The sequence below is a fragment of the Ammospiza nelsoni genome, chromosome 8 (assembly GCF_027579445.1).
Source record: "Ammospiza nelsoni isolate bAmmNel1 chromosome 8, bAmmNel1.pri, whole genome shotgun sequence".
NCBI lineage: Eukaryota > Metazoa > Chordata > Aves > Passeriformes > Passerellidae > Ammospiza > Ammospiza nelsoni.
This window is the reverse complement of record NC_080640.1, coordinates 36,028,690-36,098,476: the sequence shown is the minus strand read 5'-3', so window position 1 is coordinate 36,098,476 and position 69,787 is coordinate 36,028,690.

Here is a 69,787-nt window from a genome sequence, read left to right as displayed (position 1 = left end):
TTATGCCGAAAGAAGCCCGGGAGCGGCTCTTAGCTCCGGAGAGCATCGTACCTTCGTCTTTAGCGTCTTTTGTGGTCTACATCCTAGCAGAAAGCTTTTCCACTCTGTCTGGCAAGGAAAACCTGCGGGAGCACAGAAAACATCTCCCATCGTGTTCTGGACGTTGCACGGAGGTCTGCCAAGTGTTTGACAAGAAGGAAAGTAAAGTTGTCCAAAACAGCTTCCAATCGAAGATTCATGTGATTGGAAACGTCAGGAAAGTGTAAGGTACTGTTTTCTATCAGTTGGCAAGCTGCGCACACAATCCCAGTGTTGTACAGCTTCCTTCTTCACCTTTCCGATGCTGCCGATCTCTCCGGCTCCCGGAGCCGAAGAAGCGGCTTCTTCGCGCACAGACGATTGTACCGCTCACAGTGCTCTCTTAGCGCCGCTTCTGCCGAAAGAAGCCCGGGAGCGGCTCTTAGCTCCGGAGAGCATCGTACCTTCGTCTTTAGCGTCTTTTGTGGTCTACATCCTAGCAGAAAGCTTTTCCACTCTGTCTGGCAAGGAAAACCTGCGGGAGCACAGAAAACATCTCCCATCGTGTTCTGGACGTTGCACGGAGGTCTGCCAAGTGTTTGACAAGAAGGAAAGTAAAGTTGTCCAAAACAGCTTCCAATCGAATATTCATGTGATTGGAAACGTCAGGAAAGTGTAAGGTACTGTTTTCTATCAGTTGGCAAGCTGCGCACACAATCCCAGTGTTGTACAGCTTCCTTCTTCACCTTTCCGATGCTGCCGCTCTCTCCGGCTCCCGGAGCCGAAGAAGCGGCTTCTTCGCGCAAAGACGATTGTACCGCTCACAGTGCTCTCTTAGCGCCGCTTCTGCCGAAAGAAGCCCGGGAGCGGCTCTTAGCTCCGGAGAGCATCGTACCTTCGTCTTTAGCGTCTTTTGTGGTCTACATCCTAGCAGAAAGCTTTTCCACTCTGTCTGGCAAGGAAAACCTGCGGGAGCACAGAAAACATCTCCCATCGTGTTCTGGACGTTGCACGGAGGTCTGCCAAGTGTTTGACAAGAAGGAAAGAAAAGTAGTCCAAAACAGCTTCTTATCGAAAATTCATGTGTTTGGAAACGTCAGGAAAGTGTAAGGTACTGTTTTCTATCAGTTGGCAAGCTGCGCACACAATCCCAGTGTTGTACAGCTTCCTTCTTCACCTTTCCGATGCTGCCGCTCTCTCCGGCTCCCGGAGCCGAAGAAGCGGCTTCTTCGCGCATAGACGATTGTACTGCTCACAGTGCTCTCTTAGCGCGGCTTCTGCCGAAAGAAGCCCGGGAGCGGCTCTTAGCTCCGGAGAGCATCGTACCTTCGTCTTTAGCGTCTTTTGTGGTCTACATCCTAGCAGAAAGCTTTTCCACTCTGTCTAGCAAGGAAAACCTGCGGGAGCACAGAAAACATCTCCCATCGTGTTCTGGACGTTGCACGGAGGTCTGCCAAGTGTTTGACAAGAAGGAAAGAAAAGTTGTCCAAAACAGCTTCCAATCGAATATTCATGTGATTGGAAACGTCAGGAAAGTGTAAGGTACTGTTTTCTATCAGTTGGCAAGCTGCGCACACAATCCCAGTGTTGTACAGCTTCCTTCTTCACCTTTCCGATGCTGCCGCTCTCTCCGGCTCCCGGAGCCGAAGAAGCGGCTTCTTCGCTCAAAGACGATTGTACCGCTCACAGTGCTCTCCTTAACGCGGCTTCTGCCGAAAGAAGCCCGGGAGCGGCTCTTAGCTCCGGAGAGCATCGTACCTTCGTCTTTAGCGTCTTTTGTGGTCTACATCCTAGCAGAAAGCTTTTCCACTCTGTCTGGCAAGGAAAACCTGACGGAGCACAGAAAACATCTCCCATCGTGTTCTGGATGTTGCACGGAGTTCTGCCAAATGTTTGGCATGAAGGAAAGAAAAGTTGTCCAAAACAGCTTCCAATCGAATATTCATGTGATTGGAAACGTCAGGAAAGTGTAAGGTACTGTTTTCTATCAGTTGGCAAGCTGCGCACACAATCCCAGTGTTGTACAGCTTCCTTCTTCACCTTTCCGATGCTGCCGCTCTCTCCGGCTCCCGGAGCCGAAGAAGTGGCTTCTTCGCGCAAAGACGATTGTACCGCTCACAGTGCTCTCTTAGCGCGGCTTCTGCCGAAAGAAGCCCGGGAGCGGCTCTTAGCTCCGGAGAGCATCGTACCTTCGTCTTTAGCGTCTTTTGTGGTCTACATCCTAGCAGAAAGCTTTTCCACTCTGTCTGGCAAGGAAAACCTGCGGGAGCACAGAAAACATCTCCCATCGTGTTCTGGACGTTGCACGGACGTCTGCCAAGTGTTTGGCATGAAGGAAAGAAAAGTTGTCCAAAACAGCTTCCAATCGAATATTCATGTGATTGGAAACGTCAGGAAAGTGTAAGGTACTGTTTTCTATCAGTTGGCAAGCTGCGCACACAATCCCAGTGTTGTACAGCTTCCTTCTTCCCCTTTCCGATGCTGCCGCTCACTCCGGCTCCCGGAGCCGAAGAAGCGGCTTCTTCGCGCAAAGACGATTGTACCGCTCACAGTGCTCTCCTTAACGCGGCTTCTGCCGAAAGAAGCCCGGGAGCGGCTCTTAGCTCCGGAGAGCATCGTACCTTCGTCTTTAGCGTCTTTTGTGGTCTACATCCTAGCAGAAAGCTTTTCCACTCTGTCTGGCAAGGAAAACCTGCGGGAGCACAGAAAACATCTCCCATCGTGTTCTGGACGTTGCACGGAGGTCTGCCAAGTGTTTGACAAGAAGGAAAGAAAAGTTGTCCAAAACAGCTTCTTATCGAATATTCATGTGATTGGAAACGTCAGGAAAGTGTAAGGTACTGTTTTCTATCAGTTGGCAAGCTGCGCACACAATCCCAGTGTTGTACAGCTTCCTTCTTCACCTTTCCGATGCTGCCGCTCTCTCCGGCTCCCGGAGCCGAAGAAGCGGCTTCTTCGCGCAAAGACGATTCTATCGCTCACAGTGCTCTCTTAACGCCGCTTCTGCCGAAAGAAGCCTGGGAGCGGCTCTTAGCTCCGGAGAGCATCGTACCTTCGTCTTTAGCGTCTTTTGTGCTCTACATCCTAGCAGAAAGCTTTTCCACTCTGTCTAGCAAGGAAAACCTGCGGGAGCACAGAAAACATCTCCCATCATGTTCTGGACGTTGCACGGAGGTCTGCCAAGTGTTTGGCATGAAGGAAAGAAAAGTTGTCCAAAACAGCTTCCAATCGAATATTCATGTGATTGGAAACGTCAGGAAAGTGTAAGGTACTGTTTTCTATCAGTTGGCAAGCTGCGCACACAATCCCAGTGTTGTACAGCTTCCTTCTTCACCTTTCCGATGCTGCCGCTCTCTCCGGCTCCCGGAGCCGAAGAAGCGGCTTCTTCGCTCAAAGGCGATTGTACCGCTCACAGTGCTCTCCTTAACGTGGCTTCTGCCGAAAGAAGCCCGGGAGCGGCTCTTAGCTCCGGAGAGCATCGTACCTTCGTCTTTAGCGTCTTTTGTGCTCTACATCCTAGCAGAAAGCTTTTCCACTCTGTCTGGCAAGTAAAACCTGCGGGAGCACAGAAAACATCTCCCATCATGTTCTGGACGTTGCACGGAGGTCTGCCAAGTGTTTGACAAGAAGGAAAGAAAAGTTGTCCAAAACAGCTTCTTATCGAATATTCATGTGATTGGAAACGTCAGGAAAGTGGTAAGGTACTGTTTTCTATCAGTTGGCAAGCTGCGCACACAATCCCAGTGTTGTACAGCTTCCTTCTTCACCTTTCCGATGCTGCCGCTCTCTCTGGCTCCTGGAGCCGAAGAAGCGGCTTCTTTGCGCTAAAACGATTGTACCGCTCACAGGGCTCTCTTAGCGCGGCTTCTGCCGAAAGAAGCCCGGGAGCGGCTCTTAGCTCCGGAGAGCATCGTACCTTCGTCTTTAGCGTCTTTTGTGGTCTACATCCTAGCAGAAAGCTTTTCCACTCTGTCTAGCAAGGAAAACCTGCGGGAGCACAGAAAACATCTCCCATCGTGTTCTGGACGTTGCACGGAGGTCTGCCAAGTGTTTGACAAGAAGGAAAGAAAAGTTGTCCAAAACAGCTTCCAATCGAATATTCATGTGATTGGAAACGTCAGGAAAGTGTAAGGTACTGTTTTCTATCAGTTGGCAAGCTGCGCACACAATCCCAGTGTTGTACAGCTTCCTTCTTCACCTTTCCGATGCTGCCGCTCTCTCCGGCTCCCGGAGCCGAAGAGGCGGCTTCTTCGCTCAAAGACGATTGTACCGCTCACAGTGCTCTCCTTAACGCGGCTTCTGCCGAAAGAAGCCCGGGAGCGGCTCTTAGCTCCGGAGAGCATCGTACCTTCGTCTTTAGCGTCTTTTGTGGTCTACATCCTAGCAGAAAGCTTTTCCACTCTGTCTGGCAAGGAAAACCTGACGGAGCACAGAAAACATCTCCCATCGTGTTCTGGATGTTGCACGGAGTTCTGCCAAATGTTTGGCATGAAGGAAAGAAAAGTTGTCCAAAACAGCTTCCAATCGAATATTCATGTGATTGGAAACGTCAGGAAAGTGTAAGGTACTGTTTTCTATCAGTTGGCAAGCTGCGCACACAATCCCAGTGTTGTACAGCTTCCTTCTTCACCTTTCCGATGCTGCCGCTCTCTCCGGCTCCCGGAGCCGAAGAAGTGGCTTCTTCGCGCAAAGACGATTGTACCGCTCACAGTGCTCTCTTAGCGCCGCTTCTGCCGAAAGAAGCCCGGGAGCGGCTCTTAGCTCCGGAGAGCATCGTACCTTCGTCTTTAGCGTCTTTTGTGGTCTACATCCTAGCAGAAAGCTTTTCCACTCTGTCTGGCAAGGAAAACCTGCGGGAGCACAGAAAACATCTCCCATCGTGTTCTGGACGTTGCACGGACGTCTGCCAAGTGTTTGACAAGAACGAAAGAAAAGTTGTCCAAAACAGCTTCCAATCGAATATTCATGTGATTGGAAACGTCAGGAAAGTGTAAGGTACTGTTTTCTATCAGTTGGCAAGCTGCGCACACAATCCCAGTGTTGTACAGCTTCCTTCTTCACCTTTCCGATGCTGCCGCTCTCTCCGGCTCCCGGAGCCGAAGAAGCGGCTTCTTCGCGCAAAGACGATTGTACCGCTCACAGTGCTCTCTTAGCGCCGCTTCTGCCGAAAGAAGCCCGGGAGCGGCTCTTAGCTCCGGAGAGCATCGTACCTTCGTCTTTAGCGTCTTTTGTGCTCTACATCCTAGCAGAAAGCTTTTCAACTCTGTCTGGCAAGGAAAACCTGCGGGAGCACAGAAAACATCTCCCATCGTGTTCTGGACGTTGCACGGAGGTCTGCCAAGTGTTTGACAAGAAGGAAAGAAAAGTTGTCCAAAACAGCTTCCAATCGAATATTCATGTGATTGGAAACGTCAGGAAAGTGTAAGGTACTGTTTTCTATCAGTTGGCAAGCTGCGCACACAATCCCAGTGTTGTACAGCTTCCTTCTTCACCTTTCCGATGCTGCCGCTCTCTCCGGCTCCCGGAGCCGAAGAAGCGGCTTCTTCGCGCACAGACGATTGTACCGCTCACAGTGCTCTCTTAGCGCCGCTTATGCCGAAAGAAGCCCGGGAGCGGCTCTTAGCTCCGGAGAGCATCGTACCTTCGTCTTTAGCGTCTTTTGTGGTCTACATCCTAGCAGAAAGCTTTTCCACTCTGTCTGGCAAGGAAAACCTGCGGGAGCACAGAAAACATCTCCCATCGTGTTCTGGACGTTGCACGGAGGTCTGCCAAGTGTTTGACAAGAAGGAAAGTAAAGTTGTCCAAAACAGCTTCCAATCGAAGATTCATGTGATTGGAAACGTCAGGAAAGTGTCAGGTACTGTTTTCTATCAGTTGGCAAGCTGCGCACACAATCCCAGTGTTGTACAGCTTCCTTCTTCACCTTTCCGATGCTGCCGATCTCTCCGGCTCCCGGAGCCGAAGAAGCGGCTTCTTCGCGCACAGACGATTGTACCGCTCACAGTGCTCTCTTAGCGCCGCTTCTGCCGAAAGAAGCCCGGGAGCGGCTCTTAGCTCCGGAGAGCATCGTACCTTCGTCTTTAGCGTCTTTTGTGGTCTACATCCTAGCAGAAAGCTTTTCCACTCTGTCTGGCAAGGAAAACCTGCGGGAGCACAGAAAACATCTCCCATCGTGTTCTGGACGTTGCACGGAGGTCTGCCAAGTGTTTGACAAGAAGGAAAGAAAAGTTGTCCAAAACAGCTTCCAATCGAATATTCATGTGATTGGAAACATCAGGAAAGTGTAAGGTACTGTTTTCTATCAGTTGGCAAGCTGCGCACACAATCCCAGTGTTGTACAGCTTCCTTCTTCACCTTTCCGATGCTGCCGCTCTCTCCGGCTCCCGGAGCCGAAGAAGCGGCTTCTTCGCGCAAAGACGATTGTACCGCTCACAGTGCTCTCTTAGCGCCGCTGGTGCCGAAAGAAGCCCGGGAGCGGCTCTTAGCTCCGGAGAGCATCGTACCTTCGTCTTTAGCGTCTTTTGTGGTCTACATCCTAGCAGAAAGCTTTTCCACTCTGTCTGGCAAGGAAAACCTGCGGGAGCACAGAAAACATCTCCCATCGTGTTCTGGACGTTGCACGGAGGTCTGCCAAGTGTTTGACAAGAAGGAAAGAAAAGTAGTCCAAAACAGCTTCTTATCGAAAATTCATGTGTTTGGAAACGTCAGGAAAGTGTAAGGTACTGTTTTCTATCAGTTGGCAAGCTGCGCACACAATCCCAGTGTTGTACAGCTTCCTTCTTCACCTTTCCGATGCTGCCGCTCTCTCCGGGTCCCGGAGCCGAAGAAGCGGCTTCTTCGCGCATAGACGATTGTACTGCTCACAGTGCTCTCTTAGCGCCGCTTCTGCCAAAAGAAGCCCGGGAGCGGCTCTTAGCTCCGGAGAGCATCGTACCTTCGTCTTTAGCGTCTTTTGTGGTCTACATCCTAGCAGAAAGCTTTTCCACTCTGTCTGGCAAGGAAAACCTGCGGGAGCACAGAAAACATCTCCCATCGTGTTCTGGACGTTGCACGGACGTCTGCCAAGTGTTTGGCATGAAGGAAAGAAAAGTTGTCCAAAACAGCTTCCAATCGAATATTCATGTGATTGGAAACGTCAGGAAAGTGTAAGGTACTGTTTTCTATCAGTTGGCAAGCTGCGCACACAATCCCAGTGTTGTACAGCTTCCTTCTTCCCCTTTCCGATGCTGCCGCTCACTCCGGCTCCCGGAGCCGAAGAAGCGGCTTCTTCGCGCAAAGACGATTGTACCGCTCACAGTGCTCTCCTTAACGCGGCTTCTGCCGAAAGAAGCCCGGGAGCGGCTCTTACCTCCGGAGAGCATCGTACCTTCGTCTTTAGCGTCTTTTGTGGTCTACATCCTAGCAGAAAGCTTTTCAACTCTGTCTGGCAAGGAAAACCTGCGGGAGCACAGAAAACATCTCCCATCGTGTTCTGGACGTTGCACGGAGGTCTGCCAAGTGTTTGACAAGAAGGAAAGTAAAGTTGTCCAAAACAGCTTCCAATCGAAGATTCATGTGATTGGAAACGTCAGGAAAGTGTAAGGTACTGTTTTCTATCAGTTGGCAAGCTGCGCACACAATCCCAGTGTTGTACAGCTTCCTTCTTCACCTTTCCGATGCTGCCGCTCTCTCCGGCTCCCGGAGCCGAAGAAGCGGCTTCTTCGCGCACAGACGATTGTACCGCTCACAGTGCTCTCTTAGCGCCGCTTCTGCCGAAAGAAGCCCGGGAGCGGCTCTTAGCTCCGGAGAGCATCGTACCTTCGTCTTTAGCGTCTTTTGTGGTCTACATCCTAGCAGAAAGCTTTTCCACTCTGTCTGGCAAGGAAAACCTGCGGGAGCACAGAAAACATCTCCCATCGTGTTCTGGACGTTGCACGGACGTCTGCCAAGTGTTTGGCATGAAGGAAAGAAAAGTTGTCCAAAACAGCTTCCAATCGAATATTCATGTGATTGGAAACGTCAGGAAAGTGTAAGGTACTGTTTTCTATCAGTTGGCAAGCTGCGCACACAATCCCAGTGTTGTACAGCTTCCTTCTTCCCCTTTCCGATGCTGCCGCTCACTCCGGCTCCCGGAGCCGAAGAAGCGGCTTCTTCGCGCAAAGACGATTGTACCGCTCACAGTGCTCTCCTTAACGCGGCTTCTGCCGAAAGAAGCCCGGGAGCGGCTCTTACCTCCGGAGAGCATCGTACCTTCGTCTTTAGCGTCTTTTGTGGTCTACATCCTAGCAGAAAGCTTTTCCACTCTGTCTGGCAAGGAAAACCTGCGGGAGCACAGAAAACATCTCCCATCGTGTTCTGGACGTTGCACGGACGTCTGCCAAGTGTTTGACAAGAAGGAAAGAAAAGTTGTCCAAAACAGCTTCCAATCGAATATTCATGTGATTGGAAACGTCAGGAAAGTGTAAGGTACTGTTTTCTATCAGTTGGCAAGCTGCGCACACAATCCCAGTGTTGTACAGCTTCCTTCTTCACCTTTCCGATGCTGCCGCTCTCTCCGGCTCCCGGAGCCGAAGAAGCGGCTTCTTCGCGCAAAGACGATTCTATCGCTCACAGTGCTCTCTTAACGCCGCTTCTGCCGAAAGAAGCCCGGGAGCGGCTCTTAGCTCCGGAGAGCATCGTACCTTCGTCTTTAGCGTCTTTTGTGCTCTACATCCTAGCAGAAAGCTTTTCCACTCTGTCTAGCAAGGAAAACCTGCGGGAGCACAGAAAACATCTCCCATCGTGTTCTGGACGTTGCACGGAGGTCTGCCAAGTGTTTGGCATGAAGGAAAGAAAAGTTGTCCAAAACAGCTTCCAATCGAATATTCATGTGATTGGAAACGTCAGGAAAGTGTAAGGTACTGTTTTCTATCAGTTGGCAAGCTGCGCACACAATCCCAGTGTTGTACAGCTTCCTTCTTCACCTTTCCGATGCTGCCGCTCTCTCCGGCTCCCGGAGCCGAAGAAGCGGCTTCTTCGCTCAAAGGCGATTGTACCGCTCACAGTGCTCTCCTTAACGCGGCTTCTGCCGAAAGAAGCCCGGGAGCGGCTCTTAGCTCCGGAGAGCATCGTACCTTCGTCTTTAGCGTCTTTTGTGCTCTACATCCTAGCAGAAAGCTTTTCCACTCTGTCTGGCAAGTAAAACCTGCGGGAGCACAGAAAACATCTCCCATCATGTTCTGGACGTTGCACGGAGGTCTGCCAAGTGTTTGACAAGAAGGAAAGAAAAGTTGTCCAAAACAGCTTCTTATCGAATATTCATGTGATTGGAAACGTCAGGAAAGTGGTAAGGTACTGTTTTCTATCAGTTGGCAAGCTGCGCACACAATCCCAGTGTTGTACAGCTTCCTTCTTCACCTTTCCGATGCTGCCGCTCTCTCTGGCTCCTGGAGCCGAAGAAGCGGCTTCTTTGCGCAAAAACGATTGTACCGCTCACAGGGCTCTCTTAGCGCGGCTTCTGCCGAAAGAAGCCCGGGAGCGGCTCTTAGCTCCGGAGAGCATCGTACCTTCGTCTTTAGCGTCTTTTGTGGTCTACATCCTAGCAGAAAGCTTTTCCACTCTGTCTAGCAAGGAAAACCTGCGGGAGCACAGAAAACATCTCCCATCGTGTTCTGGACGTTGCACGGAGGTCTGCCAAGTGTTTGACAAGAAGGAAAGAAAAGTTGTCCAAAACAGCTTCCAATCGAATATTCATGTGATTGGAAACGTCAGGAAAGTGTAAGGTACTGTTTTCTATCAGTTGGCAAGCTGCGCACACAATCCCAGTGTTGTACAGCTTCCTTCTTCACCTTTCCGATGCTGCCGCTCTCTCCGGCTCCCGGAGCCGAAGAAGCGGCTTCTTCGCTCAAAGACGATTGTACCGCTCACAGTGCTCTCCTTAACGCGGCTTCTGCCGAAAGAAGCCCGGGAGCGGCTCTTAGCTCCGGAGAGCATCGTACCTTCGTCTTTAGCGTCTTTTGTGGTCTACATCCTAGCAGAAAGCTTTTCCACTCTGTCTGGCAAGGAAAACCTGACGGAGCACAGAAAACATCTCCCATCGTGTTCTGGATGTTGCACGGAGTTCTGCAAAATGTTTGGCATGAAGGAAAGAAAAGTTGTCCAAAACAGCTTCCAATCGAATATTCATGTGATTGGAAACGTCAGGAAAGTGGTAAGGTACTGTTTTCTATCAGTTGGCAAGCTGCGCACACAATCCCAGTGTTGTACAGCTTCCTTCTTCACCTTTCCGATGATGCCACTCTCTCCGGCTCCCGGAGCCGAAGATGTGGCTTCTTCGCGCACAGACGATTGTACCGGTCACGGGGCTCTCTTAGCGCGGCTTCTACCGAAAGAAGCCCGGGAGCGGCTCTTAGCTCCGGAGAGCATCGTACCTTCGTCTTTAGCGTCTTTTGTGCTCTACATCCTAGCAGAAAGCTTTTCCACTCTGTCTGCCAAGGAAAACCTGCGGGAGCACAGAAAACATCTCCCATCGTGTTCTGGACGTTGCACGGAGGTCTGCCAAGTGTTTGACAAGAAGGAAAGAAAAGTTGTCCAAAACAGCTTCTTATCGAATATTCATGTGATTGGAAACGTCAGGAAAGTGTAAGGTACTGTTTTCTATCAGTTGGCAAGCTGCGCACACAATCCCAGTGTTGTACAGCTTCCTTCTTCACCTTTCCGATGCTGCCGCTCTCTCCGGCTCCCGGAGCCGAAGAAGCGGCTTCTTCGCGCATAGACGATTGTACTGCTCACAGTGCTCTCTTAGCGCCGCTTCTGCCGAAAGAAGCCCGGGAGAGGCTCTTAGCTCCGGAGAGCATCGTACCTTCGTCTTTAGCGTCTTTTGTGGTCTACATCCTAGCAGAAAGCTTTTCCACTCTGTCTGGCAAGGAAAACCTGCGGGAGCACAGAAAACATCTCCCATCGTGTTCTGGACCTTGCACGGACATCTGCCAAGTGTTTGGCATGAAGGAAAGAAAAGTTGTCCAAAACAGCTTCCAATCGAAGATTCATGTGATTGGAAACGTCAGGAAAGTGTAAGGTACTGTTTTCTATCAGTTGGCAAGCTGCGCACACAATCCCAGTGTTGTACAGCTTCCTTCTTCACCTTTCCGATGCTGCCGCTCTCTCCGGCTCCCGGAGCCGAAGAAGCGGCTTCTTCGCGCAAAGACGATTGTACCGCTCACAGTGCTCTCTTAGCGCCGCTTCTGCCGAAAGAAGCCCGGGAGCGGCTCTTAGCTCCGGAGAGCATCGTACCTTCGTCTTTAGCGTCTTTTGTGGTCTACATCCTAGCAGAAAGCTTTTCCACTCTGTCTGGCAAGGAAAACCTGCGGGAGCACAGAAAACATATCCCATCGTGTTCTGGACGTTGCACGGACGTCTGCCAAATGTTTGGCATGAAGGAAAGAAAAGTTGTCCAAAACGGATTCCAATCGAATATTCATGTGATTGGAAACGTCAGGAAAGTGTAAGGTACTGTTTTCTATCAGTTGGCAAGCTGCGCACACAATCCCAGTGTTGTACAGCTTCCTTCTTCACCTTTCCGATGCTGCCGCTCTCTCCGGCTCCCGGAGCCGAAGAAGCGGCTTCTTCGCGCACAGACGATTGTACCGCTCACAGTGCTCTCTTAGCGCCGCTTATGCCGAAAGAAGCCCGGGAGCGGCTCTTAGCTCCGGAGAGCATCGTACCTTCGTCTTTAGCGTCTTTTGTGGTCTACATCCTAGCAGAAAGCTTTTCCACTCTGTCTGGCAAGGAAAACCTGCGCGAGCACAGAAAACATCTCCCATCGTGTTCTGGACGTGGCACGGACGTCTGCCAAGTGTTTGGCATGAAGGAAAGAAAAGTTGTCCAAAACAGCTTCCAATCGAATATTCATGTGATTGGAAACGTCAGGAAAGTGTAAGGTACTGTTTTCTATCAGTTGGCAAGCTGCGCACACAATCCCAGTGTTGTACAGCTTCCTTCTTCACCTTTCCGATGTTGCCGCTCTCTCCGGCTCCCGGAGCCGAAGAAGCGGCTTCTTCGCGCACAGACGATTGTACCGCTCACAGTGCTCTCTTAGCGCCGCTTCTGCCGAAAGAAGCCCGGGAGCGGCTCTTAGCTCCGGAGAGCATCGTACCTTCGTCTTTAGCGTCTTTTGTGGTCTACATCCTAGCAGAAAGCTTTTCAACTCTGTCTGGCAAGGAAAACCTGCGGGAGCACAGAAAACATCTCCCATCGTGTTCTGGACGTTGCACGGAGGTCTGCCAAGTGTTTGACAAGAAGGAAAGAAAAGTTGTCCAAAACAGCTTCCAGTCGAAGATTCATGTGATTGGAAACGTCAGGAAAGTGTAAGGTACTGTTTTCTATCAGTTGGCAAGCTGCGCACACAATCCCAGTGTTGTACAGCTTCCTTCTTCACCTTTCCGATGCTGCCGCTCTCTCCGGCTCCCGGAGCCGAAGAAGCGGCTTCTTCACGCAAAGACGATTGTACCGCTCACAGTGCTCTCTTAGCGCGGCTTCTGCCGAAAGAAGCCCGGGAGCGGCTCTTAGCTCCGGAGAGCATCGTACCTTCGTCTTTAGCGTCTTTTGTGGTCTACATCCTAGCAGAAAGCTTTTCCACTCTGTCTGGCAAGGAAAACCTGCGGGAGCACAGAAAACATCTCCCATCGTGTTCTGGACGTTGCACGGAGGTCTGCCAAGTGTTTGACAAGAAGGAAAGAAAAGTTTTCCAAAACAGCTTCTTATCGAATATTCATGTGATTGGAAACGTCAGGAAAGTGTAAGGTTCTGTTTTCTATCAGTTGGCAAGCTGCGCACACAATCCCAGTGTTGTACAGCTTCCTTCTTCACCTTTCCGATGCTGCCGCTCTCTCCGGCTCCTGGAGCCGAAGAAGCGGCTTCTTCGCGCAAAGACGATTGTACCGCTCACAGTGCTCTCTTAGCGCCGCTTCTGCCGAAAGAAGCCCGGGAGCGGCTCTTAGCTCCGGAGAGCATCGTACCTTCGTCTTTAGCGTCTTTTGTGGTCTACATCCTAGCAGAAAGCTTTTCCACTCTGTCTGGCAAGGAAAACCTGCGGGAGCACAGAAAACATCTCCCATTGTGTTCTGGACGTTGACCCGAGATCTGCCAAGTGTTTGGCATGAAGGAAAGAAAAGTTGTCCAAAACAGCTTCCAATCGAATATTCATGTGATTGGAAACGTCAGGAAAGTGTAAGGTACTGTTTTCTATCAGTTGGCAAGCTGCGCACACAATCCCAGTGTTGTACAGCTTCCTTCTTCACCTTTCCGATGCTGCCGCTCTCTCCGGCTCCCGGAGCCGAAGAAGCGGCTTCTTCGCGCACAGACGATTGTACCGCTCACAGTGCTCTCTTAGCGCCGCTTCTGACGAAAGAAGCCCGGGAGCGGCTCTTAGCTCCGGAGAGCATCGTACCTTCGTCTTTAGCGTCTTTTGTGCTCTACATCCTAGCAGAAAGCTTTTCCACTCTGTCTGGCAAGGAAAACCTGCGGGAGCACAGAAAACATCTCCCATCGTGTTCTGGACGTTGACCAGAGATCTGCCAAGTGTTTGGCATGAAGGAAAGAAAAGTTGTCCAAAACAGCTTCCAATCGAATATTCATGTGATTGGAAACGTCAGGAAAGTGTAAGGTACTGTTTTCTATCAGTTGGCAAGCTGCGCACACAATCCCAGTGTTGTACAGCTTCCTTCTTCACCTTTCCGATGCTGCCGCTCTCTCCGGCTCCCGGAGCCGAAGAAGCGGCTTCTTCGCGCACAGACGATTGTACCGCTCACAGTGCTCTCTTAGCGCCGCTTCTGCCGAAAGAAGCCCGGGAGCGGCTCTTAGCTCCGGAGAGCATCGTACCTTCGTCTTTAGCGTCTTTTGTGGTCTACATCCTAGCAGAAAGCTTTTCCACTCTGTCTGGCAAGGAAAACCTGCGGGAGCACAGAAAACATCTCCCATCGTTTTCTGGACGTTGCACGGACGTCTGCCAAGTGTTTGGCATGAAGGAAAGAAAAGTTGTCCAAAACAGCTTCCAATCGAATATTCATGTGATTGGAAACGTCAGGAAAGTGTAAGGTACTGTTTTCTATCAGTTGGCAAGCTGCGCACACAATCCCAGTGTTGTACAGCTTCCTTCTTCACCTTTCCGATGCTGCCGCTCTCTCCGGCTCCCGGAGCCGAAGAAGCGGCTTCTTCGCGCAAAGACGATTGTACCGCTCACAGTGCTCTCTTAGCGCCGCTTCTGCCGAAAGAAGCCCGGGAGCGGCTCTTAGCTCCGGAGAGCATCGTACCTTCGTCTTTAGCGTCTTTTGTGCTCTACATCCTAGCAGAAAGCTTTTCCACTCTGTCTGGCAAGGAAAACCTGCGGGAGCACAGAAAACATCTCCCATCGTGTTCTGGACGTTGACCCGAGATCTGCCAAGTGTTTGGCATGAAGGAAAGAAAAGTTGTCCAAAACAGCTTCCAATCGAATATTCATGTGATTGGAAACGTCAGGAAAGTGTAAGGTACTGTTTTCTATCAGTTGGCAAGCTGCGCACACAATCCCAGTGTTGTACAGCTTCCTTCTTCACCTTTCCAATGCTGCCGCTCTCTCCGGCTCCCGGAGCCGAAGAAGCGGCTTCTTCGCGCAAAGACGATTGTACCGCTCACAGTGCTCTCTTAGCGCCGCTTCTGCCGAAAAAAGCCCGGCAGCGGCTCTTAGCTCCGGAGAGCATCGTACCTTCGTCTTTAGCGTCTTTTGTGCTCTACATCCTAGCAGAAAGCTTTTCCACTCTGTCTGGCAAGGAAAACCTGCGGGAGCACAGAAAACATCTCCCATCGTTTTCTGGACGTTGCACGGACGTCTGCCAAGTGTTTGACAAGAAGGAAAGAAAAGTTGTCCAAAACAGCTTCCAATCGAATATTCATGTGATTGGAAACGTCAGGAAAGTGTAAGGTACTGTTTTCTATCAGTTGGCAAGCTGCGCACACAATCCCAGTGTTGTACAGCTTCCTTCTTCACCTTTCCGATGCTGCCGCTCACTCCGGCTCCCGGAGCCGAAGAAGCGGCTTCTTCGCGCACAGACGATTGTACCGCTCACAGTGCTCTCTTAGCGCCGCTTCTGCCGAAAGAAGCCCGGCAGCGGCTCTTAGCTCCGGAGAGCATCGTACCTTCGTCTTTAGCGTCTTTTGTGGTCTACATCCTAGCAGAAAGCTTTTCCACTCTGTCTGGCAAGGAAAACCTGCGGGAGCACAGAAAACATCTCCCATCGTGTTCTGGACGTTGCACGGAGGTCTGCCAAGTGTTTGGCATGAAGGAAAGAAAAGTTGTCCAAAACAGCTTCCAATCGAATATTCATGTGATTGGAAACGTCAGGAAAGTGTAAGGTACTGTTTTCTATCAGTTGGCAAGCTGCGCACACAATCCCAGTGTTGTACAGCTTCCTTCTTCACCTTTCCGATGCTGCCGCTCTCTCCGGCTCCCGGAGCCGAAGAAGCGGCTTCTTCGCGCACAGACAATTGTACCGCTCACAGTGCTCTCTCAGCGCGGCTTCTGCCGAAAGAAGCCCGGGAGCGGCTCTTAGCTCCGGAGAGCATCGTACCTTCGTCTTTAGCGTCTTTTGTGGTCTACATCCTAGCAGAAAGCTTTTCCACTCTGTCTGGCAAGGAAAACCTGCGGGAGCACAGAAAACATCTCCCATCGTGTTCTGGACGTTGCACGGACGTCTGCCAAGTGTTTGGCATGAAGGAAAGAAAAGTTGTCCAAAACAGCTTCCAATCGAATATTCATGTGATTGGAAACGTCAGGAAAGTGTAAGGTACTGTTTTCTATCAGTTGGCAAGCTGCGCACACAATCCCAGTGTTGTACAGCTTCCTTCTTCACCTTTCCGATGCTGCCGCTCTCTCCGGCTCCCGGAGCCGAAGAAGCGGCTTCTTCGCGCACAGACGATTGTACCGCTCACAGTGCTCTCTTAGCGCCGCTTCTGCCGAAAGAAGCCCGGGAGCGGCTCTTAGCTCCGGAGAGCATCGTACCTTCGTCTTTAGCGTCTTTTGTGGTCTACATCCTAGCAGAAAGCTTTTCAACTCTGTCTGGCAAGGAAAACCTGCGGGAGCACAGAAAACATCTCCCATCGTGTTCTGGACGTTGCACGGAGGTCTGCCAAGTGTTTGACAAGAAGGAAAGAAAAGTTGTCCAAAACAGCTTCCAATCGAAGATTCATGTGATTGGAAACGTCAGGAAAGTGTAAGGTACTGTTTTCTATCAGTTGGCAAGCTGCGCACACAATCCCAGTGTTGTACAGCTTCCTTCTTCACCTTTCCGATGCTGCCGCTCTCTCCGGCTCCCGGAGCCGAAGAAGCGGCTTCTTCGCGCAAAGACGATTGTACCGCTCACAGTGCTCTCTTGGCGCCGCTTCTGCCGAAAGAAGCCCGGGAGCGGCTCTTAGCTCCGGAGAGCATCGTACCTTCGTCTTTAGCGTCTTTTGTGGTCTACATCCTAGCAGAAAGCTTTTCCACTCTGTCTGGCAAGGAAAACCTGCGGGAGCACAGAAAACATCTCCCATCGTGTTCTGGACGTTGCACGGAGGTCTGCCAAGTGTTTGACAAGAAGGAAAGAAAAGTTGTCCAAAACAGCTTCTTATCGAATATTCATGTGATTGGAAACGTCAGGAAAGTGTAAGGTACTGTTTTCTATCAGTTGGCAAGCTGCGCACACAATCCCAGTGTTGTACAGCTTCCTCCTTCACCTTTCCGATGTTGCCGCTCTCTCCGGCTCCCGGAGCCGAAGAAGCGGCTTCTTCGCGCATAGACAATGGTACTGCTCACAGTGCTCTCTTAGCGCCGCTTCTGCCGAAAGAAGCCCGGGAGCGGCTCTTAGCTCCGGAGAGCATCGTACCTTCGTCTTTAGCGTCTTTTGTGCTCTACATCCTAGCAGAAAGCTTTTCCACTCTGTCTGGCAAGGAAAACCTGCGGGAGCACAGAAAACATCTCCCATCGTGTTCTGGACGTTGCACGGACGTCTGCCAAATGTTTGGCATGAAGGAAAGAAAAGTTGTCCAAAACAGCTTCCAATCGAATATTCATGTGATTGGAAACGTCAGGAAAGTGTAAGGTACTGTTTTCTATCAGTTGGCAAGCTGCGCACACAATCCCAGTGTTGTACAGCTTCCTTCTTCCCCTTTCCGATGCTGCCGCTCACTCCGGCTCCCGGAGCCGAAGAAGCGGCTTCTTCGCGCAAAGACGATTGTACCGCTCACAGTGCTCTCCTTAACGCGGCTTCTGCCGAAAGAAGCCCGGGAGCGGCTCTTAGCTCCGGAGAGCATCGTACTTTCGTCTTTAGCGTCTTTTGTGGTCTACATCCTAGCAGAAAGCTTTTCCACTCTGTCTGGCAAGGAAAACCTGCGGGAGCACAGAAAACATCTCCCATCGTGTTCTGGACGTTGCACGGAGGTCTGCCAAGTGTTTGACAAGAACGAAAGAAAAGTTGTCCAAAACAGCTTCCAATCGAATATTCATGTGATTGGAAACGTCAGGAAAGTGTAAGGTACTGTTTTCTATCAGTTGGCAAGCTGCGCACACAATCCCAGTGTTGTACAGCTTCCTTCTTCACCTTTCCGATGCTGCCGCTCTCTCCGGCTCCCGGAGCCGAAGAAGCGGCTTCTTCGCGCAAAGACGATTGTACCGCTCACAGTGCTCTCTTAGCGCCGCTTCTGCCGAAAGAAGCCCGGCAGCGGCTCTTAGCTCCGGAGAGCATCGTACCTTCGTCTTTAGCGTCTTTTGTGGTCTACATCCTAGCAGAAAGCTTTTCCACTCTGTCTGGCAAGGAAAACCTGCGGGAGCACAGAAAACATCTCCCATCGTTTTCTGGACGTTGCACGGAGGTCTGCCAAGTGTTTGACAAGAAGGAAAGAAAAGTTGTCCAAAACAGCTTCCAATCGAATATTCATGTGATTGGAAACGTCAGGAAAGTGTAAGGTACTGTTTTCTATCAGTTGGCAAGCTGCGCACACAATCCCAGTGTTGTACAGCTTCCTTCTTCACCTTTCCGATGCTGCCGCTCTCTCCGGCTCCCGGAGCCGAAGAAGCGGCTTCTTCGCGCATAGACGATTGTACCGCTCACAGTGCTCTCCTTAACGCGGCTTCTGCCGAAAGAAGCCCGGGAGCGGCTCTTAGCTCCGGAGAGCATCGTACCTTCGTCTTTAGCGTCTTTTGTGGTCTACATCCTAGCAGAAAGCTTTTCCACTCTGTCTGGCAAGGAAAACCTGCGGGAGCACAGAAAACATCTCCCATCGTGTTCTAGACGTTGACCCGAGATCTGCCAAGTGTTTGGCATGAAGGAAAGAAAAGTTGTCCAAAACAGCTTCCAATCGAATATTCATGTGATTGGAAACATCAGGAAAGTGTAAGGTACTGTTTTCTATCAGTTGGCAAGCTGCGCACACAATCCCAGTGTTGTACAGCTTCCTTCTTCACCTTTCCGATGCTGCCGCTCTCTCCGGCTCCCGGAGCCGAAGAAGCGGCTTCTTCGCGCACAGACGATTGTACCGCTCACAGTGCTCTCTTAGCGCGGCTTCTGCCGAAAGAAGCCCGGGAGCGGCTCTTAGCTCCGGAGAGCATCGTACCTTCGTCTTTAGCGTCTTTTGTGGTCTACATCCTAGCAGAAAGCTTTTCCACTCTGTCTGGCAAGGAAAACCTGCGGGAGCACAGAAAACATCTCCCATCGTGTTCTGGACGTTGCACGGACGTCTGCCAAGTGTTTGGCATGAAGGAAAGAAAAGTTGTCCAAAACAGCTTCCAATCGAATATTCATGTGATTGGAAACGTCAGGAAAGTGTAAGGTACTGTTTTCTATCAGTTGGCAAGCTGCGCACACAATCCCAGTGTTGTACAGCTTCCTTCTTCACCTTTCCGATGCTGCCGCTCTCTCCGGCTCCCGGAGCCGAAGAAGCGGCTTCTTCGCGCAAAGACGATTGTACCGCTCACAGTGCTCTCTTAGCGCCGCTTCTGCCGAAAGAAGCCCGGCAGCGGCTCTTAGCTCCGGAGAGCATCGTACCTTCGTCTTTAGCGTCTTTTGTGGTCTACATCCTAGCAGAAAGCTTTTCCACTCTGTCTGGCAAGGAAAACCTGCGGGAGCACAGAAAACATCTCCCATCGTGTTCTGGACGTTGCACGGAGGTCTGCCAAGTGTTTGACAAGAACGAAAGAAAAGTTGTCCAAAACAGCTTCCAATCGAATATTCATGTTATTGGAAACGTCAGGAAAGTGTAAGGTACTGTTTTCTATCAGTTGGCAAGCTGCGCACACAATCCCAGTGTTGTACAGCTTCCTTCTTCACCTTTCCGATGCTGCCGCTCTCTCCGGCTCCCGGAGCCGAAGAAGCGGCTTCTTCGCGCAAAGACGATTGTACCGCTCACAGTGCTCTCTTAGCGCCGCTTCTGCCGAAAGAAGCCCGGCAGCGGCTCTTAGCTCCGGAGAGCATCGTACCTTCGTCTTTAGCGTCTTTTGTGGTCTACATCCTAGCAGAAAGCTTTTCAACTCTGTCTGGCAAGGAAAACCTGCGGGAGCACAGAAAACATCTCCCATCGTGTTCTGGACGTTGCACGGACGTCTGCCAAGTGTTTGGCATGAAGGAAAGAAAAATTGTCCAAAACAGCTTCCAATCGAATATTCATGTGATTGGAAACGTCAGGAAAGTGTAAGGTACTGTTTTCTATCAGTTGGCAAGCTGCGCACACAATCCCAGTGTTGTCCAGCTTCCTTCTTCCCCTTTCCGATGCTGCCGCTCTCTCCGGCTCCCGAAGCGGAAGAAGCGGCTTCTTCGCGCAAAGACGATTGCACCGCTCACAGTCCTCTCCTTAACGCGGCTTCTGCCGAAAGAAGCCCGGGAGCGGCTCTTAGCTCCGGAGAGCATCGTACCTTCGTCTTTAGCGTCTTTTGTGGTCTACATCCTAGCAGAAAGCTTTTCCACTCTGTCTGGCAAGGAAAACCTGCGGGAGCACAGAAAACATCTCCCATCGTGTTCTGGACGTTGCACGGACGTCTGCCAAGTGTTTGGCATGAAGGAAAGAAAAGTTGTCCAAAACAGCTTCCAATCGAATATTCATGTGATTGGAAACGTCAGGAAAGTGTAAGGTACTGTTTTCTATCAGTTGGCAAGCTGCGCACACAATCCCAGTGTTGTACAGCTTCCTTCTTCACCTTTCCGATGTTGCCGCTCTCTCCGGCTCCCGGAGCCGAAGAAGCGGCTTCTTCGCGCAAAGACGATTGTACCGCTCACAGTGCTCTCTTAGCGCCGCTTCTGCCGAAAGAAGCCCGGCAGCGGCTCTTAGCTCCGGAGAGCATCGTACCTTCGTCTTTAAAGTCTTTTGTGGTCTACATCCTAGCAGAAAGCTTTTCCACTCTGTCTGGCAAGGAAAACCTGCGGGAGCACAGAAAACATCTCCCATCGTGTTCTGGACGTTGCACGGAGGTCTGCCAAGTGTTTGGCATGAAGGAAAGAAAAGTTGTCCAAAACAGCTTCCAATCGAATATTCATGTGATTGGAAACGTCAGGAAAGTGTAACGTACTGTTTTCTATCAGTTGGCAAGCTGCGCACACAATCCCAGTGTTGTACAGCTTCCTTCTTCACCTTTCCGATGCTGCCGCTCTCTCCGGCTCCCGGAGCCGAAGAAGCGGCTTCTTCGCGCAAAGACGATTGTACCGCTCACAGTGCTCTCTTAGCGCCGCTTCTGCCGAAAGAAGCCCGGGAGCGGCTCTTAGCTCCGGAGAGCATCGTACCTTCGTCTTTAGCGTCTTTTGTGGTCTACATCCTAGCAGAAAGCTTTTCCACTCTGTCTGGCAAGGAAAACCTGCGGGAGCACAGAAAACATCTCCCATCGTGTTCTGGACGTTGCACGGAGGTCTGCCAAGTGTTTGGCATGAAGGAAAGAAAAGTTGTCCAAAACAGCTTCCAATCGAATATTCATGTGATTGGAAACGTCAGGAAAGTGTAAGGTACTGTTTTCTATCAGTTGGCAAGCTGCGCACACAATCCCAGTGTTGTACAGCTTCCTTCTTCACCTTTCCGATGCTGCCGCTCTCTCCGGCTCCTGGAGCCGAAGAAGCGGCTTCTTTGCGCACAGACGATTGTACCGCTCACAGTGCTCTCTTAGCGCCGCTTCTGCCGAAAGAAGCCCGGGAGCGGCTCTTAGCTCCGGAGAGCATCGTACCTTCGTCTTTAGCGTCTTTTGTGGTCTACATCCTAGCAGAAAGCTTTTCCACTCTGTCTGGCAAGGAAAACCTGCGGGAGCACAGAAAACATCTCCCAGCGTGTTCTGGACGTTGCACGGAGGTCTGCCAAGTGTTTGACAAGAAGGAAAGAAAAGTTGTCCAAAACAGCTTCCAATCGAAGATTCATGTGATTGGAAACGTCAGGAAAGTGTAAGGTACTGTTTTCTATCAGTTGGCAAGCTGCGCACACAATCCCAGTGTTGTACAGCTTCCTTCTTCCCCTTTCCGATGCTGCCGCTCACTCCGGCTCCCGGAGCCGAAGAAGCGGCTTCTTCGCGCAAAGACGATTGTACCGCTCACAGTGCTCTCCTTAACGCGGCTTCTGCCGAAAGAAGCCCGGGAGCGGCTCTTAGCTCCGGAGAGCATCGTACCTTCGTCTTTAGCGTCTTTTGTGGTCTACATCCTAGCAGAAAGCTTTTCCACTCTGTCTGGCAAGGAAAACCTGCGGGAGCACAGAAAACATCTCCCATCGTGTTCTGGACGTTGCACGGAGGTCTGCCAAGTGTTTGGCATGAAGGAAAGAAAAGTTGTCCAAAACAGCTTCCAATCGAATATTCATGTGATTGAAAACATCAGGAAAGTGTAAGGTACTGTTTTCTATCAGTTGGCAAGCTGCGCACACAATCCCAGTGTTGTACAGCTTCCTTCTTCACCTTTCCGATGCTGCCGCTCTCTCCGGCTCCTGGAGCCGAAGAAGTGGCTTCTTCGCGCAAAGACGATTGTACCGCTCACAGTGCTCTCTTAGCGCCGCTTCTGCCGAAAGAAGCCCGGGAGCGGCTCTTAGCTCCGGAGAGCATCGTACCTTCGTCTTTAGCGTCTTTTGTGGTCTACATCCTAGCAGAAAGCTTTTCCACTCTGTCTGGCAAGGAAAACCTGCGGGAGCACAGAAAACATCTCCCATCGTGTTCTGGACGTTGCACGGAGGTCTGCCAAGTGTTTGGCATGAAGGAAAGAAAAGTTGTCCAAAACAGCTTCCAATCGAATATTCATGTGATTGGAAACGTCAGGAAAGTGTAAGGTACTGTTTTCTATCAGTTGGCAAGCTGCGCACACAATCCCAGTGTTGTACAGCTTCCTTCTTCACCTTTCCGATGCTGCCGCTCTCTCCGGCTCCCGGAGCCGAAGAAGCGGCTTCTTCGCGCACAGACAATTGTACCGCTCACAGTGCTCTCTCAGCGCGGCTTCTGCCGAAAGAAGCCCGGGAGCGGCTCTTAGCTCCGGAGAGCATCGTACCTTCGTCTTTAGCGTCTTTTGTGGTCTACATCCTAGCAGAAAGCTTTTCCACTCTGTCTGGCAAGGAAAACCTGCGGGAGCACAGAAAACATCTCCCATCGTGTTCTGGACGTTGCACGGACGTCTGCCAAGTGTTTGGCATGAAGGAAAGAAAAGTTGTCCAAAACAGCTTCCAATCGAATATTCATGTGATTGGAAACGTCAGGAAAGTGTAAGGTACTGTTTTCTATCAGTTGGCAAGCTGCGCACACAATCCCAGTGTTGTACAGCTTCCTTCTTCACCTTTCCGATGCTGCCGCTCTCTCCGGCTCCCGGAGCCGAAGAAGCGGCTTCTTCGCGCACAGACGATTGTACCGCTCACAGTGCTCTCTTAGCGCCGCTTCTGCCGAAAGAAGCCCGGGAGCGGCTCTTAGCTCCGGAGAGCATCGTACCTTCGTCTTTAGCGTCTTTTGTGGTCTACATCCTAGCAGAAAGCTTTTCAACTCTGTCTGGCAAGGAAAACCTGCGGGAGCACAGAAAACATCTCCCATCGTGTTCTGGACGTTGCACGGAGGTCTGCCAAGTGTTTGACAAGAAGGAAAGAAAAGTTGTCCAAAACAGCTTCCAATCGAAGATTCATGTGATTGGAAACGTCAGGAAAGTGTAAGGTACTGTTTTCTATCAGTTGGCAAGCTGCGCACACAATCCCAGTGTTGTACAGCTTCCTTCTTCACCTTTCCGATGCTGCCGCTCTCTCCGGCTCCCGGAGCCGAAGAAGCGGCTTCTTCGCGCAAAGACGATTGTACCGCTCACAGTGCTCTCTTGGCGCCGCTTCTGCCGAAAGAAGCCCGGGAGCGGCTCTTAGCTCCGGAGAGCATCGTACCTTCGTCTTTAGCGTCTTTTGTGGTCTACATCCTAGCAGAAAGCTTTTCCACTCTGTCTGGCAAGGAAAACCTGCGGGAGCACAGAAAACATCTCCCATCGTGTTCTGGACGTTGCACGGAGGTCTGCCAAGTGTTTGACAAGAAGGAAAGAAAAGTTGTCCAAAACAGCTTCTTATCGAATATTCATGTGATTGGAAACGTCAGGAAAGTGTAAGGTACTGTTTTCTATCAGTTGGCAAGCTGCGCACACAATCCCAGTGTTGTACAGCTTCCTCCTTCACCTTTCCGATGCTGCCGCTCTCTCCGGCTCCCGGAGCCGAAGAAGCGGCTTCTTCGCGCATAGACGATGGTACTGCTCACAGTGCTCTCTTAGCGCCGCTTCTGCCGAAAGAAGCCCGGGAGCGGCTCTTAGCTCCGGAGAGCATCGTACCTTCGTCTTTAGCGTCTTTTGTGCTCTACATCCTAGCAGAAAGCTTTTCCACTCTGTCTGGCAAGGAAAACCTGCGGGAGCACAGAAAACATCTCCCATCGTGTTCTGGACGTTGCACGGACGTCTGCCAAATGTTTGGCATGAAGGAAAGAAAAGTTGTCCAAAACAGCTTCCAATCGAATATTCATGTGATTGGAAACGTCAGGAAAGTGTAAGGTACTGTTTTCTATCAGTTGGCAAGCTGCGCACACAATCCCAGTGTTGTACAGCTTCCTTCTTCCCCTTTCCGATGCTGCCGCTCACTCCGGCTCCCGGAGCCGAAGAAGCGGCTTCTTCGCGCAAAGACGATTGTACCGCTCACAGTGCTCTCCTTAACGCGGCTTCTGCCGAAAGAAGCCCGGGAGCGGCTCTTAGCTCCGGAGAGCATCGTACCTTCGTCTTTAGCGTCTTTTGTGGTCTACATCCTAGCAGAAAGCTTTTCCACTCTGTCTGGCAAGGAAAACCTGCGGGAGCACAGAAAACATCTCCCATCGTGTTCTGGACGTTGCACGGAGGTCTGCCAAGTGTTTGACAAGAACGAAAGAAAAGTTGTCCAAAACAGCTTCCAATCGAATATTCATGTGATTGGAAACATCAGGAAAGTGTAAGGTACTGTTTTCTATCAGTTGGCAAGCTGCGCACACAATCCCAGTGTTGTACAGCTTCCTTCTTCACCTTTCCGATGCTGCCGCTCTCTCCGGCTCCCGGAGCCGAAGAAGCGGCTTCTTCGCGCAAAGACGATTGTACCGCTCACAGTGCTCTCTTAGCGCCGCTTCTGCCGAAAGAAGCCCGGCAGCGGCTCTTAGCTCCGGAGAGCATCGTACCTTCGTCTTTAGCGTCTTTTGTGGTCTACATCCTAGCAGAAAGCTTTTCCACTCTGTCTGGCAAGGAAAACCTGCGGGAGCACAGAAAACATCTCCCATCGTTTTCTGGACGTTGCACGGAGGTCTGCCAAGTGTTTGACAAGAAGGAAAGAAAAGTTGTCCAAAACAGCTTCCAATCGAATATTCATGTGATTGGAAACGTCAGGAAAGTGTAAGGTACTGTTTTCTATCAGTTGGCAAGCTGCGCACACAATCCCAGTGTTGTACAGCTTCCTTCTTCACCTTTCCGATGCTGCCGCTCTCTCCGGCTCCCGGAGCCGAAGAAGCGGCTTCTTCGCGCATAGACGATTGTACCGCTCACAGTGCTCTCCTTAACGCGGCTTCTGCCGAAAGAAGCCCGGGAGCGGCTCTTAGCTCCGGAGAGCATCGTACCTTCGTCTTTAGCGTCTTTTGTGGTCTACATCCTAGCAGAAAGCTTTTCAACTCTGTCTGGCAAGGAAAACCTGCGGGAGCACAGAAAACATCTCCCATCGTGTTCTGGACGTTGACCCGAGATCTGCCAAGTGTTTGGCATGAAGGAAAGAAAAGTTGTCCAAAACAGCTTCCAATCGAATATTCATGTGATTGGAAACATCAGGAAAGTGTAAGGTACTGTTTTCTATCAGTTGGCAAGCTGCGCACACAATCCCAGTGTTGTACAGCTTCCTTCTTCACCTTTCCGATGCTGCCGCTCTCTCCGGCTCCCGGAGCCGAAGAAGCGGCTTCTTCGCGCACAGACGATTGTACCGCTCACAGTGCTCTCTTAGCGCGGCTTCTGCCGAAAGAAGCCCGGGAGCGGCTCTTAGCTCCGGAGAGCATCGTACCTTCGTCTTTAGCGTCTTTTGTGGTCTACATCCTAGCAGAAAGCTTTTCCACTCTGTCTGGCAAGGAAAACCTGCGGGAGCACAGAAAACATCTCCCATCGTGTTCTGGACGTTGCACGGACGTCTGCCAAGTGTTTGGCATGAAGGAAAGAAAAGTTGTCCAAAACAGCTTCCAATCGAATATTCATGTGATTGGAAACGTCAGGAAAGTGTAAGGTACTGTTTTCTATCAGTTGGCAAGCTGCGCACACAATCCCAGTGTTGTACAGCTTCCTTCTTCACCTTTCCGATGCTGCCGCTCTCTCCGGCTCCCGGAGCCGAAGAAGCGGCTTCTTCGCGCAAAGACGATTGTACCGCTCACAGTGCTCTCTTAGCGCCGCTTCTGCCGAAAGAAGCCCGGCAGCGGCTCTTAGCTCCGGAGAGCATCGTACCTTCGTCTTTAGCGTCTTTTGTGGTCTACATCCTAGCAGAAAGCTTTTCCACTCTGTCTGGCAAGGAAAACCTGCGGGAGCACAGAAAACATCTCCCATCGTGTTCTGGACGTTGCACGGAGGTCTGCCAAGTGTTTGACAAGAACGAAAGAAAAGTTGTCCAAAACAGCTTCCAATCGAATATTCATGTTATTGGAAACGTCAGGAAAGTGTAAGGTACTGTTTTCTATCAGTTGGCAAGCTGCGCACACAATCCCAGTGTTGTACAGCTTCCTTCTTCACCTTTCCGATGCTGCCGCTCTCTCCGGCTCCCGGAGCCGAAGAAGCGGCTTCTTCGCGCAAAGACGATTGTACCGCTCACAGTGCTCTCTTAGCGCCGCTTCTGCCGAAAGAAGCCCGGCAGCGGCTCTTAGCTCCGGAGAGCATCGTACCTTCGTCTTTAGCGTCTTTTGTGGTCTACATCCTAGCAGAAAGCTTTTCAACTCTGTCTGGCAAGGAAAACCTGCGGGAGCACAGAAAACATCTCCCATCGTGTTCTGGACGTTGCACGGACGTCTGCCAAGTGTTTGGCATGAAGGAAAGAAAAATTGTCCAAAACAGCTTCCAATCGAATATTCATGTGATTGGAAACGTCAGGAAAGTGTAAGGTACTGTTTTCTATCAGTTGGCAAGCTGCGCACACAATCCCAGTGTTGTACAGCTTCCTTCTTCCCCTTTCCGATGCTGCCGCTCTCTCCGGCTCCCGAAGCGGAAGAAGCGGCTTCTTCGCGCAAAGACGATTGCACCGCTCACAGTCCTCTCCTTAACGCGGCTTCTGCCGAAAGAAGCCCGGGAGCGGCTCTTAGCTCCGGAGAGCATCGTACCTTCGTCTTTAGCGTCTTTTGTGGTCTACATCCTAGCAGAAAGCTTTTCCACTCTGTCTGGCAAGGAAAACCTGCGGGAGCACAGAAAACATCTCCCATCGTGTTCTGGACGTTGCACGGACGTCTGCCAAGTGTTTGGCATGAAGGAAAGAAAAGTTGTCCAAAACAGCTTCCAATCGAATATTCATGTGATTGGAAACGTCAGGAAAGTGTAAGGTACTGTTTTCTATCAGTTGGCAAGCTGCGCACACAATCCCAGTGTTGTACAGCTTCCTTCTTCACCTTTCCGATGTTGCCGCTCTCTCCGGCTCCCGGAGCCGAAGAAGCGGCTTCTTCGCGCAAAGACGATTGTACCGCTCACAGTGCTCTCTTAGCGCCGCTTCTGCCGAAAGAAGCCCGGCAGCGGCTCTTAGCTCCGGAGAGCATCGTACCTTCGTCTTTAGCGTCTTTTGTGGTCTACATCCTAGCAGAAAGCTTTTCCACTCTGTCTGGCAAGGAAAACCTGCGGGAGCACAGAAAACATCTCCCATCGTGTTCTGGACGTTGCACGGAGGTCTGCCAAGTGTTTGGCATGAAGGAAAGAAAAGTTGTCCAAAACAGCTTCCAATCGAATATTCATGTGATTGGAAACGTCAGGAAAGTGTAACGTACTGTTTTCTATCAGTTGGCAAGCTGCGCACACAATCCCAGTGTTGTACAGCTTCCTTCTTCACCTTTCCGATGCTGCCGCTCTCTCCGGCTCCCGGAGCCGAAGAAGCGGCTTCTTCGCGCAAAGACGATTGTACCGCTCACAGTGCTCTCTTAGCGCCGCTTCTGCCGAAAGAAGCCCGGGAGCGGCTCTTAGCTCCGGAGAGCATCGTACCTTCGTCTTTAGCGTCTTTTGTGGTCTACATCCTAGCAGAAAGCTTTTCCACTCTGTCTGGCAAGGAAAACCTGCGGGAGCACAGAAAACATCTCCCATCGTGTTCTGGACGTTGCACGGACGTCTGCCAAGTGTTTGGCATGAAGGAAAGAAAAGTTGTCCAAAACAGCTTCCAATCGAATATTCATGTGATTGGAAACGTCAGGAAAGTGTAAGGTACTGTTTTCTATCAGTTGGCAAGCTGCGCACACAATCCCAGTGTTGTACAGCTTCCTTCTTCACCTTTCCGATGCTGCCGCTCTCTCCGGCTCCCGGAGCCGAAGAAGCGGCTTCTTCGCGCACAGACGATTGTACCGCTCACAGTGCTCTCTTAGCGCCGCTTCTGCCGAAAGAAGCCCGGGAGCGGCTCTTAGCTCCGGAGAGCATCGTACCTTCGTCTTTAGCGTCTTTTGTGGTCTACATCCTAGCAGAAAGCTTTTCCACTCTGTCTGGCAAGGAAAACCTGCGGGAGCACAGAAAACATCTCCCAGCGTGTTCTGGACGTTGCACGGAGGTCTGCCAAGTGTTTGACAAGAAGGAAAGAAAAGTTGTCCAAAACAGCTTCCAATCGAAGATTCATGTGATTGGAAACGTCAGGAAAGTGTAAGGTACTGTTTTCTATCAGTTGGCAAGCTGCGCACACAATCCCAGTGTTGTACAGCTTCCTTCTTCCCCTTTCCGATGCTGCCGCTCACTCCGGCTCCCGGAGCCGAAGAAGCGGCTTCTTCGCGCAAAGACGATTGTACCGCTCACAGTGCTCTCCTTAACGCGGCTTCTGCCGAAAGAAGCCCGGGAGCGGCTCTTAGCTCCGGAGAGCATCGTACCTTCGTCTTTAGCGTCTTTTGTGGTCTACATCCTAGCAGAAAGCTTTTCCACTCTGTCTGGCAAGGAAAACCTGCGGGAGCACAGAAAACATCTCCCATCGTGTTCTGGACGTTGCACGGAGGTCTGCCAAGTGTTTGGCATGAAGGAAAGAAAAGTTGTCCAAAACAGCTTCCAATCGAATATTCATGTGATTGAAAACGTCAGGAAAGTGTAAGGTACTGTTTTCTATCAGTTGGCAAGCTGCGCACACAATCCCAGTGTTGTACAGCTTCCTTCTTCACCTTTCCGATGCTGCCGCTCTCTCCGGCTCCCGGAGCCGAAGAAGTGGCTTCTTCGCGCAAAGACGATTGTACCGCTCACAGTGCTCTCTTAGCGCGGCTTCTGCCGAAAGAAGCCCGGGAGCGGCTCTTAGCTCCGGAGAGCATCGTACCTTCGTCTTTAGCGTCTTTTGTGGTCTACATCCTAGCAGAAAGCTTTTCCACTCTGTCTGGCAAGGAAAACCTGCGGGAGCACAGAAAACATCTCCCATCGTGTTCTGGATGTTGCACGGAGGTCTGCCAAGTGTTTGACAAGAACGAAAGAAAAGTTGTCCAAAACAGCTTCCAATCGAATATTCATGTGATTGGAAACATCAGGAAAGTGTAAGGTACTGTTTTCTATCAGTTGGCAAGCTGCGCACACAATCCCAGTGTTGTACAGCTTCCTTCTTCACCTTTCCGATGCTGCCGCTCTCTCCGGCTCCCGGAGCCGAAGAAGCGGCTTCTTCTCGCAAAGACGATTCTATCGCTCACAGTGCTCTCTTAGCGCCGCTTCTGCCGAAAGAAGCCCGGGAGCGGCTCTTAGCTCCGGAGAGCATCGTACCTTCGTCTTTAGCGTCTTTTGTGCTCTACATCCTAGCAGAAAGCTTTTCCACTCTGTCTGGCAAGGAAAACCTGCGGGAGCACAGAAAACATCTCCCATCGTGTTCTGGACGTTGCACGGACGTCTGCCAAGTGTTTGGCATGAAGGAAAGAAAAGTTGTCCAAAACAGCTTCCAATCGAATATTCATGTGATTGGAAACGTCAGGAAAGTGTAAGGTACTGTTTTCTATCAGTTGGCAAGCTGCGCACACAATCCCAGTGTTGTACAGCTTCCTCCTTCACCTTTCCGATGCTGCCGCTCACTCCGGCTCCCGGAGCCGAAGAAGTGGCTTCTTCGCGCACAGACGATTGTACCGCTCACAGTGCTCTCTTAGCGCCGCTTCTGCCGAAAGAAGCCCGGGAGCGGCTCTTAGCTCCGGAGAGCATCGTACCTTCGTCTTTAGCGTCTTTTGTGGTCTACATCCTAGCAGAAAGCTTTTCAACTCTGTCTGGCAAGGAAAACCTGCGGGAGCACAGAAAACATCTCCCATCGTGTTCTGGACGTTGCACGGAGGTCTGCCAAGTGTTTGACAAGAAGGAAAGAAAAGTTGTCCAAAACAGCTTCCAATCGAATATTCATGTGATTGGAAACGTCAGGAAAGTGTAAGGTACTGTTTTCTATCAGTTGGCAAGCTGCGCACACAATCCCAGTGTTGTACAGCTTCCTTCTTCACCTTTCCGATGCTGCCGCTCTCTCCGGCTCCCGGAGCCGAAGAAGCGGCTTCTTCGCGCATAGACGATTGTACCGCTCACAGTGCTCTCCTTAACGCGGCTTCTGCCGAAAGAAGCCCGGGAGCGGCTCTTAGCTCCGGAGAGCATCGTACCTTCGTCTTTAGCGTCTTTTGTGCTCTACATCCTAGCAGAAAGCTTTTCCACTCTGTCTGGCAAGGAAAACCTGCGGGAGCACAGAAAACATCTCCCATCGTGTTCTGGACGTTGACCCGAGATCTGCCAAGTGTTTGGCATGAAGGAAAGAAAAGTTGTCCAAAACAGCTTCCAATCGAATATTCATGTGATTGGAAACGTCAGGAAAGTGTAAGGTACTGTTTTCTATCAGTTGGCAAGCTGCGCACACAATCCCAGTGTTGTACAGCTTCCTTCTTCACCTTTCCGATGCTGCCGCTCTCTCCGGCTCCCGGAGCCGAAGAAGCGGCTTCTTCGCGCACAGACGATTGTACCGCTCACAGTGCTCTCTTAGCGCGGCTTCTGCCGAAAGAAGCCCGGGAGCGGCTCTTAGCTCCGGAGAGCATCGTACCTTCGTCTTTAGCGTCTTTTGTGGTCTACATCCTAGCAGAAAGCTTTTCCACTCTGTCTGGCAAGGAAAACCTGCGGGAGCACAGAAAACATCTCCCATCGTGTTCTGGACGTTGCACGGACGTCTGCCAAGTGTTTGACAAGAACGAAAGAAAAGTTGTCCAAAACAGCTTCCAATCGAATATTCATGTTATTGGAAATGTCAGGAAAGTGTAAGGTACTGTTTTCTATCAGTTGGCAAGCTGCGCACACAATCCCAGTGTTGTACAGCTTCCTTCTTCACCTTTCCGATGCTGCCGCTCTCTCCGGCTCCCGGAGCCGAAGAAGCGGCTTCTTCGCGCAAAGACGATTGTACCGCTCACAGTGCTCTCTTAGCGCCGCTTCTGCCGAAAGAAGCCCGGGAGCGGCTCTTAGCTCCGGAGAGCATCGTACCTTCGTCTTTAGCGTCTTTTGTGGTCTACATCCTAGCAGAAAGCTTTTCAACTCTGTCTGGCAAGGAAAACCTGCGGGAGCACAGAAAACATCTCCCATCGTGTTCTGGACGTTGCACGGACGTCTGCCAAGTGTTTGGCATGAAGGAAAGAAAAATTGTCCAAAACAGCTTCCAATCGAATATTCATGTGATTGGAAACGTCAGGAAAGTGTAAGGTACTGTTTTCTATCAGTTGGCAAGCTGCGCACACAATCCCAGTGTTGTCCAGCTTCCTTCTTCCCCTTTCCGATGCTGCCGCTCTCTCCGGCTCCCGGAGCGGAAGAAGCGGCTTCTTCGCGCAAAGACGATTGCACCGCTCACAGTCCTCTCCTTAACGCGGCTTCTGCCGAAAGAAGCCCGGGAGCGGCTCTTAGCTCCGGAGAGCATCGTACCTTCGTCTTTAGCGTCTTTTGTGGTCTACATCCTAGCAGAAAGCTTTTCCACTCTGTCTGGCAAGGAAAACCTGCGGGAGCACAGAAAACATCTCCCATCGTGTTCTGGACGTTGCACGGACGTCTGCCAAGTGTTTGGCATGAAGGAAAGAAAAGTTGTCCAAAACAGCTTCCAATCGAATATTCATGTGATTGGAAACGTCAGGAAAGTGTAAGGTACTGTTTTCTATCAGTTGGCAAGCTGCGCACACAATCCCAGTGTTGTACAGCTTCCTTCTTCACCTTTCCGATGTTGCCGCTCTCTCCGGCTCCCGGAGCCGAAGAAGCGGCTTCTTCGCGCAAAGACGATTGTACCGCTCACAGTGCTCTCTTAGCGCCGCCTCTGCCGAAAGAAGCCCGGCAGCGGCTCTTAGCTCCGGAGAGCATCGTACCTTCGTCTTTAGCGTCTTTTGTGGTCTACATCCTAGCAGAAAGCTTTTCCACTCTGTCTGGCAAGGAAAACCTGCGGGAGCACAGAAAACATCTCCCATCGTGTTCTGGACGTTGCACGGAGGTCTGCCAAGTGTTTGGCATGAAGGAAAGAAAAGTTGTCCAAAACAGCTTCCAATCGAATATTCATGTGATTGGAAACGTCAGGAAAGTGTAACGTACTGTTTTCTATCAGTTGGCAAGCTGCGCACACAATCCCAGTGTTGTACAGCTTCCTTCTTCACCTTTCCGATGCTGCCGCTCTCTCCGGCTCCCGGAGCCGAAGAAGCGGCTTCTTCGCGCAAAGACGATTGTACCGCTCACAGTGCTCTCTTAGCGCCGCTTCTGCCGAAAGAAGCCCGGGAGCGGCTCTTAGCTCCGGAGAGCATCGTACCTTCGTCTTTAGCGTCTTTTGTGGTCTACATCCTAGCAGAAAGCTTTTCCACTCTGTCTGGCAAGGAAAACCTGCGGGAGCACAGAAAACATCTCCCATCGTGTTCTGGACGTTGCACGGACGTCTGCCAAGTGTTTGGCATGAAGGAAAGAAAAGTTGTCCAAAACAGCTTCCAATCGAATATTCATGTGATTGGAAACGTCAGGAAAGTGTAAGGTACTGTTTTCTATCAGTTGGCAAGCTGCGCACACAATCCCAGTGTTGTACAGCTTCCTTCTTCACCTTTCCGATGCTGCCGCTCTCTCCGGCTCCTGGAGCCGAAGAAGCGGCTTCTTCGCGCACAGACGATTGTACCGCTCACAGTGCTCTCTTAGCGCCGCTTCTGCCGAAAGAAGCCCGGGAGCGGCTCTTAGCTCCGGAGAGCATCGTACCTTCGTCTTTAGCGTCTTTTGTGGTCTACATCCTAGCAGAAAGCTTTTCCACTCTGTCTGGCAAGGAAAACCTGCGGGAGCACAGAAAACATCTCCCAGCGTGTTCTGGACGTTGCACGGAGGTCTGCCAAGTGTTTGACAAGAAGGAAAGAAAAGTTGTCCAAAACAGCTTCCAATCGAAGATTCATGTGATTGGAAACGTCAGGAAAGTGTAAGGTACTGTTTTCTATCAGTTGGCAAGCTGCGCACACAATCCCAGTGTTGTACAGCTTCCTTCTTCCCCTTTCCGATGCTGCCGCTCACTCCGGCTCCCGGAGCCGAAGAAGCGGCTTCTTCGCGCAAAGACGATTGTACCGCTCACAGTGCTCTCCTTAACGCGGCTTCTGCCGAAAGAAGCCCGGGAGCGGCTCTTAGCTCCGGAGAGCATCGTACCTTCGTCTTTAGCGTCTTTTGTGGTCTACATCCTAGCAGAAAGCTTTTCCACTCTGTCTGGCAAGGAAAACCTGCGGGAGCACAGAAAACATCTCCCATCGTGTTCTGGACGTTGCACGGAGGTCTGCCAAGTGTTTGGCATGAAGGAAAGAAAAGTTGTCCAAAACAGCTTCCAATCGAATATTCATGTGATTGAAAACGTCAGGAAAGTGTAAGGTACTGTTTTCTATCAGTTGGCAAGCTGCGCACACAATCCCAGTGTTGTACAGCTTCCTTCTTCACCTTTCCGATGCTGCCGCTCTCTCCGGCTCCCGGAGCCGAAGAAGTGGCTTCTTCGCGCAAAGACGATTGTACCGCTCACAGTGCTCTCTTAGCGCGGCTTCTGCCGAAAGAAGCCCGGGAGCGGCTCTTAGCTCCGGAGAGCATCGTACCTTCGTCTTTAGCGTCTTTTGTGGTCTACATCCTAGCAGAAAGCTTTTCCACTCTGTCTGGCAAGGAAAACCTGCGGGAGCACAGAAAACATCTCCCATCGTGTTCTGGATGTTGCACGGAGGTCTGCCAAGTGTTTGACAAGAACGAAAGAAAAGTTGTCCAAAACAGCTTCCAATCGAATATTCATGTGATTGGAAACATCAGGAAAGTGTAAGGTACTGTTTTCTATCAGTTGGCAAGCTGCGCACACAATCCCAGTGTTGTCCAGCTTCCTTCTTCACCTTTCCGATGCTGCCGCTCTCTCCGGCTCCCGGAGCCGAAGAAGCGGCTTCTTCTCGCAAAGACGATTCTATCGCTCACAGTGCTCTCTTAGCGCCGCTTCTGCCGAAAGAAGCCCGGGAGCGGCTCTTAGCTCCGGAGAGCATCGTACCTTCGTCTTTAGCGTCTTTTGTGCTCTACATCCTAGCAGAAAGCTTTTCCACTCTGTCTGGCAAGGAAAACCTGCGGGAGCACAGAAAACATCTCCCATCGTGTTCTGGACGTTGCACGGACGTCTGCAAAGTGTTTGGCATGAAGGAAAGAAAAGTTGTCCAAAACAGCTTCCAATCGAATATTCATGTGATTGGAAACGTCAGGAAAGTGTAAGGTACTGTTTTCTATCAGTTGGCAAGCTGCGCACACAATCCCAGTGTTGTACAGCTTCCTTCTTCACCTTTCCGATGCTGCCGCTCTCTCCGGCTCCCGGAGCCGAAGAAGCGGCTTCTTCGCGCAAAGACGATTGTACCGCTCACAGTGCTCTCTTAGCGCCGCTTCTGCCGAAAGAAGCCCGGGAGCGGCTCTTAGCTCCGGAGAGCATCGTACCTTCGTCTTTAGCGTCTTTTGTGCTCTACATCCTAGCAGAAAGCTTTTCCACTCTGTCTGGCAAGGAAAACCTGCGGGAGCACAGAAAACATCTCCCATCGTTTTCTGGACGTTGCACGGAGGTCTGCCAAGTGTTTGACAAGAAGGAAAGAAAAGTTGTCCAAAACAGCTTCCAATCGAATAATTATGTGATTGGAAACGTCAGGAAAGTGTAAGGTACTGTTTTCTATCAGTTGGCAAGCTGCGCACACAATCCCAGTGTTGTACAGCTTCCTTCTTCACCTTTCCGATGCTGCCGCTCACTCCGGCTCCCGGAGCCGAAGAAGCGGCTTCTTCGCGCACAGACGATTGTACCGCTCACAGTGCTCTCTTAGCGCCGCTTCTGCCGAAAGAAGCCCGGGAGCGGCTCTTAGCTCCGGAGAGCATCGTACCTTCGTCTTTAGCGTCTTTTGTGGTCTACATCCTAGCAGAAAGCTTTTCCACTCTGTCTGGCAAGGAAAACCTGCGGGAGCACAGAAAACATCTCCCATCGTGTTCTGGACGTTGCACGGAGGTCTGCCAAGTGTTTGGCATGAAGGAAAGAAAAGTTGTCCAAAACAGCTTCCAATCGAATATTCATGTGATTGGAAACGTCAGGAAAGTGTAAGGTACTGTTTTCTATCAGTTGGCAAGCTGCGCACACAATCCCAGTGTTGTACAGCTTCCTTCTTCACCTTTGCGATGCTGCCGCTCTCTCCGGCTCCCGGAGCCGAAGAAGCGGCTTCTTCGCGCACAGACAATTGTACCGCTCACAGTGCTCTCTTAGCGCCGCTTCTGCCGAAAGAAGCCCGGCAGCGGCTCTTAGCTCCGGAGAGCATCGTACCTTCGTCTTTAGCGTCTTTTGTGGTCTACATCCTAGCAGAAAGCTTTTCCACTCTGTCTGGCAAGGAAAACCTGCGGGAGCACAGAAAACATCTCCCATCGTGTTCTGGACGTTGCACGGACGTCTGCCAAGTGTTTGGCATGAAGGAAAGAAAAGTTGTCCAAAACAGCTTCCAATCGAATATTCATGTGATTGGAAACGTCAGGAAAGTGTAAGGTACTGTTTTCTATCAGTTGGCAAGCTGCGCACACAATCCCAGTGTTGTACAGCTTCCTCCTTCACCTTTCCGATGCTGCCGCTCACTCCGGCTCCCGGAGCCGAAGAAGCGGCTTCTTCGCGCACAGACGATTGTACCGCTCACAGTGCTCTCTTAGCGCCGCTTCTGCCGAAAGAAGCCCGGGAGCGGCTCTTAGCTCCGGAGAGCATCGTACCTTCGTCTTTAGCGTCTTTTGTGGTCTACATCCTAGCAGAAAGCTTTTCAACTCTGTCTGGCAAGGAAAACCTGCGGGAGCACAGAAAACATCTCCCATCGTGTTCTGGACGTTGCACGGAGGTCTGCCAAGTGTTTGACAAGAAGGAAAGAAAAGTTGTCCAAAACAGCTTCCAATCGAAGATTCATGTGATTGGAAACGTCAGGAAAGTGTAAGGTACTGTTTTCTATCAGTTGGCAAGCTGCGCACACAATCCCAGTGTTGTACAGCTTCCTTCTTCACCTTTCCGATGCTGCCGCTCTCTCCGGCTCCCGGAGCCGAAGAAGCGGCTTCTTCGCGCAAAGACGATTGTACCGCTCACAGTGCTCTCTTGGCGCCGCTTCTGCCGAAAGAAGCCCGGCAGCGGCTCTTAGCTCCGGAGAGCATCGTACCTTCGTCTTTAGCGTCTTTTGTGGTCTACATCCTAGCAGAAAGCTTTTCCACTCTGTCTGGCAAGGAAAACCTGCGGGAGCACAGAAAACATCTCCCATCGTGTTCTGGACGTTGCACGGAGGTCTGCCAAGTGTTTGACAAGAAGGAAAGAAAAGTTGTCCAAAACAGCTTCTTATCGAATATTCATGTGATTGGAAACGTCAGGAAAGTGTAAGGTACTGTTTTCTATCAGTTGGCAAGCTGCGCACACAATCCCAGTGTTGTACAGCTTCCTCCTTCACCTTTCCGATGCTGCCGCTCTCTCCGGCTCCCGGAGCCGAAGAAGCGGCTTCTTCGCGCATAGACGATGGTACTGCTCACAGTGCTCTCTTAGCGCCGCTTCTGCCGAAAGAAGCCCGGGAGCGGCTCTTAGCTCCGGAGAGCATCGTACCTTCGTCTTTAGCGTCTTTTGTGCTCTACATCCTAGCAGAAAGCTTTTCCACTCTGTCTGGCAAGGAAAACCTGCGGGAGCACAGAAAACATCTCCCATCGTGTTCTGGACGTTGCACGGACGTCTGCCAAATGTTTGGCATGAAGGAAAGAAAAGTTGTCCAAAACAGCTTCCAATCGAATATTCATGTGATTGGAAACGTCAGGAAAGTGTAAGGTACTGTTTTCTATCAGTTGGCAAGCTGCGCACACAATCCCAGTGTTGTACAGCTTCCTTCTTCCCCTTTCCGATGCTGCCGCTCACTCCGGCTCCCGGAGCCGAAGAAGCGGCTTCTTCGCGCAAAGACGATTGTACCGCTCACAGTGCTCTCCTTAACGCGGCTTCTGCCGAAAGAAGCCCGGGAGCGGCTCTTAGCTCCGGAGAGCATCGTACTTTCGTCTTTAGCGTCTTTTGTGGTCTACATCCTAGCAGAAAGCTTTTCCACTCTGTCTGGCAAGGAAAACCTGCGGGAGCACAGAAAACATCTCCCATCGTGTTCTGGACGTTGCACGGAGGTCTGACAAGTGTTTGACAAGAACGAAAGAAAAGTTGTCCAAAACAGCTTCCAATCGAATATTCATGTGATTGGAAACGTCAGGAAAGTGTAAGGTACTGTTTTCTATCAGTTGGCAAGCTGCGCACACAATCCCAGTGTTGTACAGCTTCCTTCTTCACCTTTCCGATGCTGCCGCTCTCTCCGGCTCCCGGAGCCGAAGAAGCGGCTTCTTCGCCCACAGACGATTGTACCGCTCACAGTGCTCTCTTAGCGCCGCTTCTGCCGAAAGAAGCCCGGGAGCGGCTCTTAGCTCCGGAGAGCATCGTACCTTCGTCTTTAGCGTCTTTTGTGGTCTACATCCTAGCAGAAAGCTTTTCCACTCTGTCTGGCAAGGAAAACCTGCGGGAGCACAGAAAACATCTCCCATCGTGTTCTGGACGTTGCACGGAGGTCTGCCAAGTGTTTGGCATGAAGGAAAGAAAAGTTGTCCAAAACAGCTTCCAATCGAATATTCATGTGATTGGAAACGTCAGGAAAGTGTAAGGTACTGTTTTCTATCAGTTGGCAAGCTGCGCACACAATCCCAGTGTTGTACAGCTTCCTTCTTCACCTTTCCGATGCTGCCGCTCTCTCCGGCTCCCGGAGCCGAAGAAGCGGCTTCTTCGCGCAAAGACAATTGTACCGCTCACAGTGCTCTCTTAGCGCCGCTTCTGCCGAAAGAAGCCCGGCAGCGGCTCTTAGCTCCGGAGAGCATCGTACCTTCGTCTTTAGCGTCTTTTGTGGTCTACATCCTAGCAGAAAGCTTTTCCACTCTGTCTGGCAAGGAAAACCTGCGGGAGCACAGAAAACATCTCCCATCGTGTTCTGGACGTTGCACGGACGTCTGCCAAGTGTTTGGCATGAAGGAAAGAAAAGTTGTCCAAAACAGCTTCCAATCGAATATTCATGTGATTGGAAACGTCAGGAAAGTGTAAGGTACTGTTTTCTATCAGTTGGCAAGCTGCGCACACAATCCCAGTGTTGTACAGCTTCCTCCTTCACCTTTCCGATGCTGCCGCTCACTCCGGCTCCCGGAGCCGAAGAAGCGGCTTCTTCGCGCACAGACGATTGTACCGCTCACAGTGCTCTCTTAGCGCCGCTTCTGCCAAAAGAAGCCCGGGAGCGGCTCTTAGCTCCGGAGAGCATCGTACCTTCGTCTTTAGCGTCTTTTGTGGTCTACATCCTAGCAGAAAGCTTTTCAACTCTGTCTGGCAAGGAAAACCTGCGGGAGCACAGAAAACATCTCCCATCGTGTTCTGGACGTTGCACGGAGGTCTGCCAAGTGTTTGACAAGAAGGAAAGAAAAGTTGTCCAAAACAGCTTCCAATCGAAGATTCATGTGATTGGAAACGTCAGGAAAGTGTAAGGTACTGTTTTCTATCAGTTGGCAAGCTGCGCACACAATCCCAGTGTTGTACAGCTTCCTTCTTCACCTTTCCGATGCTGCCGCTCTCTCCGGCTCCCGGAGCCGAAGAAGCGGCTTCTTCGCGCAAAGACGATTGTACCGCTCACAGTGCTCTCTTGGCGCCGCTTCTGCCGAAAGAAGCCCGGCAGCGGCTCTTAGCTCCGGAGAGCATCGTACCTTCGTCTTTAGCGTCTTTTGTGGTCTACATCCTAGCAGAAAGCTTTTCCACTCTGTCTGGCAAGGAAAACCTGCGGGAGCACAGAAAACATCTCCCATCGTGTTCTGGACGTTGCACGGCGGTCTGCCAAGTGTTTGACAAGAAGGAAAGAAAAGTTGTCCAAAACAGCTTCTTATCGAATATTCATGTGATTGGAAACGTCAGGAAAGTGTAAGGTACTGTTTTCTATCAGTTGGCAAGCTGCGCACACAATCCCAGTGTTGTACAGCTTCCTCCTTCACCTTTCCGATGCTGCCGCTCTCTCCGGCTCCCGGAGCCGAAGAAGCGGCTTCTTCGCGCATAGACGATGGTACTGCTCACAGTGCTCTCTTAGCGCCGCTTCTGCCGAAAGAAGCCCGGGAGCGGCTCTTAGCTCCGGAGAGCATCGTACCTTCGTCTTTAGCGTCTTTTGTGCTCTACATCCTAGCAGAAAGCTTTTCCACTCTGTCTGGCAAGGAAAACCTGCGGGAGCACAGAAAACATCTCCCATCGTGTTCTGGACGTTGCACGGACGTCTGCCAAATGTTTGGCATGAAGGAAAGAAAAGTTGTCCAAAACAGCTTCCAATCGAATATTCATGTGATTGGAAACGTCAGGAAAGTGTAAGGTACTGTTTTCTATCAGTTGGCAAGCTGCGCACACAATCCCAGTGTTGTACAGCTTCCTTCTTCCCCTTTCCGATGCTGCCGCTCACTCCGGCTCCCGGAGCCGAAGAAGCGGCTTCTTCGCGCAAAGACGATTGTACCGCTCACAGTGCTCTCCTTAACGCGGCTTCTGCCGAAAGAAGCCCGGGAGCGGCTCTTAGCTCCGGAGAGCATCGTACTTTCGTCTTTAGCGTCTTTTGTGGTCTACATCCTAGCAGAAAGCTTTTCCACTCTGTCTGGCAAGGAAAACCTGCGGGAGCACAGAAAACATCTCCCATCGTGTTCTGGACGTTGCACGGAGGTCTGCCAAGTGTTTGACAAGAACGAAAGAAAAGTTGTCCAAAACAGCTTCCAATCGAATATTCATGTGATTGGAAACGTCAGGAAAGTGTAAGGTACTGTTTTCTATCAGTTGGCAAGCTGCGCACACAATCCCAGTGTTGTACAGCTTCCTTCTTCACCTTTCCGATGCTGCCGCTCTCTCCGGCTCCCGGAGCCGAAGAAGCGGCTTCTTCGCGCAAAGACGATTGTACCGCTCACAGTGCTCTCTTAGCGCCGCTTCTGCCGAAAGAAGCCCGGCAGCGGCTCTTAGCTCCGGAGAGCATCGTACCTTCGTCTTTAGCGTCTTTTGTGGTCTACATCCTAGCAGAAAGCTTTTCCACTCTGTCTGGCAAGGAAAACCTGCGGGAGCACAGAAAACATCTCCCATCGTGTTCTGGACGTTGACCCGAGATCTGCCAAGTTTTTGGCATGAAGGAAAGAAAAGTTGTCCAAAACAGCTTCCAATCGAATATTCATGTGATTGGAAACGTCAGGAAAGTGTAAGGTACTGTTTTCTATCAGTTGGCAAGCTGCGCACACAATCCCAGTGTTGTACAGCTTCCTTCTTCACCTTTCCGATGCTGCCGCTCTCTCCGGCTCCCGGAGCCGAAGAAGCGGCTTCTTCGCGCACAGACGATTGTACCGCTCACAGTGCTCTCTTAGCGCGGCTTCTGCCGAAAGAAGCCCGGGAGCGGCTCTTAGCTCCGGAGAGCATCGTACCTTCGTCTTTAGCGTCTTTTGTGGTCTACATCCTAGCAGAAAGCTTTTCCACTCTGTCTGGCAAGGAAAACCTGCGGGAGCACAGAAAACATCTCCCATCGTGTTCTGGACGTTGCACGGACGTCTGCCAAGTGTTTGGCATGAAGGAAAGAAAAGTTGTCCAAAACAGCTTCCAATCGAATATTCATGTGATTGGAAACGTCAGGAAAGTGTAAGGTACTGTTTTCTATCAGTTGGCAAGCTGCGCACACAATCCCAGTGTTGTACAGCTTCCTTCTTCACCTTTCCGATGCTGCCGCTCTCTCCGGCTCCCGGAGCCGAAGAAGCGGCTTCTTCGCGCAAAGACGATTGTACCGCTCACAGTGCTCTCTTAGCGCCGCTTCTGCCGAAAGAAGCCCGGCAGCGGCTCTTAGCTCCGGAGAGCATCGTACCTTCGTCTTTAGCGTCTTTTGTGGTCTACATCCTAGCAGAAAGCTTTTCCACTCTGTCTGGCAAGGAAAACCTGCGGGAGCACAGAAAACATCTCCCATCGTGTTCTGGACGTTGCACGGAGGTCTGCCAAGTGTTTGACAAGAACGAAAGGAAAGTTGTCCAAAACAGCTTCCAATCGAATATTCATGTGATTGGAAATGTCAGGAAAGTGTAAGGTACTGTTTTCTATCAGTTGGCAAGCTGCGCACACAATCCCAGTGTTGTACAGCTTCCTTCTTCACCTTTCCGATGCTGCCGCTCTCTCCGGCTCCCGGAGCCGAAGAAGCGGCTTCTTCGCGCAAAGACGATTGTACCGCTCACAGTGCTCTCTTAGCGCCGCTTCTGCCGAAAGAAGCCTGGCAGCGGCTCTTAGCTCCGGAGAGCATCGTACCTTCGTCTTTAGCGTCTTTTGTGGTCTACATCCTAGCAGAAAGCTTTTCAACTCTGTCTGGCAAGGAAAACCTGCGGGAGCACAGAAAACATCTCCCATCGTGTTCTGGACGTTGCACGGACGTCTGCCAAGTGTTTGGCATGAAGGAAAGAAAAATTGTCCAAAACAGCTTCCAATCGAATATTCATGTGATTGGAAACGTCAGGAAAGTGTAAGGTACTGTTTTCTATCAGTTGGCAAGCTGCGCACACAATCCCAGTTTTGTCCAGCTTCCTTCTTCCCCTTTCCGATGCTGCCGCTCTCTCCGGCTCCCGGAGCGGAAGAAGCGGCTTCTTCGCGCAAAGACGATTGCACCGCTCACAGTGCTCTCCTTAACGTGGCTTCTGCCGAAAGAAGCCCGGGAGCGGCTCTTAGCTCCGGAGAGCATCGTACCTTCGTCTTTAGCGTCTTTTGTGGTCTACATCCTAGCAGAAAGCTTTTCAACTCTGTCTGGCAAGGAAAACCTGCGGGAGCACAGAAAACATCTCCCATCGTGTTCTGGACGTTGCACGGACGTCTGCCAAGTGTTTGGCATGAAGGAAAGAAAAGTTGTCCAAAACAGCTTCCAATCGAATATTCATGTGATTGGAAACGTCAGGAAAGTGTAAGGTACTGTTTTCTATCAATTGGCAAGCTGCGCACACAATCCCAGTGTTGTACAGCTTCCTTCTTCACCTTTCCGATGTTGCCGCTCTCTCCGGCTCCCGGAGCCGAAGAAGCGGCTTCTTCGCGCAAAGACGATTGTACCGCTCACAGTGCTCTCTTAGCGCCGCTTCTGCCGAAAGAAGCCCGGGAGCGGCTCTTAGCTCCGGAGAGCATCGTACCTTCGTCTTTAGCGTCTTTTGTGGTCTACATCCTAGCAGAAAGCTTTTCCACTCTGTCTGGCAAGGAAAACCTGCGGGAGCACAGAAAACATCTCCCATCGTGTTCTGGACGTTGCACGGAGGTCTGCCAAGTGTTTGGCATGAAGGAAAGAAAAGTTGTCCAAAACAGCTTCCAATCGAATATTCATGTGATTGGAAACGTCAGGAAAGTGTAACGTACTGTTTTCTATCAGTTGGCAAGCTGCGCACACAATCCCAGTGTTGTACAGCTTCCTTCTTCACCTTTCCGATGCTGCCGCTCTCTCCGGCTCCCGGAGCCGAAGAAGCGGCTTCTTCGCGCAAAGACGATTGTACCGCTCACAGTGCTCTCTTAGCGCCGCTTCTGCCGAAAGAAGCCCGGGAGCGGCTCTTAGCTCCGGAGAGCATCGTACCTTCGTCTTTAGCGTCTTTTGTGGTCTACATCCTAGCAGAAAGCTTTTCCACTCTGTCTGGCAAGGAAAACCTGCGGGAGCACAGAAAACATCTCCCATCGTGTTCTGGACGTTGCACGGACGTCTGCCAAGTGTTTGGCATGAAGGAAAGAAAAGTTGTCCAAAACAGCTTCCAATCGAATATTCATGTGATTGGAAACGTCAGGAAAGTGTAAGGTACTGTTTTCTATCAGTTGGCAAGCTGCGCACACAATCCCAGTGTTGTACAGCTTCCTTCTTCACCTTTCCGATGCTGCCGCTCTCTCCGGCTCCTGGAGCCGAAGAAGCGGCTTCTTCGCGCACAGACGATTGTACCGCTCACAGTGCTCTCTTAGCGCCGCTTCTGCCGAAAGAAGCCCGGGAGCGGCTCTTAGCTCCGGAGAGCATCGTACCTTCGTCTTTAGCGTCTTTTGTGGTCTACATCCTAGCAGAAAGCTTTTCCACTCTGTCTGGCAAGGAAAACCTGCGGGAGCACAGAAAACATCTCCCATCGTGTTCTGGACGTTGCACGGAGGTCTGCCAAGTGTTTGACAAGAAGGAAAGAAAAGTTGTCCAAAACAGCTTCCAATCGAAGATTCATGTGATTGGAAACGTCAGGAAAGTGTAAGGTACTGTTTTCTATCAGTTGGCAAGCTGCGCACACAATCCCAGTGTTGTACAGCTTCCTTCTTCACCTTTCCGATGCTGCCGCTCTCTCCGGCTCCCGGAGCCGAAGAAGTGGCTTCTTCGCGCAAAGACGATTGTACCGCTCACAGTGCTCTCTTAGCGCCGCTTCTGCCGAAAGAAGCCCGGGAGCGGCTCTTAGCTCCGGAGAGCATCGTACCTTCGTCTTTAGCGTCTTTTGTGGTCTACATCCTAGCAGAAAGCTTTTCCACTCTGTCTGGCAAGGAAAACCTGCGGGAGCACAGAAAACATCTCCCATCGTGTTCTGGATGTTGCACGGAGGTCTGCCAAGTGTTTGACAAGAACGAAAGAAAAGTTGTCCAAAACAGCTTCCAATCGAATATTCATGTGATTGGAAACATCAGGAAAGTGTAAGGTACTGTTTTCTATCAGTTGGCAAGCTGCGCACACAATCCCAGTGTTGTACAGCTTCCTTCTTCACCTTTCCGATGCTGCCGCTCTCTCCGGCTCCCGGAGCCGAAGAAGCGGCTTCTTCGCGCAAAGACGATTGTACCGCTCACAGTGCTCTCTTAGCGCCGCTTCTGCCGAAAGAAGCCTGGCAGCGGCTCTTAGCTCCGGAGAGCATCGTACCTTCGTCTTTAGCGTCTTTTGTGGTCTACATCCTAGCAGAAAGCTTTTCAACTCTGTCTGGCAAGGAAATCCTGCGGGAGCACAGAAAACATCTCCCATCGTGTTCTGGACGTTGCACGGACGTCTGCCAAGTGTTTGGCATGAAGGAAAGAAAAATTGTCCAAAACAGCTTCCAATCGAAGATTCATGTGATTGGAAACGTCAGGAAAGTGTAAGGTACTGTTTTCTATCAGTTGGCAAGCTGCGCACACAATCCCAGTGTTGTACAGCTTCCTTCTTCACCTTTCCGATGTTGCCGCTCTCTCCGGCTCCCGGAGCCGAAGAAGCGGCTTCTTCGCGCAAAGACGATTGTACCGCTCACAGTGCTCTCTTAGCGCCGCTTCTGCCGAAAGAAGCCCGGGAGCGGCTCTTAGCTCCGGAGAGCATCGTACCTTCGTCTTTAGCGTCTTTTGTGGTCTACATCCTAGCAGAAAGCTTTTCCACTCTGTCTGGCAAGGAAAACCTGCGGGAGCACAGAAAACATCTCCCATCGTGTTCTGGACGTTGCACGGAGGTCTGCCAAGTGTTTGGCATGAAGGAAAGAAAAGTTGTCCAAAACAGCTTCCAATCGAATATTCATGTGATTGGAAACGTCAGGAAAGTGTAACGTACTGTTTTCTATCAGTTGGCAAGCTGCGCACACAATCCCAGTGTTGTACAGCTTCCTTCTTCACCTTTCCGATGCTGCCGCTCTCTCCGGCTCCCGGAGCCGAAGAAGCGGCTTCTTCGCGCAAAGACGATTGTACCGCTCACAGTGCTCTCTTAGCGCCGCTTCTGCCGAAAGAAGCCCGGGAGCGGCTCTTAGCTCCGGAGAGCATCGTACCTTCGTCTTTAGCGTCTTTTGTGGTCTACATCCTAGCAGAAAGCTTTTCCACTCTGTCTGGCAAGGAAAACCTGCGGGAGCACAGAAAACATCTCCCATCGTGTTCTGGACGTTGCACGGACGTCTGCCAAGTGTTTGGCATGAAGGAAAGAAAAGTTGTCCAAAACAGCTTCCAATCGAATATTCATGTGATTGGAAACGTCAGGAAAGTGTAAGGTACTGTTTTCTATCAGTTGGCAAGCTGCGCACACAATCCCAGTGTTGTACAGCTTCCTTCTTCACCTTTCCGATGCTGCCGCTCTCTCCGGCTCCTGGAGCCGAAGAAGCGGCTTCTTCGCGCACAGACGATTGTACCGCTCACAGTGCTCTCTTAGCGCCGCTTCTGCCGAAAGAAGCCCGGGAGCGGCTCTTAGCTCCGGAGAGCATCGTACCTTCGTCTTTAGCGTCTTTTGTGGTCTACATCCTAGCAGAAAGCTTTTCCACTCTGTCTGGCAAGGAAAACCTGCGGGAGCACAGAAAACATCTCCCATCGTGTTCTGGACGTTGCACGGAGGTCTGCCAAGTGTTTGACAAGAAGGAAAGAAAAGTTGTCCAAAACAGCTTCCAATCGAAGATTCATGTGATTGGAAACGTCAGGAAAGTGTAAGGTACTGTTTTCTATCAGTTGGCAAGCTGCGCACACAATCCCAGTGTTGTACAGCTTCCTTCTTCACCTTTCCGATGCTGCCGCTCTCTCCGGCTCCCGGAGCCGAAGAAGTGGCTTCTTCGCGCAAAGACGATTGTACCGCTCACAGTGCTCTCTTAGCGCCGCTTCTGCCGAAAGAAGCCCGGGAGCGGCTCTTAGCTCCGGAGAGCATCGTACCTTCGTCTTTAGCGTCTTTTGTGCTCTACATCCTAGCAGAAAGCTTTTCCACTCTGTCTAGCAAGGAAAACCTGCGGGAGCACAGAAAACATCTCCCATCGTGTTCTGGACGTTGCACGGACGTCTGCCAAGTGTTTGGCATGAAGGAAAGAAAAGTTGTCCAAAACAGCTTCCAATCGAATATTCATGTGATTGGAAACGTCAGGAAAGTGTAAGGTACTGTTTTCTATCAGTTGGCAAGCTGCGCACACAATCCCAGTGTTGTACAGCTTCCTTCTTCACCTTTCCGATGCTGCCGCTCTCTCCGGCTCCCGGAGCCGAAGAAGCGGCTTCTTCGCGCACAGACGATTGTACCGCTCACAGTGCTCTCTTAGCGCCGCTTCTGCCGAAAGAAGCCCGGCAGCGGCTCTTAGCTCCGGAGAGCATCGTACCTTCGTCTTTAGCGTCTTTTGTGCCCTACATCCTAGCAGAAAGCTTTTCCACTCTGTCTGGCAAGGAAAACCTGCGGGAGCACAGAAAACATCTCCCATCGTGTTCTGGACGTTGCACGGAGGTCTGCCAAGTGTTTGACAAGAAGGAAAGAAAAGTTGTCCAAAACAGCTTCCAATCGAATATTCATGTGATTGGAAACGTCAGGAAAGTGGTAAGGTACTGTTTTCTATCAGTTGGCAAGCTGCGCACACAATCCCAGTGTTGTACAGCTTCCTTCTTCACCTTTCCGATGCTGCCGCTCTCTCCGGCTCCCGGAGCCGAAGAAGCGGCTTCTTCGCGCACAGACGATTGTACTGCTCACAGTGCTCTCTTAGCGCCGCTTCTGCCGAAAGAAGCCCGGGAGCGGCTCTTAGCTCCGGAGAGCATCGTACCTTCGTCTTTAGCGTCTTTTGTGGTCTACATCCTAGCAGAAAGCTTTTCCATTCTGTCTGGCAAGGAAAACCTGCGGGAGCACAGAAAACATCTCCCATCGTGTTCTGGACGTTGCACGGAGGTCTGCCAAGTGTTTGACAAGAACGAAAGAAAAGTTGTCCAAAACAGCTTCCAATCGAATATTCATGGGATTGGAAACGTCAGGAAAGTGTAAGGTACTGTTTTCTATCAGTTGGCTAGCTGCGCACACGATCCCAGTGTTGTACAGCTTCCTTCTTCACCTTTCCGATGCTGCCGCTCTCTCCGGCTCCCGGAGCCGAAGAAGCGGCTTCTTCGCGCAAAGACGATTGTACCGCTCACAGTGCTCTCTTAGCGCCGCTTCTGCCGAAAGAAGCCCGGGAGCGGCTCTTAGCTCCGGAGAGCATCGTACCTTCGTCTTTAGCGTCTTTTGTGGTCTACATCCTAGCAGAAAGCTTTTCAACTCTGTCTGGCAAGGAAAACCTGCGGGAGCACAGAAAACATCTCCCATCGTGTTCTGGACGTTGCACGGAGGTCTGCCAAGTGTTTGACAAGAACGAAAGAAAAGTTGTCCAAAACAGCTTCCAATCGAATATTCATGTGATTGGAAACGTCAGGAAAGTGTAAGGTACTGTTTTCTATCAGTTGGCAAGCTGCGCACACAATCCCAGTGTTGTACAGCTTCCTTCTTCACCTTTCCGATGCTGCCGCTCTCTCCGGCTCCCGGAGCCGAAGAAGCGGCTTCTTCGCGCATAGACGATTGTACCGCTCACAGTGCTCTCCTTAACGCGGCTTCTGCCGAAAGAAGCCCGGGAGCGGCTCTTAGCTCCGGAGAGCATCGTACCTTCGTCTTTAGCGTCTTTTGTGGTCTACATCCTAGCAGAAAGCTTTTCCACTCTGTCTGGCAAGGAAAACCTGCGGGAGCACAGAAAACATCTCCCATCGTGTTCTGGACGTTGCACGGACGTCTGCCAAGTGTTTGGCATGAAGGAAAGAAAAGTTGTCCAAAACAGCTTCCAATCGAATATTCATGTGATTGGAAAGGTCAGGAAAGTGTAAGGTACTGTTTTCTATCAGTTGGCAAGCTGCGCACACAATCCCAGTGTGTACAGCTTCCTTCTTCACCTTTGCGATGCTGCCGCTCTCTCCGGCTCCCGGAGCCGAAGAAGCGGCTTCTTCGCGCAAAGACGATTGTACCGCTCACAGTGCTCTCTTAGCGCCGCTTCTGCCGAAAGAAGCCCGGGAGCGGCTCTTAGCTCCGGAGAGCATCGTACCTTCGTCTTTAGCGTCTTTTGTGGTCTACATCCTAGCAGAAAGCTTTTCCACTCTGTCTGGCAAGGAAAACCTGCGGGAGCACAGAAAACATCTCCCATCGTGTTCTGGACGTTGCACGGAGGTCTGCCAAGTGTTTGGCATGAAGGAAAGAAAAGTTGTCCAAAACAGCTTCCAATCGAATATTCATGTGATTGGAAACGTCAGGAAAGTGTAAGGTACTGTTTTCTATCAGTTGGCAAGCTGCGCACACAATCCCAGTGTTGTACAGCTTCCTTCTTCACCTTTCCGATGCTGCCGCTCTCTCCGGCTCCCGGAGCCGAAGAAGCGGCTTCTTCGCGCAAAGACGATTGTACCGGTCACGGGGCTCTCTTAGCGCCGCTTCTGCCGAAAGAAGCCCGGGAGCGGCTCTTAGCTCCGGAGAGCATCGTACCTTCGTCTTTAGCGTCTTTTGTGGTCTACATCCTAGCAGAAAGCTTTTCCACTCTGTCTGGCAAGGAAAACCTGCGCGAGCACAGGAAACATCTCCCATCGTGTTCTGGACGTTGCACGGACGTCTGCCAAGTATTTGGCATGAAGGAAAGGAAAGTTGTCCAAAACAGCTTCCAATCGAATATTCATGTGATTGGAAACGTCAGGAAAGTGTAAGGTACTGTTTTCTATCAGTTGGCAAGCTGCGCACACAATCCCAGTGTTGTACAGCTTCCTTCTTCACCTTTCCGATGCTGCCGCTCTCTCCGGCTCCCGGAGCCGAAGAAGCGGCTTCTTCGCTCAAAGACGATTGTACCGCTCACAGTGCTCTCCTTAACGCGGCTTCTGCCGAAAGAAGCCCGGGAGCGGCTCTTAGCTCCGGAGAGCATCGTACCTTCGTCTTTAGCGTCTTTTGTGGTCTACATCCTAGCAGAAAGCTTTTCCACTCTGTCTGGCAAGGAAAACCTGCGGGAGCACAGAAAACATCTCCCATCGTGTTCTGGACGTTGCACGGAGGTCTGCCAAGTGTTTGGCATGAAGGAAAGAAAAGTTGTCCAAAACAGCTTCCAATCGAATATTCATGTGATTGGAAACGTCAGGAAAGTGTAAGGTACTGTTTTCTATCAGTTGGCAAGCTACGCACACAATCCCAGTGTTGTACAGCTTCCTTCTTCACCTTTCCGATGCTGCCGCTCTCTCCGGCTCCCGGAGCCGAAGAAGCGGCTTCTTCGCGCAAAGACGATTGTACCGCTCACAGGGCTCTCTTAGCGCCGCTTCTGCCGAAAGAAGCCCGGGAGCGGCTCTTAGCTCCGGAGAGCATCGTACCTTCGTCTTTAGCGTCTTTTGTGGTCTACATCCTAGCAGAAAGCTTTTCCACTCTGTCTGGCAAGGAAAACCTGCGGGAGCACAGAAAACATCTCCCATCGTGTTCTGGACGTTGCACGGAGGTCTGCCAAGTGTTTGACAAGAACGAAAGAAAAGTTGTCCAAAACAGCTTCCAATCGAATATTCATGTGATTGGAAACGTCAGGAAAGTGTAAGGTACTGTTTTCTATCAGTTGGCAAGCTGCGCACACAATCCCAGTGTTGTACAGCTTCCTTCTTCACCTTTCCGATGCTGCCGCTCTCTCTGGCTCCCGGAGCCGAAGAAGCGGCTTCTTCGCGCAAAGACGATTGTACCGCTCACAGTGCTCTCCTTAACGCGGCTTCTGCCGAAAGAAGCCCGGGAGCGGCTCTTAGCTCCGGAGAGCATCGTACCTTCGTCTTTAGCGTCATTTGTGGTCTACATCCTAGCAGAAAGCTTTTCCACTCTGTCTGGCAAGGAAAACCTGCGGGAGCACAGAAAACATCTCCCATCGTGTTCTGGACGTTGCACGGAGGTCTGCCAAGTGTTTGGCATGAAGGAAAGAAAAGTTGTCCAAAACAGCTTCCAATCGAATATTCATGTGATTGGAAACGTCAGGAAAGTGTAAGGTACTGTTTTCTATCAGTTGGCAAGCTGCGCACACAATCCCAGTGTTGTACAGCTTCCTTCTTCACCTTTCCGATGCTGCCGCTCTCTCCGGCTCCCGGAGCCGAAGAAGCGGCTTCTTCGCGCAAAGACGATTGTACCGCTCACAGTGCTCTCTTAGCGCCGCTTCTACCGAAAGAAGCCCGGGAGCGGCTCTTAGCTCCGGAGAGCATCGTACCTTCGTCTTTAGCGTCTTTTGTGGTCTACATCCTAGCAGAAAGCTTTTCCACTCTGTCTGGCAAGGAAAACCTGCGGGAGCACAGAAAACATCTCCCATCGTGTTCTGGATGTTGCACGGAGATCTGCCAAGTGTTTGGCATGAAGGAAAGAAAAGTTGTCCAAAACAGCTTCCAATCGAATATTCATGTGATTGGAAACGTCAGGAAAGTGTAAGGTACTGTTTTCTATCAGTTTGCAAGCTGCGCACACAATCCCAGTGTTGTACAGCTTCCTTCTTCACCTTTCCGATGCTGCCGCTCTCTCCGGCTCCCGGAGCCGAAGAAGCGGCTTCTTCGCGCACAGATGATTGTACCGCTCACAGTGCTCTCTTAGCGCCGCTTCTGCCGAAAGAAGCCCGGGAGCGGCTCTTAGCTCCGGAGAGCATCGTACCTTCGTCTTTAGCGTCTTTTGTGGTCTACATCCTAGCAGAAAGCTTTTCAACTCTGTCTGGCAAGGAAAACCTGCGGGAGCACAGAAAACATCTCCCATCGTCTTCTGGACGTTGCACGGAGGTCTGCCAAGTGTTTGACAAGAAGGAAAGAAAAGTTGTCCAAAACAGCTTCCAATCGAAGATTCATGTGATTGGAAACATCAGGAAAGTGTAAGGTACTGTTTTCTATCAGTTGGCAAGCTGCGCACACAATCCCAGTGTTGTACAGCTTCCTTCTTCACCTTTCCGATGCTGCCGCTCTCTCCGGCTCCCGGAGCCGAAGAAGCGGCTTCTTCGCGCAAAGACGATTGTACCGCTCACAGTGCTCTCTTAGCGCCGCTTCTGCCGAAAGAAGCCCGGGAGCGGCTCTTAGCTCCGGAGAGCATCGTACCTTCGTCTTTAGCGTCTTTTGTGGTCTACATCCTAGCAGAAAGCTTTTCAACTCTGTCTGGCAAGGAAAACCTGCGGGAGCACAGAAAACATCTCCCATCGTGTTCTGGACGTTGCACGGAGGTCTGCCAAGTGTTTGGCATGAAGGAAAGAAAAGTTGTCCAAAACAGCTTCCAATCGAATATTCATGTGATTGGAAACGTCAGGAAAGTGTAAGGTACTGTTTTCTATCAGTTGGCAAGCTGCGCACACAATCCCAGTGTTGTACAGCTTCCTTCTTCACCTTTCCGATGCTGCCGCTCTCTCCGGCTCCCGGAGCCGAAGAAGCGGCTTCTTCGCGCAAAGACGATTGTACCGGTCACGGGGCTCTCTTAGCGCCGCTTCTGCCGAAAGAAGCCCGGGAGCGGCTCTTAGCTCCGGAGAGCATCGTACCTTCGTCTTTAGCGTCTTTTGTGGTCTACATCCTAGCAGAAAGCTTTTCCACTCTGTCTGGCAAGGAAAACCTGCGGGAGCACAGAAAACATCTCCCATCGTGTTCTGGACGTTGCACGGACGTCTGCCAAGTATTTGGCATGAAGGAAAGAAAAGTTGTCCAAAACAGCTTCCAATCAAATATTCATGTGATTGGAAACGTCAGGAAAGTGTAAGGTACTGTTTTCTATCAGTTGGCAAGCTGCGCACACAATCCCAGTGTTGTACAGCTTCCTTCTTCACCTTTCCGATGCTGCCGCTCTCTCCGGCTCCCGGAGCCGAAGAAGCGGCTTCTTCGCTCAAAGACGATTGTACCGCTCACAGTGCTCTCCTTACCGCGGCTTCTGCCGAAAGAAGCCCGGGAGCGGCTCTTAGCTCCGGAGAGCATCGTACCTTCGTCTTTAGCGTCTTTTGTGGTCTACATCCTAGCAGAAAGCTTTTCCACTCTGTCTAGCAAGGAAAACCTGCGGGAGCACAGAAAACATCTCCCATCGTGTTCTGGACGTTGCACGGAGGTCTGCCAAGTGTTTGGCATGAAGGAAAGAAAAGTTGTCCAAAACAGCTTCCAATCGAATATTCATGTGATTGGAAACGTCAGGAAAGTGTAAGGTACTGTTTTCTATCAGTTGGCAAGCTGCGCACACAATCCCAGTGTTGTACAGCTTCCTTCTTCACCTTTCCGATGCTGCCGCTCTCTCCGGCTCCCGGAGCCGAAGAAGCGGCTTCTTCGCGCAAAGACGATTGTACCGCTCACAGTGCTCTCTTAGCGCCGCTTCTGCCGAAAGAAGCCCGGCAGCGGCTCTTAGCTCCGGAGAGCATCGTACCTTCGTCTTTAGCGTCTTTTGTGGTCTACATCCTAGCAGAAAGCTTTTCCACTCTGTCTGGCAAGGAAAACCTGCGCGAGCACAGAAAACATCTCCCATCGTGTTCTGGACGTTGCACGGACGTCTGCCAAGTGTTTGGCATGAAGGAAAGAAAAGTTGTCCAAAACAGCTTCCAATCGAATATTCATGTGATTGGAAACGTCAGGAAAGTGTAAGGTACTGTTTTCTATCAGTTGGCAAGCTGCGCACACAATCCCAGTGTTGTACACCTTCCTTCTTCACCTTTCTGATGCTGCCACTCTCTCCGGCTCCCGGAGCCGAAGAAGCGGCTTCTTCGCGCAAAGACGATTGTACCGCTCACAGTGCTCTCTTAGCGCCGCTTCTGCCGAAAGAAGCCCGGGAGCGGCTCTTAGCTCCGGAGAGCATCGTACCTTCGTCTTTAGCGTCTTTTGTGGTCTACATCCTAGCAGAAAGCTTTTCCACTCTGTCTGGCAAGGAAAACCTGCGGGAGCACAGAAAACATCTCCCATCGTGTTCTGGACGTTGCACGGAGGTCTGCCAAGTGTTTGGCATGAAGGAAAGAAAAGTTGTCCAAAACAGCTTCCAATCGAATATTCATGTGATTGGAAACGTCAGGAAAGTGTAAGGTACTGTTTTCTATCAGTTGGCAAGCTGCGCACACAATCCCAGTGTTGTACAGCTTCCTTCTTCACCTTTCCGATGCTGCCGCTCTCTCCAGCTCCCGGAGCCGAAGAAGCGGCTTCTTCGCGCAAAGACGATTGTACCGCTCACAGTGCTCTCTTAGCGCCGCTTCTGCCGAAAGAAGCCCGGGAGCGGCTCTTAGCTCCGGAGAGCATCGTACCTTCGTCTTTAGCGTCTTTTGTGGTCTACATCCGAGCAGAAAGCTTTTCAACTCTGTCTGGCAAGGAAAACCTGCGGGAGCACAGAAAACATCTCCCATCGTGTTCTGGACGTTGCACGGACGTCTGCCAAGTGTTTGACAAGAAGGAAAGAAAAGTTGTCCAAAACAGCTTCCAATCGAATATTCATGTGATTGGAAACGTCAGGAAAGTGCAAGGTACTGTTTTCTATCAGTTGGCAAGCTGCGCACACAATCCCAGTGTTGTACAGCTTCCTTCTTCACCTTTCCGATGCTGCCGCTCTCTCCGGCTCCCGGAGCCGAAGAAGCGGCTTCTTCGCGCACAGACGATTGTACCGCTCACAGTGCTCTCTTAGCGCCGCTTCTGCCGAAAGAAGCCCGGGAGCGGCTCTTAGCTCCGGAGAGCATCGTACCTTCGTCTTTAGCGTCTTTTGTGGTCTACATCCTAGCAGAAAGCTTTTCAACTCTGTCTGGCAAGGAAAACCTGCGGGAGCACAGAAAACATCTCCCATCGTGTTCTGGACGTTGCACGGAGGTCTGCCAAGTGTTTGACAAGAAGGAAAGAAAAGTTGTCCAAAACAGCTTCTTATCGAATATTCATGTGATTGGAAACGTCAGGAAAGTGTAAGGTACTGTTTTCTATCAGTTGGCAAGCTGCGCACACAATCCCAGTGTTGTACAGCTTCCTTCTTCACCTTTCCGATGCTGCCACTCTCTCCGGCTCCCGGAGCCGAAGAAGCGGCTTCTTCGCGCACAGACGATTGTACCGCTCACAGTGCTCTCTTAGCGCCGCTTCTGCCGAAAGAAGCCCGGCAGCGGCTCTTAGCTCCGGGGAGCATCGTACCTTCGTCTTTAGCGTCTTTTGTGGTCTACATCCTAGCAGAAAGCTTTTCCACTCTGTCTGGCTAGGAAAACCTGCGGGACCACAGAAAACATCTCCCATCGTGTTCTGGACGTTGCACGGAGGTCTGCCAAGTGTTTGACAAGAAGGAAAGAAAAGTTGTCCAAAACAGCTTCCAGTCGAATATTCATGTGATTGGAAACGTCAGGAAAGTGTAAGGTACTGTTTTCTATCAGTTGGCAAGCTGCGCACACAATCCCAGTGTTGTACAGCTTCCTTCTTCACCTTTCCGATGCTGCCGCTCTCTCTGGCTCCCGGAGCCGAAGAAGCGGCTTCTTCGCGCACAGACGATTGTACCGCTCACAGTGCTCTCTTAGCGCCGCTTCTGCCGAAAGAAGCCCGGGAGCGGCTCTTAGCTCCGGAGAGCATCGTACCTTCGTCTTTAGCGTCTTTTGTGGTCTACATCCTAGCAGAAAGCTTTTCCAATCTGTCTGGCAAGGAAAACCTGCGGGAGCACAGAAAACATCTCCCATCGTGTTCTGGACGTTGCCCCGAGATCTGCCAAGTTTTTGGCATGAAGGAAAGAAAAGTTGTCCAAAACAGCTTCCAATCGAATATTCATGTGATTGGAAACGTCAGGAAAGTGTAAGGTACTGTTTTCTATCAGTTGGCAAGCTGCGCACACAATCCCAGTGTTGTACAGCTTCCTTCTTCACCTTTCTGATGCTGCCGCTCTCTCCGGCTCCCGGAGCCGAAGAAGCGGCTTCTTCGCGCAAAGACGATTGTACTGCTCACAGTGCTCTCTTAGCTCCGCTTCTGCCGAAAGAAGCCCGGGAGCGGCTCTTAGCTCCGGAGAGCATCGTACCTTCGTCTTTAGCGTCTTTTGTGGTCTACATCCTAGCAGAAAGCTTTTCCACTCTGTCTGGCAAGGAAAACCTGCGGGAGCACAGAAAACATCTCCCATCGTGTTCTGGATGTTGCACGGTGGTCTGCCAAGTGTTTGGCATGAAGGAAAGAAAAGTTGTCCAAAACAGCATCCAATCGAAGATTCATGTGATTGGAAACGTCAGGAAAGTGTAAGGTACTGTTTTCTATCTGTTGGCAAGCTGCGCACACAATCCCAGTGTTGTACAGCTTCCTTCTTCACCTTTCCGATGCTGCCGCTCTCTCCGGCTCCCGGAGCCGAAGAAGCGGCTTCTTCGCTCAAAGACGATTGTACCGCTCACAGTGCTCTCCTTAACGCGGCTTCTGCCGAAAGAAGCCCGGGAGCGGCTCTTAGCTCCGGAGAGCATCGTACCTTCGTCTTTAGCGTCTTTTGTGGTCTACATCCTAGCAGAAAGCTTTTCCACTCTGTCTAGCAAGGAAAACCTGCGGGAGCACAGAAAACATCTCCCATCGTGTTCTGGACGTTGCACGGAGGTCTGCCAAGTGTTTGGCATGAAGGAAAGAAAAGTTGTCCAAAACAGCTTCCAATCGAATATTCATGTGATTGGAAACGTCAGGAAAGTGTAAGGTACTGTTTTCTATCAGTTGGCAAGCTGCGCACACAATCCCAGTGTTGTACAGCTTCCTTCTTCACCTTTCCGATGCTGCCGCTCTCTCCGGCTCCCGGAGCCGAAGAAGCGGCTTCTTCGCGCAAAGACGATTGTACCGCTCACAGTGCTCTCTTAGCGCCGCTTCTGCCGAAAGAAGCCCGGGAGCGGCTCTTAGCTCCGGAGAGCATCGTACCTTCGTCTTTAGCGTCTTTTGTGGTCTACATCCTAGCAGAAAGCTTTTCCACTCTGTCTGGCAAGGAAAACCTGCGCGAGCACAGAAAACATCTCCCATCGTGTTCTGGACGTTGCACGGACGTCTGCCAAGTGTTTGGCATGAAGGAAAGAAAAGTTGTCCAAAACAGCTTCCAATCGAATATTCATGTGATTGGAAACGTCAGGAAAGTGTAAGGTACTGTTTTCTATCAGTTGGCAAGCTGCGCACACAATCCCAGTGTTGTACACCTTCCTTCTTCACCTTTCTGATGCTGCCACTCTCTCCGGCTCCCGGAGCCGAAGAAGCGGCTTCTTCGCGCAAAGACGATTGTACCGCTCACAGTGCTCTCTTAGCGCCGCTTCTGCCGAAAGAAGCCCGGGAGCGGCTCTTAGCTCCGGAGAGCATCGTACCTTCGTCTTTAGCGTCTTTTGTGGTCTACATCCTAGCAGAAAGCTTTTCCACTCTGTCTGGCAAGGAAAACCTGCGGGAGCACAGAAAACATCTCCCATCGTGTTCTGGACGTTGCACGGAGGTCTGCCAAGTGTTTGGCATGAAGGAAAGAAAAGTTGTCCAAAACAGCTTCCAATCGAATATTCATGTGATTGGAAACGTCAGGAAAGTGTAAGGTACTGTTTTCTATCAGTTGGCAAGCTGCGCACACAATCCCAGTGTTGTACAGCTTCCTTCTTCACCTTTCCGATGCTGCCGCTCTCTCCAGCTCCCGGAGCCGAAGAAGCGGCTTCTTCGCGCAAAGACGATTGTACCGCTCACAGTGCTCTCTTAGCGCCGCTTCTGCCGAAAGAAGCCCGGGAGCGGCTCTTAGCTCCGGAGAGCATCGTACCTTCGTCTTTAGCGTCTTTTGTGGTCTACATCCGAGCAGAAAGCTTTTCAACTCTGTCTGGCAAGGAAAACCTGCGGGAGCACAGAAAACATCTCCCATCGTGTTCTGGACGTTGCACGGACGTCTGCCAAGTGTTTGACAAGAAGGAAAGAAAAGTTGTCCAAAACAGCTTCCAATCGAATATTCATGTGATTGGAAACGTCAGGAAAGTGCAAGGTACTGTTTTCTATCAGTTGGCAAGCTGCGCACACAATCCCAGTGTTGTACAGCTTCCTTCTTCACCTTTCCGATGCTGCCGCTCTCTCCGGCTCCCGGAGCCGAAGAAGCGGCTTCTTCGCGCACAGACGATTGTACCGCTCACAGTGCTCTCTTAGCGCCGCTTCTGCCGAAAGAAGCCCGGGAGCGGCTCTTAGCTCCGGAGAGCATCGTACCTTCGTCTTTAGCGTCTTTTGTGGTCTACATCCTAGCAGAAAGCTTTTCCACTCTGTCTGGCAAGGAAAACCTGCGGGAGCACAGAAAACATCTCCCATCGTGTTCTGGACGTTGCACGGAGGTCTGCCAAGTGTTTGACAAGAAGGAAAGAAAAGTTGTCCAAAACAGCTTCCAATCGAATATTCATGTGATTGGAAACGTCAGGAAAGTGTAAGGTACTGTTTTCTATCAGTTGGCAAGCTGCGCACACAATCCCAGTGTTGTACAGCTTCCTTCTTCACCTTTCCGATGCTGCCGCTCTCTCCGGCTCCCGGAGCCGAAGAAGCGGCTTCTTCGCGCACAGACGATTGTACCGCTCACAGTGCTCTCTTAGCGCCGCTTCTGCCGAAAGAAGCCCGGCAGCGGCTCTTAGCTCCGGGGAGCATCGTACCTTCGTCTTTAGCGTCTTTTGTGGTCTACATCCTAGCAGAAAGCTTTTCCACTCTGTCTGGCTAGGAAAACCTGCGGGACCACAGAAAACATCTCCCATCGTGTTCTGGACGTTGCACGGAGGTCTGCCAAGTGTTTGACAAGAAGGAAAGAAAAGTTGTCCAAAACAGCTTCCAGTCGAATATTCATGTGATTGGAAACGTCAGGAAAGTGTAAGGTACTGTTTTCTATCAGTTGGCAAGCTGCGCACACAATCCCAGTGTTGTACAGCTTCCTTCTTCACCTTTCCGATGCTGCCGCTCTCTCTGGCTCCCGGAGCCGAAGAAGCGGCTTCTTCGCGCACAGACGATTGTACCGCTCACAGTGCTCTCTTAGCGCCGCTTCTGCCGAAAGAAGCCCGGGAGCGGCTCTTAGCTCCGGAGAGCATCGTACCTTCGTCTTTAGCGTCTTTTGTGGTCTACATCCTAGCAGAAAGCTTTTCCACTCTGTCTGGCAAGGAAAACCTGCGGGAGCACAGAAAACATCTCCCATCGTGTTCTGGACGTTGCCCCGAGATCTGCCAAGTGTTTGGCATGAAGGAAAGAAAAGTTGTCCAAAACAGCTTCCAATCGAATATTCATGTGATTGGAAACGTCAGGAAAGTGTAAGGTACTGTTTTCTATCAGTTGGCAAGCTGCGCACACAATCCCAGTGTTGTACAGCTTCCTTCTTCACCTTTCCGATGCTGCCGCTCTCTCCGGCTCCCGGAGCCGAAGAAGCGGCTTCTTCGCGCACAGACGATTGTACCGCTCACAGTGCTCTCTTAGCGCCGCTTCTGCCGAAAGAAGCCCGGGAGCGGCTCTTAGCTCCGGAGAGCATCGTACCTTCGTCTTTAGCGTCTTTTGTGGTCTACATCCTAGCAGAAAGCTTTTCAACTCTGTCTGGCAAGGAAAACCTGCGGGAGCACAGAAAACATCTCCCATCGTGTTCTGGACGTTGCACGGAGGTCTGCCAAGTGTTTGACAAGAAGGAAAGAAAAGTTGTCCAAAACAGCTTCTTATCGAATATTCATGTGATTAGAAACGTCAGGAAAGTGTAAGGTACTGTTTTCTATCAGTTGGCAAGCTGCGCACACAATCCCAGTGTTGTACAGCTTCCTTCTTCACCTTTCCGATGCTGCCGCTCTCTCCGGCTCCCGGAGCCGAAGAAGCGGCTTCTTCGCCCACAGACGATTGTACCGCTCACAGTGCTCTCTTAGCGCCGCTTCTGCCGAAAGAAGCCCGGGAGCGGCTCTTAGCTCCGGAGAGCATCGTACCTTCGTCTTTAGCGTCTTTTGTGGTCTACATCCTAGCAGAAAGCTTTTCCACTCTGTCTGGCAAGGAAAACCTGCGGGAGCACAGAAAACATCTCCCATCGTGTTCTGGACGTTGCCCCAAGATCTGCCAAGTTTTTGGCATGAAGGAAAGAAAAGTTGTCCAAAACAGCTTCCAATCGAATATTCATGTGATTGGAAACGTCAGGAAAGTGTAAGGTACTGTTTTCTATCAGTTGGCAAGCTGCGCACACAATCCCAGTGTTGTACAGCTTCCTTCTTCACCTTTCCGATGCTGCCGCTCTCTCCCGCTCCCGGAGCCGAAGAAGCGGCTTCTTCGCGCAAAGGCGATTCTATCGCTCACAGTGCTCTCTTAGCGCCGCTTCTGCCGAAAGAAGCCCGGGAGCGGCTCTTAGCTCCGGAGAGCATCGTACCTTCGTCTTTAGCGTCTTTTGTGGTCTACATCCTAGCAGAAAGCTTTTCAACTCTGTCTGGCAAGGAAAACCTGCGGGAGCACAGAAAACATCTCCCATCGTGTTCTGGACGTTGCACAGAGGTCTGCCAAGTGTTTGACAAGAAGGAAAGAAAAGTTGTCCAAAACAGCTTCTTATCGAATATTCATGTGATTGGAAACGTCAGGAAAGTGTAAGGTACTGTTTTCTATCAGTTGGCAAGCTGCGCACACAATCCCAGTGTTGTACAGCTTCCTTCTTCACCTTTCCGATGCTGCCGCTCTCTCCGGCTCCCGGAGCCGAAGAAGCGGCTTCTTCGCGCACAGACGATTGTACCGCTCACAGTGCTCTCTTAGCGCCGCTTCTGCCGAAAGAAGCCCGGCAGCGGCTCTTAGCTCCGGGGAGCATCGTACCTTCGTCTTTAGCGTCTTTTGTGGTCTACATCCTAGCAGAAAGCTTTTCCACTCTGTCTGGCTAGGAAAACCTGCGGGACCACAGAAAACATCTCCCATCGTGTTCTGGACGTTGCACGGAGGTCTGCCAAGTGTTTGACAAGAAGGAAAGAAAAGTTGTCCAAAACAGCTTCCAATCGAATATTCATGTGATTGGAAACGTCAGGAAAGTGTAAGGTACTGTTTTCTATCAGTTGGCAAGCTGCGCACACAATCCCAGTGTTGTACAGCTTCCTTCTTCACCTTTCCGATGCTGCCGCTCTCTCCGGCTTTCGGAGCCGAAGAAGCGGCTTCTTCGCGCACAGACGATTGTACCGCTCACAGTGCTCTCTTAGCGCCGCTTCTGCCGAAAGAAGCCCGGGAGCGGCTCTTAGCTCCGGAGAGCATCGTACCTTCGTCTTTAGCGTCTTTTGTGGTCTACATCCTAGCAGAAAGCTTTTCCACTCTGTCTGGCAAGGAAAACCTGCGGGAGCACAGAAAACACCTCCCATCGTGTTCTGGACGTTGCACGGACGTCTGCCAAGTGTTTGGCATGAAGGAAAGAAAAGTTGTCCAAAACAGCTTCCAATCGAATATTCATGTGATTGGAAACGTCAGGAAAGTGTAAGGTACTGTTTTCTATCAGTTGGCAAGCTGCGCACACAATCCCAGTGTTGTACAGCTTCCTTCTTCACCTTTCCGATGCTGCCGCTCTCTCCGGCTCCCGGAGCCGAAGAAGCGGCTTCTTCGCGCACAGACGATTGTACCGCTCACAGTGCTCTCTTAGCGCCGCTTCTGCCGAAAGAAGCCCGGGAGCGGCTCTTAGCTCCGGAGAGCATCGTACCTTCGTCTTTAGCGTCTTTTGTGCTCTACATCCTAGCAGAAAGCTTTTCAACTCTGTCTGGCAAGGAAAACCTGCGGGAGCACAGAAAACATCTCCCATCGTGTTCTGGACGTTGCACGGACGTCTGCCAAGTGTTTGACAAGAAGGAAAGAAAAGTTGTCCAAAACAGCTTCTTATCGAATATTCATGTGATTGGAAACGTCAGGAAAGTGTAAGGTACTGTTTTCTATCAGTTGGCAAGCTGCGCACACAATCCCAGTGTTGTACAGCTTCCTTCTTCACCTTTCCGATGCTGCCGCTCTCTCCGGCTCCCGGAGCCGAAGAAGCGGCTTCTTCGCGCAAAGACGATTCTATCGCTCACAGTGCTCTCTTAGCGCCGCTTCTGCCGAAAGAAGCCCGGGAGCGGCTCTTAGCTCCGGAGAGCATCGTACCTTCGTCTTTAGCGTCTTTTGTGGTCTACATCCTAGCAGAAAGCTTTTCCACTCTGTCTGGCAAGGAAAACCTGCGGGAGCACAGAAAACATCTCCCATCGTGTTCTGGACGTTGCCCCGAGATCTGCCAAGTGTTTGGCATGAAGGAAAGAAAAGTTGTCCAAAACAGCTTCCAATCGAATATTCATGTGATTGGAAACGTCAGGAAAGTGTAAGGTACTGTTTTCTATCAGTTGGCAAGCTGCGCACACAATCCCAGTGTTGTACAGCTTCCTTCTTCACCTTTCCGATGCTGCCGCTCTCTCCGGCTCCCGGAGCCGAAGAAGCGGCTTCTTCGCGCACAGACGATTGTACCGCTCACAGTGCTCTCTTAGCGCCGCTTCTGCCGAAAGAAGCCCGGGAGCGGCTCTTAGCTCCGGAGAGCATCGTACCTTCGTCTTTAGCGTCTTTTGTGGTCTACATCCTAGCAGAAAGCTTTTCAACTCTGTCTGGCAAGGAAAACCTGCGGGAGCACAGAAAACATCTCCCATCGTGTTCTGGACGTTGCACGGACGTCTGCCAAGTGTTTGACAAGAAGGAAAGAAAAGTTGTCCAAAACAGCTTCTTATCGAATATTCATGTGATTAGAAACGTCAGGAAAGTGTAAGGTACTGTTTTCTATCAGTTGGCAAGCTGCGCACACAATCCCAGTGTTGTACAGCTTCCTTCTTCACCTTTCCGATGCTGCCGCTCTCTCCGGCTCCCGGAGCCGAAGAAGCGGCTTCTTCGCCCACAGACGATTGTACCGCTCACAGTGCTCTCTTAGCGCCGCTTCTGCCGAAAGAAGCCCGGGAGCGGCTCTTAGCTCCGGAGAGCATCGTACCTTCGTCTTTAGCGTCTTTTGTGGTCTACATCCTAGCAGAAAGCTTTTCCACTCTGTCTGGCAAGGAAAACCTGCGGGAGCACAGAAAACATCTCCCATCGTGTTCTGGACGTTGCACGGACGTCTGCCAAGTGTTTGACAAGAAGGAAAGAAAAGTTGTCCAAAACAGCTTCCAATCGAATATTCATGTGATTGGAAACGTCAGGAAAGTGTAAGGTACTGTTTTCTATCAGTTGGCAAGCTGTGCACACAATCCCAGTGTTGTACAGCTTCCTTCTTCACCTTTCCGATGCTGCCGCTCTCTCCGGCTCCCGGAGCCGAAGAAGCGGCTTCTTCGCGCAAAGACGATTGTACCGCTCACAGTGCTCTCCTTAACGCGGCTTCTGCCGAAAGAAGCCCGGGAGCGGCTCTTAGCTCCGGAGAGCATCGTACCTTCGTCTTTAGCGTCTTTTGTGGTCTACATCCTAGCAGAAAGCTTTTCCATTCTGTCTGGCAAGAAAAACCTGCGGGAGCACAGAAAACATCTCCCATCGTGTTCTGGACGTTGCACGGAGGTCTGCCAAGTGTTTGGCATGAAGGAAAGAAAAGTTGTCCAAAACAGCTTCCAATCGAATATTCATGTGATTGGAAACGTCAGAAAAGTGTAAGGTACTGTTTTCTATCAGTTGGCAAGCTGCGCACACAATCCCAGTGTTGTACAGCTTCCTTCTTCACCTTTCCGATGCTGCCGCTCTCTCCGGCTCCCGGAGCCGAAGAAGCGGCTTCTTCGCGCACAGACGATTGTACCGCTCACAGTGCTCTCTTAGCGCCGCTTCTGCCGAAAGAAGCCCGGGAGCGGCTCTTAGCTCCGGAGAGCATCGTACCTTCGTCTTTAGCGTCTTTTGTGGTCTACATCCTAGCAGAAAGCTTTTCCACTCTGTCTGGCAAGGAAAACCTGCGGGAGCACAGAAAACATCTCCCATCGTGTTCTGGACGTTGCACGGACGTCTGCCAAGTGTTTGACAAGAAGGAAAGAAAAGTTGTCCAAAACAGCTTCCAATCGAATATTCATGTGATTGGAAACGTCAGGAAAGTGTAAGGTACTGTTTTCTATCAGTTGGCAAGCTGCGCACACAATCCCAGTGTTGTACAGCTTCCTTCTTCACCTTTGCGATGCTGCCGCTCTCTCCGGCTCCCGGAGCCGAAGAAGCGGCTTCTTCGCGCACAGACGATTGTACCGCTCACAGTGCTCTCTTAGCGCCGCTTCTGCCGAAAGAAGCCCGGGAGCGGCTCTTAGCTCCGGAGAGCATCGTACCTTCGTCTTTAGCGTCTTTTGTGGTCTACATCCTAGCAGAAAGCTTTTCAACTCTGTCTGGCAAGGAAAACCTGCGGGAGCACAGAAAACATCTCCCATCGTTTTCTGGACGTTGCACGGACGTCTGCCAAGTGTTTGACAAGAAGGAAAGTAAAGTTGTCCAAAACAGCTTCTTATCGAATATTCATGTGATTGGAAACGTCAGGAAAGTGTAAGGTACTGTTTTCTATCAGTTGGCAAGCTGCGCACACAATCCCAGTGTTGTACAGCTTCCTTCTTCACCTTTGCGATGCTGCCGCTCTCTCCGGCTCCCGGAGCCGAAGAAGCGGCTTCTTCGCGCACAGACGATTGTACCGCTCACAGTGCTCTCTTAGCGCCGCTTCTGCCGAAAGAAGCCCGGGAGCGGCTCTTAGCTCCGGAGAGCATCGTACCTTCGTCTTTAGCGTCTTTTGTGGTCTACATCCTAGCAGAAAGCTTTTCCACTCTGTCTGGCAAGGAAAACCTGCGGGAGCACAGAAAACATCTCCCATCGTGTTCTGGACGTTGCACGGAGGTCTGCCAAGTGTTTGACAAGAAGGAAAGAAAAGTTGTCCAAAACAGTTTCCAATCGAATATTCATGTGATTGGAAACGTCAGGAAAGTGTAAGGTACTGTTTTCTATCAGTTGGCAAGCTGCGCACACAATCCCAGTGTTGTACAGCTTCCTTCTTCACCTTTCCGATGCTGCCGCTCTCTCTGGCTCCCGGAGCCGAAGAAGCGGCTTCTTCGCGCAAAGATGATTGTACCGCTCACAGTGCTCTCTTAGCGCCGCTTCTGCCGAAAGAAGCCCGGGAGCGGCTCTTAGCTCCGGAGAGCATCGTACCTTCGTCTTTAGCGTCTTTTGTGCTCTACATCCTAGCAGACAGCTTTTCCACTCTGTCTGGCAAGGAAAACCTGCGGGAGCACAGAAAACATCTCCCATTGTGTTCTGGACGTTGCCCCGAGATCTGCCAAGTGTTTGGCATGAAGGAAAGAAAAGTTGTCCAAAACAGCTTCCAATCGAAGATTCATGTGATTGGAAACGTCAGGAAAGTGTAAGGTACTGTTTTCTATCTGTTGGCAAGCTGCGCACACAATCCCAGTGTTGTACAGCTTCCTTCTTCACCTTTCCGATGCTGCCGCTCTCTCCGGCTCCCGGAGCCGAAGAAGCGGCTTCTTCGCGCACAGACGATTGTACCGCTCACAGTGCTCTCTTAGCGCCGCTTCTGCCGAAAGAAGCCTGGGAGCGGCTCTTAGCTCCGGAGAGCATCATACCTTCGTCTTTAGCGTCTTTTGTGCTCTACATCCTAGCAGAAAGCTTTTCAACTCTGTCTGGCAAGGAAAACCTGCGGGAGCACAGAAAACATCTCCCATCGTCTTCTGGACGTTGCACGGACGTCTGCCAAGTGTTTGACAAGAAGGAAAGAAAAGTTGTCCAAAACAGCTTCCAATCGAAAATTCATGTGATTGGAAACGTCAGGAAAGTGTAAGGTACTGTTTTCTATCAGTTGGCAAGCTGCGCACACAATCCCAGTGTTGTACAGCTTCCTTCTTCACCTTTCCGATGCTGCCGCTCTCTCCGGCTCCCGGAGCCGAAGAAGCGGCTTCTTCGCACAAAGACGATTGTATCGCTCACAGTGCTCTCTTAGCGCCGCTTCTGCCGAAAGAAGCCCGGGAGCGGCTCTTAGCTCCGGAGAGCATCGTACCTTCGTCTTTAGCGTCTTTTGTGGTCTACATCCTAGCAGAAAGCTTTTCCACTCTGTCTGGCAAGGAAAACCTGCGGGAGCACAGAAAACATCTCCCATCGTGTTCTGGATGTTGCCCCGAGGTCTGCCAAGTGTTTGGCATGAAGGAAAGTAAAGTTGTCCAAAACAGCTTCCAATCGAATATTCATGTGATTGGAAACGTCAGGAAAGTGTAAGGTACTGTTTTCTATCAGTTGGCAAGCTGCGCACACAATCCCAGTGTTGTACAGCTTCCTTCTTCACCTTTCCGATGTTGCCGCTCTCTCCGGCTCCCGGAGCTGAAGAAGCGGCTTCTTCGCGCATAGACAATTGTACTGCTCACAGTGCTCTCTTAGCGCCGCTTCTGCCAAAAGAAGCCCGGGAGCGGCTCTTAGCTCCGGAGAGCATCGTACCTTCGTCTTTAGCGTCTTTTGTGGTCTACATCCTAGCAGAAAGCTTTTCCACTCTGTCTGGCAAGGAAAACCTGCGGGAGCACAGAAAACATCTCCCATCGTGTTCTGGACGTTGCACGGACGTCTGCCAAGTGTTTGACAAGAAGGAAAGAAAAGTTGTCCAAAACAGCTTCCAATCGAATATTCATGTGATTGGAAACGTCAGGAAAGTGTAAGGTACTGTTTTCTATCAGTTGGCAAGCTGCGCACACAATCCCAGTGTTGTACAGCTTCCTTCTTCACCTTTCCGATGCTGCCGCTCACTCCGGCTCCCGGAGCCGAAGAAGCGGCTTCTTCGCGCAAAGACGATTGTACCGCTCACAGTGCTCTCCTTAACGCGGCTTCTGCCGAAAGAAGCCCGGGAGCGGCTCTTAGCTCCGGAGAGCATCGTACCTTCGTCTTTAGCGTCTTTTGTGGTCTACATCCTAGCAGAAAGCTTTTCCACTCTGTCTGGCAAGGAAAACCTGCGGGAGCACAGAAAACATCTCCCATCGTGTTCTGGACGTTGCACGGAGGTCTGCCAAGTGTTTGGCATGAAGGAAAGAAAAGTTGTCCAAAACAGCTTCCAATCGAATATTCATGTGATTGGAAACGTCAGAAAAGTGTAAGGTACTGTTTTCTATCAGTTGGCAAGCTGCGCACACAATCCCAGTGTTGTACAGCTTCCTTCTTCACCTTTCCGATGCTGCCGCTCTCTCCGGCTCCCGGAGCCGAAGAAGCGGCTTCTTCGCGCACAGACGATTGTACCGCTCACAGTGCTCTCTTAGCGCCGCTTCTGCCGAAAGAAGCCCGGGAGCGGCTCTTAGCTCCGGAGAGCATCGTACCTTCGTCTTTAGCGTCTTTTGTGGTCTACATCCTAGCAGAAAGCTTTTCCACTCTATCTGGCAAGGAAAACCTGCGGGAGCACAGAAAACATCTCCCATCGTGTTCTGGACGTTGCACGGAGGTCTGCCAAGTGTTTGACAAGAAGGAAAGTAAAGTTGTCCAAAACAGCTTCCAATCGAAGATTCATGTGATTGGAAACGTCAGGAAAGTGTAAGGTACTGTTTTCTATCAGTTGGCAAGCTGCGCACACAATCCCAGTGTTGTACAGCTTCCTTCTTCACCTTTCCGATGCTGCCGCTCTCTCCGGCTCCCGGAGCCGAAGAAGCGGCTTCTTCGCGCACAGACGATTGTACCGCTCACAGTGCTCTCTTAGCGCCGCTTCTGCCGAAAGAAGCCTGGGAGCGGCTCTTAGCTCCGGAGAGCATCGTGCCTTCGTCTTTAGCGTCTTTTGTGGTCTACATCCTAGCAGAAAGCTTTTCCACTCTGTCTGGCAAGGAAAACCTGCGGGAGCACAGAAAACATCTCCCATCGTGTTCTGGACGTTGCCCCGAGATCTGCCAAGTTTTTGGCATGAAGGAAAGAAAAGTTGTCCAAAACAGCATCCAATCGAAGATTCATGTGATTGGAAACGTCAGGAAAGTGTAAGGTACTGTTTTCTATCTGTTGGCAAGCTGCGCACACAATCCCAGTGTTGTACAGCTTCCTTCTTCACCTTTCCGATGCTGCCGCTCTCTCCGGCTCCCGGAGCCGAAGAAGCGGCTTCTTCGCGCACAGACGATTGTACCGCTCACAGTGCTCTCTTAGCGCCGCTTCTGCCGAAAGAAGCCCGGCAGCGGCTCTTAGCTCCGGGGAGCATCGTACCTTCGTCTTTAGCGTCTTTTGTGGTCTACATCCTAGCAGAAAGCTTTTCCACTCTGTCTGGCTAGGAAAACCTGCGGGACCACAGAAAACATCTCCCATCGTGTTCTGGACGTTGCACGGAGGTCTGCCAAGTGTTTGACAAGAAGGAAAGAAAAGTTGTCCAAAACAGCTTCCAATCGAATATTCATGTGATTGGAAACGTCAGGAAAGTGTAAGGTACTGTTTTCTATCAGTTGGCAAGCTGCGCACACAATCCCAGTGTTGTACAGCTTCCTTCTTCACCTTTCCGATGCTGCCGCTCTCTCCGGCTTTCGGAGCCGAAGAAGCGGCTTCTTCGCGCACAGACGATTGTACCGCTCACAGTGCTCTCTTAGCGCCGCTTCTGCCGAAAGAAGCCCGGGAGCGGCTCTTAGCTCCGGAGAGCATCGTACCTTCGTCTTTAGCGTCTTTTGTGGTCTACATCCTAGCAGAAAGCTTTTCCACTCTGTCTGGCAAGGAAAACCTGCGGGAGCACAGAAAACACCTCCCATCGTGTTCTGGACGTTGCACGGACGTCTGCCAAGTGTTTGGCATGAAGGAAAGAAAAGTTGTCCAAAACAGCTTCCAATCGAATATTCATGTGATTGGAAACGTCAGGAAAGTGTAAGGTACTGTTTTCTATCAGTTGGCAAGCTGCGCACACAATCCCAGTGTTGTACAGCTTCCTTCTTCACCTTTCCGATGCTGCCGCTCTCTCCGGCTCCCGGAGCCGAAGAAGCGGCTTCTTCGCGCACAGACGATTGTACCGCTCACAGTGCTCTCTTAGCGCCGCTTCTGCCGAAAGAAGCCCGGGAGCGGCTCTTAGCTCCGGAGAGCATCGTACCTTCGTCTTTAGCGTCTTTTGTGCTCTACATCCTAGCAGAAAGCTTTTCAACTCTGTCTGGCAAGGAAAACCTGCGGGAGCACAGAAAACATCTCCCATCGTGTTCTGGACGTTGCACGGACGTCTGCCAAGTGTTTGACAAGAAGGAAAGAAAAGTTGTCCAAAACAGCTTCTTATCGAATATTCATGTGATTGGAAACGTCAGGAAAGTGTAAGGTACTGTTTTCTATCAGTTGGCAAGCTGCGCACACAATCCCAGTGTTGTACAGCTTCCTTCTTCACCTTTCCGATGCTGCCGCTCTCTCCGGCTCCCGGAGCCGAAGAAGCGGCTTCTTCGCGCAAAGACGATTCTATCGCTCACAGTGCTCTCTTAGCGCCGCTTCTGCCGAAAGAAGCCCGGGAGCGGCTCTTAGCTCCGGAGAGCATCGTACCTTCGTCTTTAGCGTCTTTTGTGGTCTACATCCTAGCAGAAAGCTTTTCCACTCTGTCTGGCAAGGAAAACCTGCGGGAGCACAGAAAACATCTCCCATCGTGTTCTGGACGTTGCCCCGAGATCTGCCAAGTGTTTGGCATGAAGGAAAGAAAAGTTGTCCAAAACAGCTTCCAATCGAATATTCATGTGATTGGAAACGTCAGGAAAGTGTAAGGTACTGTTTTCTATCAGTTGGCAAGCTGCGCACACAATCCCAGTGTTGTACAGCTTCCTTCTTCACCTTTCCGATGCTGCCGCTCTCTCCGGCTCCCGGAGCCGAAGAAGCGGCTTCTTCGCGCACAGACGATTGTACCGCTCACAGTGCTCTCTTAGCGCCGCTTCTGCCGAAAGAAGCCCGGGAGCGGCTCTTAGCTCCGGAGAGCATCGTACCTTCGTCTTTAGCGTCTTTTGTGGTCTACATCCTAGCAGAAAGCTTTTCAACTCTGTCTGGCAAGGAAAACCTGCGGGAGCACAGAAAACATCTCCCATCGTGTTCTGGACGTTGCACGGACGTCTGCCAAGTGTTTGACAAGAAGGAAAGAAAAGTTGTCCAAAACAGCTTCTTATCGAATATTCATGTGATTGGAAACGTCAGGAAAGTGTAAGGTACTGTTTTCTATCAGTTGGCAAGCTGCGCACACAATCCCAGTGTTGTACAGCTTCCTTCTTCACCTTTCCGATGCTGCCGCTCTCTCCGGCTCCCGGAGCCGAAGAAGCGGCTTCTTCGCCCACAGACGATTGTACCGCTCACAGTGCTCTCTTAGCGCCGCTTCTGCCGAAAGAAGCCCGGGAGCGGCTCTTAGCTCCGGAGAGCATCGTACCTTCGTCTTTAGCGTCTTTTGTGGTCTACATCCTAGCAGAAAGCTTTTCCACTCTGTCTGGCAAGGAAAACCTGCGGGAGCACAGAAAACATCTCCCATCGTGTTCTGGACGTTGCACGGACGTCTGCCAAGTGTTTGACAAGAAGGAAAGAAAAGTTGTCCAAAACAGCTTCCAATCGAATATTCATGTGATTGGAAACGTCAGGAAAGTGTAAGGTACTGTTTTCTATCAGTTGGCAAGCTGTGCACACAATCCCAGTGTTGTACAGCTTCCTTCTTCACCTTTCCGATGCTGCCGCTCTCTCCGGCTCCCGGAGCCGAAGAAGCGGCTTCTTCGCGCAAAGACGATTGTACCGCTCACAGTGCTCTCCTTAACGCGGCTTCTGCCGAAAGAAGCCCGGGAGCGGCTCTTAGCTCCGGAGAGCATCGTACCTTCGTCTTTAGCGTCTTTTGTGGTCTACATCCTAGCAGAAAGCTTTTCCATTCTGTCTGGCAAGAAAAACCTGCGGGAGCACAGAAAACATCTCCCATCGTGTTCTGGACGTTGCACGGAGGTCTGCCAAGTGTTTGGCATGAAGGAAAGAAAAGTTGTCCAAAACAGCTTCCAATCGAATATTCATGTGATTGGAAACGTCAGAAAAGTGTAAGGTACTGTTTTCTATCAGTTGGCAAGCTGCGCACACAATCCCAGTGTTGTACAGCTTCCTTCTTCACCTTTCCGATGCTGCCGCTCTCTCCGGCTCC